Source organism: Diadema antillarum, unplaced genomic scaffold, assembly GCF_040938485.1.
Source record: "Diadema antillarum isolate AM-2024a unplaced genomic scaffold, OU_Dant_1.0 seq00001495_RagTag, whole genome shotgun sequence".
Lineage (NCBI taxonomy): Eukaryota > Metazoa > Echinodermata > Echinoidea > Diadematoida > Diadematidae > Diadema > Diadema antillarum.
Genome location: NW_027272232.1, coordinates 358,059 through 430,147, shown reverse-complemented (window position 1 = coordinate 430,147; position 72,089 = coordinate 358,059). Strand labels below are relative to the sequence as shown.

Here is a 72,089-nt window from a genome sequence, read left to right as displayed (position 1 = left end):
TCTATCAGGTTGTAGATCCAGTAGAAATGTTATGAAGAATTGGTGATCCCTTAAGCTTAATGACTTTGGATCCAATCTTACGTGGTGTTTTTGTTTGTTTGGTTGTTTGTTTTTGTTTTTGTTTTTTTTTTTTGCACGAGCTGAGTGTCTGGCCTTTCTCACAATATTCCAGAGATTAATATATTTTAATTCTCCCAGATACAAATTCTTAGTACAGAACATTAAAACTGCCCTTTTCATCTCTTTCTAGAGTATCTCCCTTGAATGTTTCTGATACCTGACTCCCAAACACCACATTCATCACTTTCAAGGCAGTGACAATTTCTTACATTACCCTCGTGTGATTATCTTCTAAGTTGTGGAGGAATTCTGAAGGAAGCAAGCGCCACAGAACTGAGCTTTCATTACTCCTTTGTAGTTTTAGAATCATTGGGTGTATAGCAGTAATCATCTTGGAAGTCATGATAATTGAAGATGACCCACTCAAGGGCAATCAGGAAAAAGCCTAGGCCTATTTATTTCTTCTTCATTCTGTGTTATTCCAGAAATATAGGGACCTATAGCAAACCTTAAGTGTTTCAGTTTATGGCCAACAAACAAGCTTGTGTATGGGATGCCTGGTTGGGTGAACATAGTATTTCCTGCCATTGCGAGACTTTTCCTTGTTTCTCTTCATTCTCCCGAGGCAGCATCAAGTTTCTGAAGATCACCTTCAATTGCATCAATGCTTTCTTTTGTACAAAATTCATTGATTGGGATTAAATATAATCATTAACGAGGTTCCACAACGCAAAATAACGTGTTGCCTGAGAGGCAAAAACGAACCGTTTTAGTGCAAACCGCATATACCCGCCTGGCTATTTTAGATTATGGGATGTAACGCTTACACGCTTGCCCATACTATCGGACAGTGGTATGCCCCCTCCCCCCTTATGCAGTTTCTGCCCCTCAGCATCTCTTGATGACACAATTAGAACCTCATCCTTACATTCTTAATTTATGGCGGCCATTTTGAATTGAGAGATGGCTGTCATTCTGCGTGAACTGGAAATAAATTTAGTCTGACTAGGACAATTTTGGCACATTCATCTAAGGCGCTTACCATAGTATTATATGTTTTCTATGGCGGCCATCTTGAATTTTAACATGGTGGCCTATCTAATGATCCACAATTAGGAAACAGCTGTACCAGAGCTACCAAGTCTCACGCATTCTGCGTGAGACTCAAGCATTTAGGGTCTGTCTCACGATCTCACGCATGGCACCCATTTTTCTCACGCATCTGGTGAAGTTTGCAATTTGGGCCAAAAATAAGAAGCATAGCTCAAAGGATTAGAGTGATAGTTGCAATTGAAGGTATATTTCCCTTTTGTCTTTCAAAATTAGTAAAAAATAGTCACTTAAGTATGCACCAGATCGCATCATTAAGAGCTAATAATTTTAAAAAGTTCCCTACCATGGGAGGGGGACACCCTCCTCGTTCGCGTGCGCATGCGCGCGAGCGCCGAGACGCCGAGTCATAAAAATCTCACTCATAAAAGTTTTTTGAACTTGGCATCTCTGCTGTACTGGACCGTTGGACACCACAAGCATGTGCATTCTTGAAAATTTGATGCTTCTACAATAATTGCAAACTGAGATATGGGTAAAAACGCTATGGCGGTCATTTTGAATTTAGAGATGGCGGCCTAAAAACTGTACAAAGCAATCCACAATATCAGAAAATGACCTAACAGAGTGTCTGACATTATAACGATGTATTTTGCACCAATCTTGATATTTCTACAATGCTCATTTCATGAGATATGGGTAAAAATACAGTCTGCTAGGCGGGCCATTTTGAAATTCAAAATGGCGGCTGAAGACGTTGTCAAAAAAAATGGAACCAAAGTTTTTTGGATTCAGCACCCCAAAATTGACAAAGTTAGCGAAAAAATCAATTTTGGCTCGAAAATCTCACGGGATTACATAGTAGCCTCTACTATTATCACTGGCAAAGACTATCGAATGTTTTACGAAATGACCTTGTAAAAATAATGTAAATACTTATCTTGTTATTGATATTTGGTGGTAATAGTGCCATTAAGTAATATAAGTGAATAACGTTTTGTTTTGCAAAATTACTGTAACCACTATTTGAACGGATTTTTCAATGATTGAATCTTATATTTCGCTAATTATCTTTTGAGCCATAGAGTATCTATTCATTACCTTGTTTGATTTTGTTGCTATTTTCTTGTGTTTTATTGAAATTATTTTGTTTTCTTCATTTATTTCAAATTTCAATATGTCTCTAAAACAAAATAATTTGGCTAAAAGTTGCTGTCGACCTTAAATCAATCATCGAAACGAAACGAAAAAAAAAAAATACCTCGGTCTGATGGAGAAAAATAAAAGAAACATCAGAGCAAAATACAGGCACCGCGAAGAACAATAGCGATTAGTGGAGAAAGGTTGGGGCTGACGTAACAGAGCAATCCTCATTGTTGATGAATATGCAAGGCCACTAATTGTCCTTTCTTAGTCTTATTCTATCTCTTCTGGATGCTTATTTAATCATAGTATTCATCAAGGAAACCGATTGCACAAGATTTAAACTGTCTTGCATGGCATAATTCGTTGTGCTCGGTAGTTTGGAACACAGGGACGTATTGGCAAAATAATGGATAATTCCCTGTCTGTACTCATTGAGTCGAGTCTTCACATGTTAGTAGTCTACTTGAGAGATTAAGTACTTTCTCGATTGAACGAAGGAAGCCGAATACAACTTACTGTGGTAGTAAAAATTTGTTAATACTATTAGTTACATTGTATGTATCAAGCGTTAAGCACGTTATTCCACGGAGGAGGCAAACTTTGAATTTGGTGTAATGCCTTGCAATAGAATACCGCATTGTCCCTTCACCGGACGAAAAAAAAAAATATCAGTGACAAAGTTCTTTGTTGTTGTTGTTGTTATTTGTTTGGTTTTTTTGTGTAAAAAGTAGAATGTTTTACGAAATGACATTGTAAAAATAATGTAAATACTTGTCTTATTATAGATATTCGGTGGTCATAGTGCCATTAAGCAGGGCTCGACACTAACTTTATTTTTCGGTGGCCCGATGGGGCCACCAAAATCATCAATTTCAAATTTTTGGTTGCCCGAGAGAAAAATTTGGTGGCCCGAAAAAAAAAAAAACATGAAGAGTTTGTTTGCAAAAACCGATAAGTCCATATTTGTTAAATGGAGGTATTTGCGATTAAAGGTCAAGAAAAATAAAGAGAATAATAAGAAAATTTTTGCTTGTTTTGACCATAACTTCAAAAATATACCTTTATATGTAATGACCAATATATCATTTGAAAGGTATTATTTTGTACTTTATGACAGAGACCGTACTTCAAAATCTTCAAAAATGGACTTATCGGTTTTTGCAAACAAACTCTTCACATTGATAAAAGTCCATTTTTTTAATAAGTCGCACACTCACTGCATGCATTTATGCATTTCCGGCGCAAAAAGTTACGAATTTATTGACACACTTTTCAAAAAATTTTGGTGGCCCGAGGTGGGCCACCAAATTTGCCCTTTTCTGAAATTTGGTGGTCCGACTTTCATTTTTGGTGGCCTCGGGCCACCGGGCCACCTTTAGTGTCGAGCCCTGCATTAAGTAATATAAGTGAATAACGTTCTGTTTTGCAAAATTACTGTAACCACTATTTGAATGGATTTTTCAGTGATTGTATCTTATATTTCTCTAATTATTTTTTGAGCCGTACAGTTTTTATTTATTCACTCATTTGATTGTGTTGCTGTTTTCTTGTGTTTTATTTCAAATTTCATTGTTGATGAATATGCAAGGCCACTAGTTGTCCTTTCTTAGTCTTATTTTATCTCTTCTGCATGCTTATTTACTCATAGTATTCATCAAGGAAACCGATTGCAGAAGATTTACACTGTCTTGCATGGCATAATTCGTTGTGCTCGGTAGTTTGGAACACAGGGACGTATTGGCAAATGTAATGGATAATCCCCTGTCTGTACTCATTGAGTCGAGTCTTCACATGTTACTAGTCTACTTGAGAGATTAAGTACTTTCTCGATTGAACGAAGGAAGCCGAATACATCTTACTGTGATAGTAAAAATTTGTTAATACTATTAGTTACATTGTATGTATCTAGCGTAAAGCACGTCATTCCATGGAGGAGGCAAACTTTGAATTTGGTGTAATGCCTTGCTATATAATATACCGCACTGTACCTTCATCGGACGAAAAAAATTATCGGTGACAAAATTGTTTGTTGTTTTTGTTATTTGTTTTTTTTTTTTTTTTGTTAAAAAAAAACAGTCCAGAGCAGTTTATTGATGCCAGAGGTTATAACGTTGACCATGGCCAAAAACTTAATAAGGATTAGTCAAACGGTTTGATTTGGTCTCTCTTTCACGGATAACGTAAATTTGTAACACAACTGTGATATTGGAAGGTACCGAAACACGTGTAAGCAGCAAGATTAAGCACTTTAAGGGAGAAGTACGAGTCCTTCGTTTTTGAAAGCGTATGCCAGGATATATATAACCTAGACCACTAGACCAATTTGAAAGGACAGCTCACATCCTTACAAGTTTTATTACTTTTTTTTTCTAATCCAGTCTATCCAAAGTTATGCATCGCGCCTGTTTGCGGCGATTGGTTAGAAGACGCACGAGTGACAATTTATAGAATTTTATTGAGAAGATTAAAAATATGCCTCACGCATCATTCTCTCAGTCAACCTTCGTATTCATTTGTAGCAGGATAGGTAGCAGGGACACTAATAAAAGAGCAGAGAAGATACACAGGCAGAATCAAGTTACGGTATTAAATTCCGTTTTTGCAAATATCTATATTTTGTGAAAGGTAGTATTAGTTATATTGTTACCAGAATATTTAGCAATTCAGCAATTTTAGTTATGAAAGACTTGAGGGATAAAATGTCGGGGGATTTGAGCACACGTATTTCGCAAAAAAAAAGGCAAAATTGTCATCTTGTATGCAAGATTTATGATGTAGATTCTAATCTGTCTCTTAACATCGTTTGAGTGTTTCAAATTGGACATTATTACATCAAAATGTTACCTGTAACAAAACGCATTAAAGTAACTACATAATTAAACATGCCATTCCTCCAAACACAAAAGTAGAAATTCCAGTTTGATGTTTTTTGTTGTTTATTTTACATGTGATTGACCATACAGTGTGTGGAAGAATAAGCTTAGATGGTAGGGAGTGACATTTTGGTACATTTACGGATGCTGGATACAACAATTTAATGATATGATTTGGCCCCAAAACAGACCTCCAAACAAATCTGAGAAGTTGAACACATATCAGTTAAAAATCCTGTTCATACAAGTCAGGTATCCGCAATGTACGTGTGCCAGTATACATGTACTGAACAGACAAGGCTCGGGCTCATGAAGAATCCTTATCATTCATCTATGAGGCCAAAAAACAAAAGTCTCTCCTTAGACATTTCCTCCATGGTATTTTATCCGTGAAATTTTTCATCCTGATTTTTTTCCCGGACATTTTATTCCCTAACATCTTGTCTTACTTCAACAGTATTCGCAGAATTATGTACCCGTCATCCTCGCTGTAATTTTCAAGCGAAGTTTCGTCCCTTAAAAAGGAAATACAATGTATTTATGATGAATAACTTTGAATTTTGAATAATTTCCCCAACATATCAATGTTCCCACTACTAAATAAACATGGACGAAAATAAATGTGCGGTCCATAGCTGGGACTAAAATCTAGTTACATCTCAGTTTTACTTCCATAGTCGTTTGGACAATATGATTCCGTCACAGTGCGATCTCGTCAGTACTTCCGGTGATTGTCAAGTCAGTTTGTTCTTCAGAAGACAGAGTAAGGAAAGGGAAAAGAAATGGAAGAGGTTATTGAATCTTGGTTGCTACTTATTCCGACGTATGTATGAAAAAGAAATGTAATTTCAGATTACTTTCCAGACCCAACAAAAAAAACAAAAACAAACAAACAAACAAACAAACCCCCCCCCCGAAAAAAAGAAGTTATTGATGGAATCGGCTTTTGAAGATAGAAGGTAAATGCACGCAAGCGCACGAAAGAATTAGCACAATAGAAGCATTATTACAATCAATATTTAGATTTCTTTCAAGGTTAAAATGCACGGTTTCAGCAGACTAGACGAGTGCCCGATATCACTCATCATTATTCAAGTTCAAGCTCAAGTTCAAGTTCAACTCTATTTTCATTTCCATTAAATAAACAGGAGAAATTATATTTAATGCATAAACAAAACAAATTTGTAGTAATTTCGATAAACGTACATCAACAAGATACATGTGATGATGAGTAACGACATACAATTGCATTTATAAGGTATATACATATGCATATTACACGAATGGTAATGAAAACATCATTGTTTGCTTCTTTTTATTAGTTCTTTAAGTTCTGCGTTTTCTTCTTTCGGAGAACATTAAAACGATTGTTGATAATACATAGCATACAAGATACACTAGAAAATCATAAGGCAATACTTTGATATACCCCCATCTCACTAGACGGCGATACCACTACGATCACCAAAAATCGACAAAGCGCGGCGGATCGTGGCTTGATCGCTTTAAAATCTTCTCCATCTTATCTTGAGCGGTATAGAAGCGCGGAGGGTCGCCACCATCGCCATGATTCGGCTACGGAAGTTTTGAACATGTCCAAAACTTCCGTAGCGAGGTTGCCGTGGTTTTAGAGCGTATCACAATCGCCTCACGAGCGTATTAAAAGCACCACATTCGTAGCTCTGACGGGGTAGCAACGCGAAAACCGTAACTCAAGTGCAACGAAAGCGGCCCCCATCGCCAATGAAAATTACCAATTTTAAAGTATCACGTAACAGGAACCAACCATAAACCAAAGAAAGTGATTCACCAGACCAGGGAGGTGAATATGGAGAAAAGCGAGTAAAATTCCTTTTCCACAGAGTCTACTCTGTTAATCAAGTTGTTTGTTTGGCATATATACCATTGCAAGTCAATGAAAGTAAATTAAGTTGTAGGCTTTTCAAATATATCTTCATAAAATTAGCTCATTGTAGGATGCGATTTGTAGTTTGCTCTTTAACATTATATACACATTTTACCCTTTTAATTGAATGGATGACTTAAAGGGATAGTACAGTTTTGGTGGAGATGAGTAACTTTTTGCGAGATACCAAGAAAACACTTATGATATAGTACAGAACATACCATTTTAAGAGGAATTCAAAGTTTATTTGATGAAAATCGGGTTTGGAATGACTGAAACATCAAAAAAACAAAGTAAAACAAAGCGATCCTAACAAAGTGTGGGTCCCACACTTTATTAGAATCATTCTTTTTTGATATCTCAGCCATTTCAAAACCAATTTTCATCAAATAAATGTTGAATTCCTCATAGAATTACATGCTATTTCACATTTTATAAGAGGTTTCTCATTATATCACCAAAAAATGTTAGAAACCTGAAATTAGGTCTCAACCATAACTGTACAATCCCTTTAATAGTGCAATTTCACATCAGGTTCTAACTGGTGTGTTCTAGAATGCTAAGATGTAAGGGTGAAACCATATTCTGCATATCCATGTTGGTTTGACACTGACATCTGACCGAAGAAATTCAATCTTGACATTTTATGCCCGATCGTTTGAGATCGTAGCATGAGCCCGGCGTAAACGTACCACTGTCGCTTCGATCGTTCAGATCACTGTTGTAGTGAGGTCTTGATAAGCGTACGAATATCGCAATACAGTCTATTCGTTCGCAGAAGCAGCGCGTCTCGTCGACCTGGAAATGCAGCAACAGCATGGCAGAGTCGTATTATCATCTCGGCACTATCGCGTACAGCGCAGGTTGAGCGTGGAGAAACCGTAGTGTAATCGGCTCGGAGGCCAAAAATGGAGCCGCACAGCGATCGCGCCACGATTTGCAATGTTTTCACGCACAGATCCCTATGGTCGCCATGATCGTCTTCCTAGTCAGATGGGGGCCTCATATTCACCTTTTAGTGGTTACTGCATTGATTTTACACAAGATCCCATCACTGATTCTGATAACAAATTTTGACTATGCATATCTATCTAGTTCGAGTGATTCATCGTGTGCATAACAAATATGTGCGTGTGTTTGACTGTGTGTTTGACTGTGTGTTTGTTGTTGTTGTTGATGTTGTTTTTATCTATAGGCATAGGGTCATTTATTGCACGGAAAAAACAGAGTAAAAAGTGCATGCCCGTGTGTCCATCCTTCACATAGGGGTTTATATCATACAACAAACCATTTACAAACACAGTCCATAACAAACCTTTCTTATCGCTTTTTGTGATTTCCGAGAACCTCGAATCGCATGCTGACGGAGCCGTGCCAAGTTTTAGGGAGAATGCGGACGTAGCGGGCGTCTACAGAGGCCGGCAGAAGGTTGGTGACCTCGGTGTTCTTGTCAGTGTTTCCTTGGAATATCTGATACAGACGAAATAATGTACAGTAACTGTTTATTGACATCTACAGTGCTGAATTTCTTTCGGATGCTAGGTAGTATGCAGATTTAGTAAGACTCACATAGTACTAATGTCACTAAGATTCCAAGGAATAATCAGGGATGTATAGTCGAACGTCGAAAATCAGCGAGATGTTTCTTTGTTCTTGTCGGAACATGCAGATAATAGGGTAACTATTTATTTGATGTTCTTCCGGGCTTCCTGCAAAATTAGGGAGATGGGCCAGCTCTGGCTATGTGAAGACATAGTGACATCAAGTGTTTAATTCTCTCTTTCCCCTCTGTTTAACTTTCTATATCAGATATCCCTTATATTTCCACGTATTTTCATTGTTCTCTTCCCCGGCGCTGCCAACTCATTATTACTCTTGCACCTAAAAAAAAAATCCATTCCTTTGTTTTGATGGGTTTTCTTTTTGTTATAACACGGCTTGATAAAATGCTGGACGGACGGACGTCAGACAGATGGACAACTTAAATTGTGCATTCCTTTGAATATATTGTTACGCCCTCTTTGGTGGAGTAATAATCATTCACGTAAACCTAACATACCATGGGCTGACCGTCATCGCCAACAACGTCTTCGAAATCCGATGCACCGTCTTCCTTGTACTGGACGCTGTAAGTCGTCACCCACTGGTTGTACCTGGGGTATCGTCCCTGTGTGATAACCCCCGCAACACGATATTCGATCCCGAGATCAGCTTGTATCCAAGGCGCCGTATCGCTGGCTGCTGCGCACCATGCGCCTCTGCGTCTACCACCTTTAAAGAGGCATTCCAGACGATTTTTTTTTTTATAATTTCACGTCATGTTGTATTACATGTACATAAATCGACAGCTCAATGTATAGATTTGTGAAATTTATTGTGGTCCTTGAAAAGAGGAACCAATACTCTGAAAAATCTTAAACAAATTACACTAAACAGTGTTGATGACATAGGAGCTTCACATAATTAGATTAACAAAGTCACCTGTGTAAAATCTGTGAATACCTTCTTCTTTTCTTCCCTTCCTTGAGCCCAAACTCATGCATTCTTATGGTGATGCTTCCATGTCATCATCCTTGTTCATTGCAATTTGTTATAAATTTTGAAAACATTCTTACTTCTCATCCAAATCAATAAAACGTCTGAAACCCTGTACTAAGTTTAACTAATTTATAGTTGTTATGATGTAAAAGTCTGAAAATCATCCGGAGGTCTTCTTTAACAGTAAAAATTGATTGTTAGGGGTCTTTAGTAACATCTCAGTCAAGACGTTTAACTTCCGTGACTTCAAATATCATTGGTGAATCCCCTGTAAAACTGAAAAAAAGAACGAATTACTGAAAACAACGACCAAGGACATCGGGTATGAAAAAATAAGAATTAGTCAACTAGCGATTGGGAATTTTCCTTCTGCTTTCATATGTGACGCTATTATGAAGTAATTAGTGCAGAAGGGACAAATTTTGTGTGTACTTTCAGGAAGGGCTCTGAATAATCATCGTTTGATTACCTTCTACAAGTTCTACAAGCAGTGCATTAAAACGCAATTTTGATTTTGATATTTTGTGGGCGGTGAGTTGGCTCAGTCGGTAGCGCGTCTGCCTCACGATCACGCGGCCCGGATTCGAACCCGAGTCTGGACTGAGCAATGTTGTGTGTAAACATACCGTCCCCTCTAGCAAGAGGCAAAACACTCTGTCCCTCGGATAGGACATAAAATGGAGGTCCCGTGTATGAGAGAGTCACAGCTCATGCACGTAAAAGATCCCGCTTCATTCATTCATCGAAAAGAGCAAGGTGTCTAACCCGGTGAAGTGGTCCCACCCCACATCCAACTGGACCCCATGGAAGACCAGCTTAGTGTAGCTGAATATGGGCTATCCAGCCATCTTCACAGATTGAAAATGAACAACAACAACATATTACACATATAATATCATATGTCATATTAAACAAATGTTGTAATTCTTCACTTACTGGCTGGCTGATTCAGTCGACCTCGGGTCGCGCAGTCTTCGTACTGGTAACAGGAACTGGCGGATAATTGGTCATCTGGAATACTTCCGTCCTCCACCCCCAGTCTTCTTAGAGATTCTCCTGGCTTTTCCACTTTTTGTGGAGTGACCATATTGCCTACAGTAGGCATTCATATAAATTGCAAAGAATCGAAACAATCACACATAACAGCGTTTCGAGAGAAACAATCATGTCCTTGATCATTTTTGCTTTTTTTTTCACTCTTTCTGCTTTCTCTAAACACACTGTACATTCTTTGTCTCTTCCTTGTTTTCTATTGGCAGTTGTTATTTCACGGAGTCTGCAGCAAAGTTTACATAAGAAGACAGAGTAACAAAATAGTCATAATTATGTTTAGATAGCGATTTCTATTAAAAACTAACTATAAAATGTGAAGCGTTAGCCCGTGTGCATGCAGAGCACTCTGCAAATGTTTTGTTTTGTTTTGTTTTTGTTTTTTCATGTAATTTCGTAACCAATTCTCATTTCGTAATATACCGGAGCACATTTCCTTTGGTTTCTTCTTTGTCAGTGGCGCTCGGAGATGCCTTGATTATAACAGAAATTTCGCTATGGCCTCGTTCGTTGTAAGCGAATTTTTCACCATACAGACTTTAAGGATATGATATAATATTACATGAATATTGGAGGGTATTTAACTAATGGATAACTACTAACCGTCTCCCAGTAACTCGAATCGCATGCTAACATGACTGTTCCACGTCAGGGGCAAAATACGCACGGCGCATGCAGTGACAGGCTTGGGGAACTTGTTGGTAACTTCGGTGTTCATGTCCGTGTTTCCCTGGAATGTCTACAAAGTACACATGAAAAAAAAAGTAATAGATAACTACAACAATGAAAACTACAAACCAACAATAACGCGCGCACACGAACACACACACACACACACATAAGCATAAACACAGTGCACACACTCATACTCAAAAACTTATGTGCACTTAGGCTGTCATAATTTGTATAAAAATTATTCATATCATAAGCTTGGTCAAAATGTTGTCTCTCATTTCATTGAATTTGGAAGAAATAAATAGAATGCACGGGAATTAAAATACGAGCAACGTCTTAGTAAATTCGCACCTTCTTGAAATTGAAGAATCGATTATAGAAATTCAATCACAGCAAAGTCTCTGTCTTTAGATATCAAACATTTATTCAATATAATCATATACACAATACTTTGATACCAAATGGAATATTTCTGTTGTGATAGTGTGGATGGATTCAAAATCTATTTGGATTTATATCTACATTCTGTCAAACAGAATACTTCAACGGATAGGACCGGAAAATGCTGGCTGATTGTAGTGTTTCGTTACAGTTTACAGTTGTGTGTAAAGGATGGAAGATTAGTGAACTGATTAATGATTATAGTACCTTGCAACGGCAATCAACCCACACTTCTAACACCAGTGAGATTCTTCTCTTTGACCTCTTCTGACGCTTATACATTACTGACTACAAGGACTATAACATGGCAGTTAACTTATTAGACATGAGGTAGCTTTGATTGGTTAGAATCTTTGCGGTAATGCTCTTGGGATTGGATTTGTATTGTACACATTTTTATTCCTGAAGTTGTTGTGCTTGTGTTTTTGTGTATTGTAGAAAATAACGTAGACATTGATCTTTGATCAACGAGTAACAATTATTCGTGTAAACGTCATTGTGAATTGGTTAATGCTTAAAACCGTGGGGGAGGGGGGTGATACCACTGTCTTCAGATATAAGTGCTTGATCATGTTTCAACATCCTTTTGAAGCATTTGTAAGTGAGTCCATTCTCACACAGAGCAAAATAGGACATGTACAAGGACACCTCTCCTATTGCATAACGAGGAATATTCTTAAAGCTACGATTAAGAAAATACGTCATTTCCTTAATATTTTCTTTGTTTTGGGGAGCTTTAATCTCAAATATCTCAGATAATCAAGAACGGAGTCAACTATTAAATCTCGTCATCTGTTACTTAAAGTATATACCTTTGCATGCCCCTTGCCATCCTCGACGTCCAAAAAGATGTCGTCACTATCGCTCTTGTACTGAACTCTATAGGTTTTCACCCACTGTCTGTAGATATCAGCCCTGCCTTGTGTAATGACCCCTGACACCACATGCTTTCTTCCAAAGTCAACCTGTATCCATGGTGACGCATCGTTGCTTGCTGCACACCACGCCCCTCGACGCCCGTTTCCTTGGAAATGGAAGTTTTACACACAAAAAAAGCAGTCAGGATTAAGATATTTTTATTCGACAGCCGGTCCAGGCGCTGTCAACTAGAACCTTCGCCTTCTCACGCAATTACCAAAATCATGGTCAAATGTTTGGCCCTCAATTTCTACTTATACAGTTATATAGGTTAAGTTCAATGAGATTGACCACAGACCCCGAAGATCATAGAATATATAGGCCTATGTATAATATGAATTTTCTCATTGTACCAGATGGCTTTACAATAGAACTTTCGTAACTGAACTTAGGGCAGAAGATGACATCATTTTTATAAAGCGACTCTTAACAAAACAAACAAAAATTCTTCGCAATGTGTACCTCGAATATCAATCTAGCTCAATAGTTCACTTTCATATCAAAGAAACGGCATGTTCATGCTTTGCTTTTCTTGAAGTTATTAAGTCTTATAGGATAAAAGCACAAATTCTTAGGTAAAGTCATTTTTTGTATGTCATTATGACTACAGCTCAAAACTACTTAACGCTGTCACTTCACCTTAAACTTTTTCCATTTCAGGTATCTCCTACTAAAATCCCCTTTCATTCCGATCATACCTTTTACGTAATATGCTCCTTGGCCTAATGTCCTTGTTTGTATAATATTTGACATCTTATTAGTGACTCTTTTTCCGTGCGTGTGTGTGTTTGTTTATTCTCCTTCATTTAAAAAGGAAACAAAGAATAACATAGAGATTTCAGAAATAATTATGATATTAATCAGAGGCCGTTATCCCAGAGAAGCAAACGCCGTAGGCCTACACATTTTGTAAGGAGGCAACTTTTACGTGGCATAGAATTTATTTAATTTCTAACCAGTCTGTAACGACGCAGTAGTGTGCTCTTTTTTTTTTTCTCCCCGAAACATGGTTTCCCGCCCTAATCTACACACACACACACACACACACACACACACGAAGTCACCGTGGCCTTAAACAAACTAAACAAACAACCCAAACAAGGTCAAAAGAAAATATTCGCACTCCAGATGACCTTACCTGCCCCATGGTTAAGCCGTCCTCTGTCGGCACAGTCCGTATACTGGTAGCAGGAGCTTGCTGAGAGCTGATCCGCAGTGATGTTCCCGCTCTCCATACCCATGTGATTATTCAGAATCAGATCAATCAACTCTGTTTATGCAGAAAATGTCAACAACAAAAAAACTTGTCCACATTTTCAGTAGCAACGATTACATTCATGAGAGGAATTTTCAATTTTCAAACTCAAACAAAGAACAATGGATAGTTTCTTCTTTTTTTTTTTTTGCTTTCTCTTGTTATCTATGGTTATTTACCATATATATGAGTTGTTACTATTTCATTAAAAAAGAGAAAATATAAACAACACTATATTTTTATCAGGCCTTTGCTTTTCTTCTGTAATTATTGTTTCCCATACAGAAATTGTAAAAGCCTCGTGATCATTATGTAACAACTGTAATTGCAAACTAGAAAATGTCGCTATGGCGACTTTGATACCTCTGCGATGTCGCACTTATTCACCCACACATTCTGCTGTACATCTTGACAGTGTGAGACGAGAGTTTCCTGCCACTAAGACACTGAAGAAGTGCATTATTACTCTACTCGGAAACCTACCAACGTTGATGATTTGTTTAATCATTATTACTTCTGCTCTTTTACTGCTTGTGAATAAACATGTTATTCCCATCCTGTAAATGCATATGGATAACACTGTAGTAAGGGTAATGGTGTTTGTTGTCACATACACTGACATAGTCTAGCTGTGGTGAGTGATATTACTTTGTTAAATGGAAGTTTTGTAATGTCAGGGTTGAAAAAAAGAACATCGACTACGAAGTACTTACCTTGACGAACCCTCAGCAGTTCCAAGATCTTGTCCACCAGTTTTTGCACATACTCCTTGTTATATGTCTCGCCTTCAACCACCAGTTCGCGAACCAACTCATCAACAAACGTGTCAGCTGGAAACATATGGACTGAAGGAATTCGAGGTGTACAACATTTAACTTTTCTGCATTTTGATAATCCATTTCCAACTATACACGATCAATTTGATCGGATTCCGATCATCAGACTGTGGATTTAGAACATGCTGGTAATATTCTAGTAGAGAGTAATTTCCTGGGAATATTTTTGAATCATCCATGAATTCTGTTTCGTCTTTACTCTTCAGTTACACCATATGGATATATTGTATTGAGCAACATATTGGCCTATCCTTTGCGTATCTCAATTTATTCTGTATATTTTACATGAAACTGGACTTTCACCAATCTTAATATAAGAAATCCACTGAAAAAAGATAAAGTACATGTATATCAGAACTTCAGGCTGGTCGTTAATTGGCCATTACACCCATTGCCGATTGGTCCAGTGACTTGTGCAGAACTTTGCGTTGATAATGAAAGTTATTGTTTAAAAATAAAAAGAATGCAATGATTTTGACAACAAATAGCATAAGATTTGGCATATGAATAAACTAGGACCACTTCTTTAAGGTAGAAAGCAAAAGACACATGCGTACCTGATGTCAGAGATAAGAGCAGAAGAAAACCAACGATGATTCTTCTAGCCATGATGATGAGCACAGCTTGGGCAGCGAGCCGCTCTCAGGATGGAGAACTCGAAGACTGTAAGACACGAAATAACCTTCTCGTCCTATCGGTCCTAAGAACCGTAAACTCTGCACTTGCCTTGGCGCCGCTTCAGACTATGTCACACAGCAACTCCTCGGAAGAAGATAAGTAGCCTACATCCCTGATTTACCTATCATTCTAATAGTACATACGCATGCGCGTGCATCATCATGAACACACACACACACACACACACATGCACACACACACACACACACACGCACACACACACGCACAAACACACAAACACACACAAACACACACACACACACCAGCAAAAACAACAACAAACGCGTACACAGACACAACGTCATACACGTCATAGACACCAGCTAAGACAAATTCACAAGATTGAGTACACTTTTCATCGGGCTGGGGGGGGGGGGGGGGGACGGTATGATTATGTAGGCCTAAGCCCTATAGGGGAAGGTACTTTCTGAACTATCATCACAACTTACTTGGAAATAGATTTAGGACAAGAATGTTTATTTGTAAACAAGTAATTAAAAGCTTGTACAATATCCACTGGGTTTAATAGCAATGTTTCTGTTGTTGATGTCAGGAATATGATATACATCACTGTGTGGTACACTTCTGTATATCATATTTGGTTTCGTTTTATTCCATGTTCCATTTAATCTTCTTCTTTCTACTTTTTTCGAAAGGTTTATATATTTATATAACATAAAGACCCCTATATATTCTGTTTAGACGGTTGAGAACTCATATTGCTGTAGGTTTTGAACTTAAAAAGACATGTCATTGATAAAGTTCTCATGTTTTATTAAAACAACGTGAAATTCTTTTTGTGGTCCACTGATTCCGAATGGCATTTTTTATGTCCATTGCTTTAGATGAGTGGTACATTTATGTCAGTGTTCTGGGATGTACGAAGTAGTGCTGTAGAGAGCTATTCGAAGGTTTTAAAAAAGAAAGTGATGCTCGTCACAATCAAAAGAGCAAACTAGGTGAAATGTGTTGTTCTGATTATATTTGTCGATAAGGTCCTATAGCTTTAATCTCTCTGCATAGAGAGTCTTACACGTTATCTTGTCATTGCTTGTTCCACCGTAAATCGGCTCTCCCGGTGGCGCGCTTGCTGCGCCAATTGATACAGATAAGTGGACCCTATTGTCAAATAGAGATTATCTCATTCCCTCAATCCCTATTTTGTCACCACGAACTTCTTGTTGACCGGAGGTACAATGTTGCATGTCAGTGGAATGGCTTCTCCACGAGTTCACCCGTTCCATACTGAATTCTGAAATCCTCATAGACTTGATACACAGGCCACCAAGTTCCCGTATGGAACGGGTTAACATGGATCACTGACTACTGAGGAAAAAAGATCCAAACAATACTGGCAAGTTAAGATTAGTGCGTGCATGCATGGGCACATAAAAACAGTTTCAGGAAATTGGAGCTACATTTGCATTGAAGCAAAAAGTGTAGACATGTGAGAAAGTAATCTTGTCGCCATTGTCCTTTTCTGGAATCGATACTGGTTTGGGAGATCATCGTGACGAACATAATAAATTAATTTCTCTCTCAGGGATGAAGGTACATGCCTTTCCAACGTAGCTAGAATACCTAAAGGCGATCGTTCATCTTCACTGCTGCTGCACAAATTGATATCATGTTGTCGAAAAAGGTAAACCAGACCCCCAAAGAAAAACCTCTGAGCAGAGTAGAAAGCATTTGTGTGTGCATGTTCGTATGTAAATAATATAGTTTGTCAATCATATAAACACCATGGGCTAGACACTAACCTTTTCCTCTGGTGGTCAGAAAGAGAAATTTAATTCTCTTAAAGTAATGGAAATATAACAATCAATTTTGAATCACACGTGCCCAATCGGGCCACTAGAATATAGCCTTGGGGACATTTGATTGGTCGAAATCAATCTGTAGTGGCCGCCAAGCTCAACCTACAAAACGTCACAGATTAGGATGCTCTGTGAAATGGACCAAGATTATGTTGGTTGTTTCATAAAGCTAGTATCTCACCAACGGAGACGTCTCCGAGACGTCTCCAACTTATCAGTCGCAGCAGTCGCGGAGACGTCTCCAACATAAAAATGTCTTGTGGTCTCAACAAGGAGACGTCTCTGAGACGAGTTATGGCAGGTGCCAAAAAATTTCAAATATGAGGGTGCCGTTGCAGGATCACCTGACTTGATCTAGGCAGGATGTCAGCACGAAGATAGGTCACGTGGTTTTTAAGTAGGTCAAACAGTGTCAAATAGAGTCGCGGAGATGTCTCCGCGACCTCTCACCAGTTTTTCTGGTCTCCAGCACGTCTCGGAGACGTCTCTGAGACGTCTCTAAGACATCGCGGAGACGTCGCAGAGCCGTCTCAGCAGTCGCGGATATGATTAGTCGCTGCGATGTCTCCGCGACTGATGGAGACGTCTCGGAGACGTCGCGGAGACTTCGCGAAAATTCGAACATGTTCAAATTTCTTGCGACTAACTGGCGACTAATCGGAGACTCTGTAATTTTCAGGAGACGTCTCGGAGACGTCGCGGAGACGTCTCTGCAACTAGCAAAATCTAGAGTCGCGAACTAGTCGCGAACTAGTTTCAAGCCCGATGAGATACCCCCTTAAGACAAGTACGTCTTACCATGGAACTACTATACATGGACTATGAACGGAGGTTTCTCTTTGATCCCATCACCATCGCCACCTGATTATGTGCATCTTAATGAGTACATCCAGGTGTCTGAACAATAACGATTGTGTGATGATGTATCATCACTAACAAAATAATAGTTTCCCTCATTTCAGTCTTGCTTCGCTGATGTACCTTTTTCAGACGGAAATGTCTTTGAATAAATACGGACGATGAGGAGCAGCAAAACCTGAGAACATGACAATTTTTTTGTGTCAAAAGATGGGTAATTGCTGATTCGCTAACTTTCGCACAAGGATAAGACCTTGCCTAATGATAAGATATACCTGTCCTCTACTATAACCATCCTTGTTTGCTCCGGAATAAGCTGCGGAAAAGTGAAATATTGGGATCACAAATGAAATTCATTCTGCCAAAATGTTAGCTTTCTTTTAAAAACTGCCTGCTTCTCCCAAGCGAACGGGCGCTGCTTTCACTGCAAAATAAAACATGAGGAAGAAAGATTTGCGGTGACACCATGTGTATGTAGTCCTTAATCGGATCGCTGTTTGGCAGAAGAGCCTAGAAAGAGGAGAAACGAAGAGGGAAGCGACATATGGGGGTTGTGAGGCGGGCAGAAAGTGAAGAGTGGGAGACAGTAATGGGCTAGAGGTTGAAGTTGCACTAGTGGAGACGGTAGAGAAAGGAACACAGAGAGTGGTAAGGAAGAATAGTGTGAGAATCAAGTAGGTTGTTCGGACATCGTTAGAAGGGGAAAGATGAAATAGAAGGGAAGAGGAAGAGGAAGGAGTTGAATGTTGGAGAATCATGGAGATAGGAGAGAGCAGTAAAGATTCATGAAACCAAGAGAAGAAAAACGAAGTCGGCGAACAGTGTGGCTATGGAATGCGGAATCAATGGAGAAAGGACGAATAATCCCTCGAAGGAAGGGTAAGTAGAGGAGAGATGAGAATATGTTGATAGAAGGGAGATAGAGAGAGAGAGAGAGAGAGAGGCGGGGGGGGGACAAAGAAAAAGAAGTAGAAAAGAACAAATTGAAATTCAATACGTAAATCAGAGGGAGCTAGTATGGATCCTAGAATGAAATGCTGCTGAGAGGGAGAAAAAAAAATTGGAAAGGAAAATTGATGACAGTTAAGTCCTGAAAAGGTTCCTGTGGGAGAAAAGCAAAAAATAAGAAATCAAAATGAGGTTAAAGTGTAGACCTGAGGAGAGCAGACAAGAGAAATAACCTGTGGAGAAATGTGTAAATTAAGTAGTGGTCCTGGGTAGCCTCTTCAGTGTTGCCATGTACTCAGTGGCGTATCTAGGGAATACGCAGCACACCTGAGTGACCTTAGTCTTTTAATCCTCTTTTCTCTCTTTTTAATGAGACTGTACCTCCTAACTCTCTCCCTCTCTCTCTCTCTCTCTCTCTCTCTCTCTCTCTCTCTCTCTCATGTCAATCACATTTTAAAGGGATGGTACAGTATTGGTGGAGATGAGAATTGGGTTTTTAAGTTTTTGCGAGATACCAAGAAAACACTTATGATATAGTACAGAGCATAAGCGGAATTCATTTGATGAAAATCGGGTTTGGAATGACTGAAACATCCAAAAACAAAGTAAAACAAAGTGATCGTAATAAAGTGTGGGTCCCACACTTATTAGATTCACTTTTTTTTTTGGGGGGGGGGATATCTCAGCCATTTCAAAACCAATTTTCATCAAATAAACGTTGAATTCCTCATAGAATTACATGCTCTTTCATATTTCATAACAGGTTTCTCATTATCTCACCCCCCCAAAAAAAAATGTTAGAAACCTGAAATTAGGTTTCAACCAAAACTATACAATCCCTTTAAGTGGGATAGAATGGTCCAATTTTACCAAGTTATATATCACTTTCAAGCGTAGACCTTACTCTTTCAAAAAGGTAGAAAAGTGGAAATTCATTTTTGCTCACTTCTTGTGAGTTTTAAGCTGGGCGGTCGTGTATAATAATGATATTATGTGTAATATCTTGACTTTCATTGTCGAGGCATGAAAGGCACGATTCTACACAATGTACATGCATAAACCTACATGAAGTTATTTCAGTGAAGTAATATAAGAAAATAACGACCACTGTGACTTCACCTAATTTCCTATATAGATGTCCTTTAATATGTTTACATCAAACCTATACCATCTCAGCAAGAAGCATGTTTTAAAATAGTTGTATGTAATGGATAACATTGACATAATTATAATCGACTAAGTGCATGTCATTAATTTGCTTAAGGTTACTATTTTATTTTCATTCCAGTTTGATGGACTTTTCCTTGTATTACGTGTATATTTCAATGTCCCTTTTTATCATCTTCGAATTGGTGACGATGGATCGTAACGAGACATAGAAACAATAAGGTCTTATCTAGCCAGGGTAGCCTCTTCAGTGTTGCCATGTACTCAGTGGCGTATCTAGGGAAAACGGCGCCCGGGGCAAGCGCGGAAAACTACGCCCCTAATTTCTGAAAAAGTGTTCAACTCCAACTCCATCCCGGTAGGGGCTTTTTGCTTTTTCATAAAAATATATGCTTTTTCAAGCACTTAAAAGGGGTCTTTCTGAGAGTGATTTAAATGTAATAAATTGTGATAAACTTTGGCGAGCGAGCGCAGCGAGCGAGCCGAAAATTTTTGTATTTCAGATTACAAAAAATGGAATTCTTGTCATTATTTGCTTACTAAATCTTACAATTCTAATCAAGATATAGTGACGGCCTTATAGATAACGATTTATACCAACAAACTAAAATATTCAAACTTAGTACGCGCGAGCGAGCCGAAATTTGTATATTTCCGCGTCATCATCACGTTTTGTTCTTGTCTTTTTTTTGTGACAAATTTTGGCGAGCGAGCGCAGCAAGCGAGCCGAAATCTTTTATATTTCAGCTTACAAAACATGGAATTCTTGTTATTTTCTGCTTATTAAATCTTACAATTCTAATCAAGATATAGTGACGGCCTAATAGATAACCTAACGATTTATACCAACAAACTGAGGAGTTGAAAAAATACTCTAAATTACTACGCGCGAGTGTGCCGAAATTTGTATATTTCGCCGTCATCATCACGTTTTGTTCTTATCTTCTTCTCTCTTTTTTTTTTTTTGATAAATTTTGGCGAGCGAGCGCAGCGAGCGAGCCGAAAATTTTTGTATTTCAGCTTTATACAAAACGTGCAATTCTTGTCATTTTTTTGTTTATTAAATCTTACAATTCTAATCAAGAATAGTGACGGCCTTATAGATAACGATTTATACGAACAAACTGAGGACTTGAAAAAATACTCCATCTTAGTACGCGCGAGTGAGCCGAAATTTGTATATTTCCGTGTCATCATCACAGTTTGTTATTATCTTTCTTTTTTCTTTGATAAATTTTGGCGAGCGAGCGCAGCGAGCGAGCCGAAAATTTTGTATTTCAGCTTACAAAACATGGAATTCTTGTCATTTTTTGCTTATTAAATCTTACAATTCTGATCACGATATAGGGACGGCCTTATAGATAACGACTTATACCCAACAAACAGAGGACTTGCAAAAAATACTCTAAATTAGTACGAGCGAGTGAGCAGAAATATGTGCATTTCCGCGTCATCATTACGTTTTGTTCTTATCTTGTTTGATTTTTTTTGCGCCCCCCCCCCCCCCCATGTTCGAAACCGTTCGCGCCCTCCTTTGATCCAATCGGCGATCGCTTCAGAACGAAAGAAATTGCAGCCGCTGCTCCGTGTAACATTTTGCCTGCTAAATATAAAATGACATGTGTGAACACAATATACATTGTCACTTTGTCCGCATCATCATCATGTTTTGTTTTTATCTTGCTTGATTTGGTTTTCTGCAACCCAATCGTCCCCCCCCCCCCCCGTCCGGGCGAGGGTTTCTTCTTCTCCTTCTTCTTCTTCTTCTTCTTCTTCTTCTTCTTCCTTTTCTTCCCCTTTTTTCTTTTTTTTTTCTTCTTCTTCGTTTTTTTTTTTCGTTTTTGGCGCCCCCAAGGAGTGGCGCCCGGGGCACGTGCCCCCCTTGCCCCCCCCCCCCCCCTAGATACGCCACTGCATGTACTGCTCTACCAGAGGGTCCCGCTATTATTATTACGCAGCGTTGTCAGGTACCCATTTATACACCTGGGTCGAAAGAAACGTAGTGGGTAAAAATATCTTGTCCAAGGATGTAAGCACTATAGGCGGGAATCGAACTCGGGGTCCTCCGATTGGGAGTCGGGAGTCTTAACCACTATGGCACAGCGCCCCTGCATCATGGGACGTTCGTCGCTCGGTGTCATGTGAGCCATAAAATACGGCCCTTGGATTTGTTAAACACTGAAACGAAAGTGGTCGTTGGTGTTAAATCGCCCAGAAAGGGCTGTTGCGCTTTAAAGATCAATGACAAAGGCCGTTTTGCACTGTTTGGGGTGCACATTGATGAAAGGGATATTTAACTTGAATATCAAACGCTCTCTTTGAATACAAGATTAAAAAAAAACATAAAAATGCTGTGTAGTCGGTCGAGCTGACACGAAGTTCCTACTGTGCGGTTGTCGTGTACCCTTTTGTGAAGCCCATGCAGCGGAAACCAAATCGGTGGTTGCTGTTCATGTTTAGGCAGGTGGTTCAATGCTTTGTACAGTTTCTAAAATAGATATTTTTTTTTTCTCTCTGCGGCGGATGGCCATGTGCTCAGTGTGGGCATATCTATTGTCCTCACCAGCGAGTTGTTGGCGAACAGCTTTGCCGGTATTGAAAATAGAAGACATTTTGTATGTTACATACCACGATGCTTCATGAGAGGGTTTATACTTTTATACGTCATCAAAATGTAGGCCTACCAACCGAGGCAAGAATCGTGATTTATTTGGCATCGATTCTTGTTTAATATGCAGATACCGTTAACATATCATTGACTTGTGTGAATAATGACGTTTACTATACGCCATGCTGTCATATTTCATTACGTTTAGATTGGTTTTTTTGTGTGTTACCCAGAGTCTATGAAGTTAGAATCGGTGACGCTGGATTAACTTTATCAATAGGACGGGACACCACGGGATGTGTCTCGCTCTGTATCACGTGAGCCACAAGATTAGGGCCGTTGGATTTGCTAACACTGAAACAAAAGGATCGTTAGTGTTTAATGGCCCCTAAAAAAGGGCTGTTGGGGTTAAAAAGGGGTTGGGGTAGAAAGCTGTAAAATGCTTGGTGTCTGTGTGTGTTTGTGAGTGTGGTTCTTTTTTTTTCTTTTTTTTTCATTTGTTTGTTGTTTGTTTGTGTTTTGTTTGTTGTTTTTGTTTTTTGCTGTCTAGGAACAACGACAAGAAAAAAGTCTTTGAGCGTGGACAGTCGAGCTGACAGGCTAGAGCTCATTATACACAAATAAGGGGCTCGGGAACCAGGGGTAGTGTCCCATCTCCCCCCCCCCCCCAAAAAAAAGCGCGCACACATATGTACATACACACACATCACATGCACAAACGCACACACACACACACACACACACATACAAACATGTCGTCCTCTTTAAAAAAAAAAACAAAAAAGAAACAGACAAAGAAAACAAAAGCCGGAAACATAATTGATGTAAACACCTAAAAATTTCCGAGGGAACCGTCCCAGGATTTTCCCCGTCGAAGGGGATGGGGGATTGAGGAGATATTATATCTTTGACCCTTAACTCAACCATTAGTACTACCCTTGCCCCCCCCCCCCCCCCCCCTTGCGTTTACTCGATGAATGGTCAGCCTTCTCGGTCAGAGCACTGGACCACAGTAAATTTCATGTAAATGTGATTGAACAGCCATCGTGATGATAAGAAAAAATGACGCCTTCTGCTAAGTATGTTTGTGTGTTGACGATGCGAAAGAGATGAATCAATGATTGAATACATGAATTGGTTTGGCGTGCAGTTTATTTGATATAATACTTCTCTCTTGCTTAATATTACATAATTATAATGTTGGAAAAAAACAAAATTGACACTTTCAATATAGATATGATATTCCTCATATATGGTACAAAATACAACAATAGGGTCGGTCCTTCTACAACACAGTAAGTCTCATCAATTTGCATATATTACTTCCATCTACAAAAATACACACATAAATTTCTACCGCAACGGACCCTAGGATATCACTGGTTGGCGCCCTCCACGGCCATCCTGAAATAGGCATTGCACTGACATTCATGGTTACCTCCATCCACTATACGATAAGAGACGAGCAATTCAGAAAAAAAAAAATCATATTTACAAACATCATCATACAGTTTTTACAGCATTGAAAAATAGCACACAACTGCATACACTGTACGTGTACACAATAATAGTATATACATGTGTATTCTTGTTTGTATTTTCCTATAGGAATTCTTTCCGTTAGGAGGCACTAAGGTGTAGAGATTATCTATTACAAATGCTCCAATATCGTACATTATCAGGAACTAGCACAAAAAGACTTGTCATATCCAGCCCCGAGTCAGTTAACACCTTCTCTTTGTCGTGGCATAGTGAAATTTTACGCGAGTCTTGTTGTACGCTATCAGTTTTCTATGACTCGATTGCAGCGTTAACAAGTATCGGTGATAGTCACATTTTACAGACTTTATTACATTTACGTATCTCTTTTTTTTTCTTTTATTTACCTGTTTGAGCCACGTCCGTACAACTATTTCTCGACGGAAAAATTTACATCCAACAATACATTCTGAAGCAAAAATTGTTAAACAGTAAAGATCTGTTATGAACGGACAGAAATTTTGTGAGGAAGACTTTTGACGCACTTACGCTAAGAAGGGCGATGGAGTTTACAGACTGGTGTAAGTTCGTTCATATAGGCCCCTCAAACAGACACATCAGCACTTTAGATTGGCACTTTACAGCCTATAGCGTTATATTTAGTAATCTGCTCAATTGAAATAATTTCAAATTGTAGATCTTTTATAGTCAATCTTGCAGAAGTAGTCACTGGTATTGTGTATTGTAAGCTGCTTCGTTGTACACTCCTTCATGCGTTAAGCAATAACTCAACAATAATCAGATGACATTTTCCCCCGAAATCTGCCAAATCAGCTTCAACGGTCAAAAGCTTCAGTTCCCTTTTCTAATGTTTACCAATCAATTTAATAATCCCACTTAATGTTAACTTCTTAATACTTCTGATTGTGATAACGATTACATTTCAGTTTGGACAGATGTTAATTGAGGACCAATACTACAGTAATCACAAGAAGGCAAAAATAAAAATTTAAGCTCTTTTTAGAGTATCTAGGATATATTTCATATCTAATAGTATGGTTGTTGCACTAACTTCCTCAATACACAGGGTTCATACTTTAATTGGATAATTATTTACTTTTAGGAAGTTTTTCATGAAAAACACAATTCGCAATGAACTGTCACTCTTTAATAAGGTTTTAAGGCACTTCTAGATCACGAGAATGGATATTATTTCAACAAATTTCATGATCATCTGCTGATATTGACATCATCACGCAGTAAACATACCTGTTGGTATTGAAGGACTCATTTGAGTTACGATTTGACTCGCTTTAAAGTGTCAATTGAGCAAGAAAATATGGTCGGGAAACACATTGCACTACTGCCCTGGTAAGGTTGTTTGCAATCTCGTGGCTGAAACATCAAATCTCGGGGCATGCGAATTGTAGTACAGGTAATTAGGAAATTAATCACATTTCTTCTAGAGCCTAATCTTTTTAACTTTTCTACATGACAGGCAACTTCTGCACGGACGTTGTTCACAAAGATTTACCATCAAATATCACGGGGACTCTTTTTTTCCTGTATTCGTCATTTACATGAGAGATAGAAGGGTGTACGAAATATTGTCCTTCCTTTTTCAATATGAACACAAACATCGGTTTATGTTTAAACATGTTGCAACAGGCAGTATATCATCATTTCATAAACTGTCCATTAAGAACCAGCACTTGTTCACTCTCTCCTACACTCCCTAATCGTGGAAGATGCGGTTGTTCCAAGGGGAGAAAGCCATGTTTGGATCAAGGGCTTGGCTGGTATACGCGTGGAAAAGGCCAGTGGAGAGAGCAAGGTTACGCTCATATTGCGATTGATGCACGTCGAGAATTCACGGTAATGCGCGTCGAGAATCCACGATATTGCGCAATCTTAATTCATCCGGGGTCGACGCTTACTGGTATTGTATCTCCGATGCGTGGTAGAAGTCGTCCAGGAAAGAGTGGAGAAAGTCGAACGTCGGCCGCTTCTCCGGCTGTGCGTCCCAGCACTGACGCATGATGTCGTAGAGCTGGTCGGGACACTCCACGGGCTTGGACATGCGGTAACCGCGGGAAACCTGGTCAAGCACCTCTCTGTTAACCATGCCTAGTGGGAGACAATAGATATTATAAAATGGGCTTTAGAATCTCTGCAACCTGATTGGTCAATTGTCACGCATTGATTTTTTTACTGATCCACACTGAGCCACGCGTCCGGTAAAATCCGAAGGCATGGCTCAAGTCTTGTATACTGTAGTTGTCAATGATTGTACGTGTACCGGACGCATGATGGGGAAAATGGTTGTATTTCATGAATTTACGGGCCAATTTTATAACACGAATGATGCACAGGCCTATTTCGTGGATCAGTGAGAATTGGATGCTCTTGTTTAACTTTGGAACAGTTACACAGTTCCAAAGTTAAACTCGCGCATCCAATTCTCACCGATCCACTCCATCCTGTGCATCATCTGTATACTGGAGCTTGCATCATTGGCTTGAGATGTCACAGTCCGACCTGTTCTACGGAAAACATTACCGGGCTTCATCCAATTACTTTCTACATCCAATGTATAGAGCTGTGTTTGGACCGCCATCCCCTCTTCTCCTTTTGATAACTTGACCACACCTGATCGTCTGATTTGGAACTAAGTCTTTCGAAAAATATATATTCCTCCAACCCAATCCCATCCCCACCCCCAAGTCTCCACAAGGACAACCTGACAACGAAGCCCCCAACGTGTTATAGATATTTTGAATGTGAATTACTCATGTAGGTAGTTAACAACAGTAATACCTACCTTAAAACGAAACGCACTATATAGTCGTAACGAATTACTGTAACTTTCGTAACATTTTCTAATTATACCAAAACGTAATGCATTTCAAAAAGTAGTTACCCATTAGAATCATGCATCTTTGTCAATGAACAATTTGGTGATTGCTGTTGCTTTTGTTATTATTCTTTGCTTGTTTGTTTGTTTGTTTGTTTGTTTGTTTGTTTGTTTGTTTTTGTGGACAAGTGCATTCAATGTTGTTTCTATGAAACCACGCTCCTTACCAGGGTAGGGGACACGCCCTTTAGTGATGACTTCGTAAATGAGGATACCGAAAGACCAGACGTCTGACTTGATGGTGAATTTGCCAAAGTTGATGGCTTCCGGGGCTGTCCATTTGATGGGCATTTTGGCACCTGCGAGAAGATTTTGTAGAGAAGGAAAGGGTATCAGTTCTGTCTGATTCTATATCTGAAAACCTTACTGTTATTGTTAGCTGTCACGTTTCATAGATATCGTCCAACTTCATGAAATGTGAAAGCAATCAGTCCTACATAAACTATGACACGTGGACATGATGAAGATCTACGGTCCTTCCTACATAACTGATCAGTTCCGTGGTCCTTCCATTATGCGAACGTTAGTGTGTGAAATGCACCACAGAGGGCGCTCTTTAGAGCACAAGCATCGACGAGTTTCAGGTTACAGTTTCGTTGGTATCAGAATCTAAAATACCACATGACTCTTGACTCTTGAAGAAGTAATCCCTGTTGCTGCTTTGCACAGCAAGCTTTACATAGGCAATGAGAGCTTTGTTAACTCAATCTCATGACAATCATGTCACATGAGATTGCACTGTTAGTGCTTAAAAATCATGCTCTTGGGGTTGTTGTTATGACACAAATCCCCCGTGTTTCGTTGATACGTCTCTCTGCATATGCATAAAACTTGAATAACCTCAATTTAATAACGCCGTAGCAAATCATAGAGTCAAAGTTTTTCAAAAGTATTAGTACACATAATATTTCCTACACATACGTAATCCTCGAAATGCCATGGTATAAGCGCCACACTCAAACGCAATCAATCCTGTAGTTCAATTACTAAAACCCACCTTCTCTTGCAATGTATTCGTCTTCGATGATGCGGGACAGTCCAAAGTCGGCCACCTTGCAATTTCTGTGATCCCCGACCAAGATGTTTCTGGCGGCCAGGTCCCGGTGAACGAACCTTTGCGATTCCAGATATGCCATGCCATCCGAAACCTAACATAGGGAAATGGAGGAGGGTGGAGGGGGGGGGGGGGGAGAATAAGCGGGTTCTTATTATCGTCAAAGTCAGTGAAAGGACAACCAATTAAACATTTTTTTTCTTAATTGTAAAGAACTACATGAAGCTGTAGACATCAAAAACACTGATGTAGTTACTTTCTGAAGTCCATCACATTCATAACGTTTGTAGTAAATAGGGGGCCCTCGTGGGTTACAGGAATATTAGACGTCGTATGGTCCAATGAAAAAGATATCTTCACCTAATGTGTGTATAACTTGTTGCGTTATTTTCTGTGGGTTTTTGTCCTCGCATTGGTTTTGTCTTCGGATTTTTTTTATTAGTGCCTACGTGTTAGTAAATTTCACTCATGATATTCCATCTTGAGCATTAACTCGTAAACCCCCAGTAGAATTCGTTTTGTAAATGTCATCGCTCACCGCATAGAATTTCTATTTTTTCCTTTATAGTTGAATCATCTTAATCAACGTTATCACTGTTTCGATTGTCTGAGCATTTTAAACAGCTAGATTTAGGGAAGGTATAGGTCAACGCTTCGTAAGAAGTTTTTTTGACTTCAGACTATAATATGTAGACAATGTTTCTCGCAATAACGATTCAAAGTAGCATTTGACAAAGAGAGGGAAAACTGTAAGGGTGCATCAAATTGTAGGACGCTGTCCTTCAGTCTCTCTTGGAATTTATCATTAAAGGGGAAGTCCGTGGGATTCTCATAATATATGATTTCGCATCATTTAGTACATTAATTTACAGCTCCATGTTTAGATTTGTGGAATTAATTGTGGGCCTCGAGCAGAGAGACCAATACTCTTAAAAGCCTCAAACAAATTACACCGAGCAAGGATGATGACATAGGAGCCTCACATACTTCAAAAATGTAGCTATGTGATTCCATAACAATACCGCTTGCTCAACAAGTTCACCTGTGTAGAACTTATGCACACTTCCTTAAGCCCAAACTCATGCATTCTTATGGTAAAGTTGTTACGTCGTCATCCTCGTTCATTGTGATTACTCATAAATTTTGAAATCATTCTTATTTTCTTCATCCCAATTACTATAAATTCTGAAACTCTGTACCAAGTATCACCAATTTATAGTAACTGTTGTTAAAATGTAAAAAACTGAAAATCATTCGGAGTTCTCCTTTGATTATCGAAAATTTCTCCACTCTGGGTGCCTACCTGTGCGGTGATGTCGATGAGCTCTGGTTCCTTGAGATGTCTGCCCTCGCCGTCGTGCAAGTACTGCAGCAGACAGCCGTGGGTCATCAACTCCGTCACAATGTAGATCGGTTCCTGGGCCAGAGGGGGTTGGGAAAGCAACGATAGACAAACTTACATTTGGTGCTCAGAGGCGACACGACATTTGTTAATGCGACAACTGCTCCGGTCTTATTTTATCCAAGAACTTTAGGATTGGAGTTAGGTTTGAGAATGGGTTTCAGGTTTAGTTTGATATGAGGATGAGGAATAGGGTCATGATTAGGGCTAGGGTTATGTTTCAGGGTAGATGTTTGCTTTAACGTACAGAGATTTCATAGGAGCAAAATGTCATTGTACCGGGTGCTCACAGACTCTTTGACTTTCTACTCCTTTTATCTTTTTTCTCTGTTTTTTTTTTTTGGGGGGGGGTGGGGTGGAGTGCTTTCACGATAATAGTCGACACTGGAGTAGCATAAAAAGTTCAAGCGTTGATGTAATTGTTCTTTCACTTTTATCACCTTTTACTTGTTTATTTCATTTCATTCTATTTTCATCAGCTTTTGCTAATTAATGGAAACGTTGAATGAATAATTTGTTTTTCTTCTAAGCAATAGTTTTTTTCACACAGTGCATATATTGAAAACTATTTCACTTTCGTTAGTAATCTTAGCAACTATTGCAATGTATCGCTACTGTTAATCTTTTTCCTATTGTTGTTTTCTCTGTACAATTTTATGCATTGATTTTGTCACTTAAGAAAGTGAGATTTATGTTTGTATTATATATTGTGGAAAAACGAATAAATATGAACTTGAACTTGAACTTGAACTTGAACTAGTCAGCCCAGAAATAATTCGGTCAACGGTGAAGCAGAGAAATAGTAAATTTCGATTGTTATAACAAAGAGGCATAGCGCACACAAAGGCAAGAATGCCTACTTTTATGAAGCAGTCTCTTCGCGCATTTTATCAAAAGCTATAAGAACAGCTATAGAAATGGATATATCCTTCGATTTTCTTCTTCGCAGTTAATTTGCATTCTGCAGATCTCCTAAGTTCACATTTAATGTTTACTATCATATACCTAATATCATCTCAGCAGTTTTCTTTTCTCCTCCAGTCTTTCTCAAGCGATTTGTCTTTATATCTAGTCTTTTCTACGCCCAAAGTCGGTGTGTCGCGTTGCTGATATTCGCCGTTTCTTCCTTCACACAATCTGTGAATTCCCCCAACGAGGTATTAGGCAAGTTATAGGCCTACCTCCTTGATCGCATTACACGTTTGGAATGGTAGTCTGTGGTAAAAGGGAATAAGACCTTAACCCTTTGTATGCCTCGAGTGCCGACTGGCACAGAAAACCGTACAGCGCTGTACACACTGCCCAACGTCTCTGGCAGAGAAGGGTTAAATGATAGGTGCTAACATTATCAATTGTCTAACTATGTCCCTCTTGACCAATGATGAATGTAAATCTGGGTCATATACCGCTTGGTTTAGAGTGATAGCAGGCCCCACGCAGACCAGTCGCAAAGGGCTCCCCCCCCCCCCTCCCCTATCTGCATGACCGAGTTGCTTCCTATAATATCAACGCCCTCTAACGACGAAAGCAGTAGCAGGTTGCGTTGGATGGACAAGCAGGACCCACGGTGCCTTCGGCAAAGGCGGCAACGTTGTCGCCGCGGAGGGCACATTTTGCGGGAGGGCCTGAAGTTGGCAGAGGGTTTTGAAATCTGTCAGACTGGACTCAGACGTAAGTTCCAAAAGAGTGTAGGCTACGCTGTTAAAATGATTGCAGATTTAGTCATCGTCACCAGGCATTATGCTAATCTCATCTTTAGCATCACCTGTCCACCTCCCTCTCCACATCTTCCCAATTCCATCTCGACATGTAACTCTCTCCTCCCTCACCCGTCTCCCTCACTCCAAGATCTCGACTCCTTCCCTTATCCCCCTCCCCCCCCCCCCCCCACACCATTCCCCGTTTTTCTTCATCATAGGTCCTAGTCTGCCTAGGAAAGGCCACGACAGTGTATTTCACATGTGTTTAAGTCAGACAGATGAATACCCTCGCTTGGTTTGGCCCGCGGGTTTCCTGCTTGCCCTTGCTTTGGTGACTAAGCCATTCTTCCCGTTCACTTGAGCGTTTGCACACATCAACACATGGGGCTCATTTGCTTGCACGCTATTTTTAGGCTCGCTAGTCCACATTCGATAGGTATTACTAAACTACTATGTATAGACCGCTCAATTGGTGTCGAGCCAATTCCAACGCATGTAAGGTGTTAGAAAAAATGGGGTCCAGGCTTTTTGGGATTCGATCGTCTTAAATCTGATGCGCTGAAGTGCAGTAAACGTTGCAATATTGCAAGTTTTCTGAACAATAGTGATCCGACTTCAAAATGTAATCCCAAGGTTTTCTCAGACACAATGCATTTAGTAAGCTGCAACTGAATGATCGTCTTCTGTGATTGAAATATCTTTCAGCTATTAACAAAGATCTCGCCATGATTTATTAGATATAAAGTAGCAGACGTTACATCATTGTTTCGACTGCAGAAAAAAAGTGGGGGCCTCTTGGCAGGCCTCTTGGTTGATCAACGCGCTCAACACACTCTGTACTTTACTGTGCCGAAATGGTGAAAATGTTTTTGACTCTAAAAGTGGACATTTTGATCAGATTTTGATTTCGCCCTAGTCTGTTTAAGATTAAATCTACACGTGTAACTAATTCCAATGAAGTATGTAATAGCACGCTTCTAGCTCTTTTGAAAATTCGTGTGAATATAATGAAAGAGTTTTTTTTTTTCAATTATACCACTTGGAAATCTCGCCTGCGTTTAATAACAATCCATTGTTCGTGGGTTGATTGAAATGAAACATCTAAAACGGATCAGTCTTTACAGATGTTACACTTTCAGATGATGTTGTTGCTGTTGTTGCCCCTTTTTGCTACTGATAATACCGTTGTTGTTGTTGTTGTTGTTGTTGTTGTTGTTGTTGTTGTTGTTGTTGTCGTCGTCTTTGTAAAAAAAAAAATTAAATCAAACTCTACTTACTCCCTCGGAGCAGATGGCTAGAAGCGCGACGAGCTTGGGATGCCTGAGTTTCTTCATGATGTTCGCTTCCTGGAGGAAGGCCGTTGGGTCCATAGCGCCCTCTTTCAGCGTCTTCACGGCAACCATCACCGTGTCGTTCCACAGTCCTGCATACGTGAGCGAGAGTAAGAGAAGTCTTTTAATAATAGATGAAATATCACTGACCAGCCGCCTGATAAATTAAAAGGAGGTAATTTCATCATTTTTGGTCCTTGTAACGGGTTATAAGGGTTTGATCGCAAAACGACTTAACTCCATTCCTGTTAAGTTGGGATATTTGTGATTAAATCAATTAAAGTAAAACAAAAAAGAGTTAAAGGAAAATATGGAATATTCTAAATCATAACATCAAAAATATTCCTCGGTATACACTGTATTATAAATATAAGTAAGGTATCATAGATCGAGATAATACTTTTCCACTTGTTCACTGCATGCCTGTTTAAAGGTATTATCAATAACATTATTAACATGTATTGTGTACTTTGTGCTGATTTGTCTAGTACATGTATCAATACTTTGTGTCTTCGTTGTGTTGATTTGTTGCCTTATATGCATTTTTCATCCTTGTCGAATGGTGGAAATTAATAAAATGAAATGAAATGAAATGAAATTGAATTAGATTAAATATATTCCATATTTTCTTTTCATCTGCAGGTTTAATCGCAACTTGACGAGAATGGATTTAACTCCTTTTGCGACAAAACTCAAAGTTTTCTTCGCATTTTCGAAGTCTTCCATGGAAGCAACTGAAAGGCGACTTGTAAATGAGCGCGCCCTCGCACGTCAACACGCACCTTCCCACACCTCGCCGAACTGGCCGTTGCCTAGTCTTCTGACCAGCTTTATCGATCGTCGCGGAATCTCCCACACGTCCTTGCTGATCTCGAACATGTCAGGCTTCTGCCTTGGGCAGGCTGTCATGAGTCTACACACCAGTCCGTCGGCTTGTGCTGCGCAGAAGTACAATATGTGAATAAAGAGAGAGGGAGAGATATGGGGGGGGGGGTAAAGTCAGTAAGTACCCACGACAAAAATTATATTTTTGACATGATTGAGGAGATATACGATTGGTTCCATGACATTTGCTCCTGCGACAATTACTCCCATGATATATCTGCATGCTAAGCCAAACGTAAATTCAACCCATCAACATAACCCTGACCCTAATCCTAATTCTCACATCAAACTAAACCTAAACCCCATCACAACCCTAACCCTAACCCTAAGTCCTTAGAGAAAATAAGACCGGAGCAATTGTCGCAGGAGCAAATGTCGTGTCACCATACGATTATGCACATACTTAAACACTATCAGATCTCATGACTACTTTTTTTTTCACCCAAGGTCAGCTCACTCACCTAAGTTTTACATTTGTGATATGAAGAAGTCATGTCATATTTTACAAATATCTGATAAATATGACATTCGTACAATTCATTCACTCATAACCTACATGGTGCACAGTGAATGTATAAAATCATCAGTGATAATAGAGATTCAACGGTGGTATTGCAAAACTGACTGCTTATCTGACACACACTTCACCAGGACAAACCAGTGACTCATTTCCTATTTGTGTGTGTCTCTCTCTCTGTCTATCTATCTATCCATGCCCCTCTTTTACTCTCTGTTATATCAATGTGTGTTTTATTTCCCCTTCATCTCTTTCTGTTCACTATTCTAACCAGCTAACTAGGCGAAATGCCTGCCACTGACATTGTTTACAGTCTGTCCTGTCTATTCTGAAACTGTGTGCCATTCCTATACCGTTTATGAAACTTCTCTCTCTGTCCTTATGGAAATACACAAAGAACCCGGTTGCTGATGCATCATATCTGTACCGGAAGTACTTCACCTCTCAAACATCCGGGTGATTCCAAATGGAAGGCCATGCCATTACATGACGCGAGTGTCGAGTCTAGCTGCGTTTGTAAACAGTGACCTCGCCGTGAAACGACATGCAATTTCCACATATATTATATTTTTTGTCCTCCGCAGAGTCTCATACTGCAATGTATATATCACTATATCTATTATGGTGGATCGGTACACTGAATTCCCATGTGTGCACCTACTGTATCCAATGGTAATTAGTTTGTCAGATAAGACAACGAATTACACTATCAAAATGGGTCTTGTCCTGAAAATCAAAGAGAGCACATTTTTCCTTTAAACGCTGAGAGAATATCGGGTACTGCAATATCACATTTATCAATACAGTTACGGAAATAATACCATATTCTTTATACATCGTATTCATCCTGCATGCCTTTATTTAATACTCTCACTTGTCGGCCACTTCCTCTACAATAATCTTGCTGATGAGTATCAGTAATAATAATAATAATAATAATAATAATAATAATAATAATAATGGCACTAAAAACGTTATTTCACAGCGTCAAAATAAGTCACTGCGGCACTCCTTGTGTAATTCCACTTTCACGTCAAATTATTTAGATTTTTCTCATTCATTCTATGGATTGTCTAAAAGTACGACAAACTTCAGCTATCATAAAAATACATTTTCTTTGAGTTTACACCAAGTGTTGATGACAATGACTGCCAGAATTAGAATAAACAGGCACATTTTATTAATCTATCCCTCTAAGATACCTATAATCCGGTGAAAAACAGTCGAAAGTCGAATGTATATCTCTGGAAGGTTGAATCGATAGGATATAAGAACAATGTATTCATCGATACCAGTCGTTATTGAAAGGAAAAGGACGTCACAAAAATGAAATAAATGAATATCGCCTAGTCATCATTGCAAAATACCTTGGAAGCGTACATTGAAAGGAAAATAAGAGGAACTAGAAATGTCGCTATGGCGACTGGTTGTGCCTCCGCCATGATGCATGACTTTCCTAATAGGTCTATAGTACATGTGAAAAATGTGTGACGACAGTTTCACATAATTGGCAAAATATTAAAATGACATGTATGTCACAAATGTGCTGAACGTTCACCTTCCTTGACCTACAATGTAGGTTTAATTGGACGAATGGGAGATCATGTATTTGGGGATTAAGGACTTTTTCTTGACTTTGACCCTTTTACATGTTTGCGCATTGAGTAATTTTCAAGGTATGGAGAAAAAGTGCAATTTCTGTATTGAATAGTAAATTGTTACCATTTTCTCATGGCCTTTAACTCTTGACCTTTGACCCTAAAATTCATAAGAGAATCACTGTCAGGTAGAACATGCATAAATATGTACTAAGTTTCAAGACAACTTGAGCCACTTCCTAGATGGAAGAAGTAAAGTTGAGCACTTTCACTTGATCTTTGACCTTTTGACCTTTGACCTTTATGGCAAAAAGACTTCCCAGAGAATCTCTATTGGGTAATACATGTATACACCAAGTTAAAAAAAAAATCTTGCAGGCATTGCATAACTATGAGGGAAATAGTCAAATTTTGAAGAGTTGACCTTGACTTTGACACCCCCTGACCTTTGACCCAATGACCCCGAATTCCCTAGACAATAACTGCCAGTCAGTACATGCATATATACTATGTTCCATGAAGATACCTTGAACCATTTCCATCCAAGATATGGAGAAAAAAGTGAAACTCTAAAATTTTCACTTGATCTTTGACTTTTGACCTTATGACCTGAAATTCTGACCAGAGAATCTAAATTGGGTAGTACTTGTATACACTAAGTTTCAAGACAATATCTTCAGTCATTGCATAGATATGGGGGAAAAAGTGAAATTCTAGCATTTGACCTTGACCGCTTGTCCTTTGACCTTAAGCATGTGCACCCAAAAGTTGATAGGCACAACTTCACCCCCTCATAAACACACATACCACGTTTCATTAGGATACCATAAAAGGGGTTTTTTTAGTTACGCTGTCCACAAATTTGATTACGGACGGACGGACGGATGGACGGGCAACCCGAAAACATAAAGCCTCCGACACCACTTCGTGGCGGAGGCATAAAAAAGAAAGACCGAGGGTAACTGCGAAAGCCCTGTCCACAAATTTTCTCTTTCTTTCAATAACCGCGTTCTTCTTTTTTTTCTCTCTCTCTTTTCTCTCCAACGTATGAATCGCATCATGCAAACTGAATGAATGCGTAAACGCTTAGAGTCAGGGGGAATTTCAACTATTAGCCAGAGATTAGCTGTTTCTAGTTCAAGAGAAATGCATAATTATTATGATATGATAAAGCAGCAATATCGTGTTTATTTCTCAATCGTTATCAACAGTTATTGTACATAGGCATTCACGGACATAAACTACACGTACAAACTTTTTTGAGATTCCTAATACTTTTCAACTTGTAACGATATCCATCATCTGGCCCAAATGAAATAATGAAACCAAAGTACGGCAATATATGACTTACACATGTAATGTTCGACCAGATCTCTGAGAGTCTTGAATGTGATTCGCGTGCTGATGTAGTAGCCTCCATTATCCAGGGTTCTGATTCGGTAGTGCTTTACGTTGTATCCTCGTGTGTCGTCATGATCAAGCACTGAGAGCGAATAAGCGCCTGGTAAACAAGACAATATTCAAGTTATCAGTAGACAATGATCAAGCACCTGTTATTCATTTGCAGTGGAAATTAAAAAAACAACAACAACAACAACAACAACACAAATAAACAACTTAGCACAAATAACATGCTGTGTTTATGCTAGAATCTTGGAAATGACAAAATGTAAGACTTTTGCTCATTCTACAAGTTGGTGACCACAACAGGGAATGCAACAAGTGCAAAAAAAAAAAAAAAAAAAAAAAAAATATATATATATATATATATATATATATATATATATCATGTTTGCGGCAATGAAAGCACTTCGGATGAATTTGAGAAAGTTCCGCGAAGTTTCTACTGACGTAATAAAATGGACCAATCTAAAAGCAGCAGACTATATACACGTGTCATAGCTAAAACAAATATCATAATGCATTCATTGCTGCTAGGGAAGAGGTTAAATAACGTCGAATTAGGCTAATTTTGATCATCATCCTCTTACAAGTCTGTCGTTGACGTGTACACATATCTTCACAAAATCTTCTGACGTGAAAATAATAGGAATTAGTTGTATTAATCGCCTCATCCTACCAAATACGACATATTACACAAAAATAATGCCGTTTGCTTAATTACACGCCTTGAAAAAATTATTTCATTCTATTTCAGAACGGAATGAGACAGTCATGAAATGACGACATTTTCACATGCGTAGTTGCGTCCAATACCACGCACTACTCCGTGAAAACACGCCAAAGTTAGCATTTCCCTACTGTCGTTATTTAAAGATCGATTTTGACACATTTTCTACCATTCTGTTCGTCTGATTTTACTCTATTCATGATAGGCAATAGGAATATAAGTTTGAATTGCACCTTAATGAACTTATGAAACGTAACACTTTTCGACAAGTAGTTCTTGCGTATAACCGATGGGGTGAGTCACACAAGTGCAGGAATTAGAGAGGGAAACAAAATATCCTAATTTGGGAATAACGCGGACTTGTTTCTGCCTATAAAAGGATGACATAAAAGGATGCAATGGACCTACCGATCTCTTTAATTCTGGGCAAATTGATGACACTTTTAGCACTTAGGATGAAACATGAATATAATGAATATGTTACCTGGACTGGTCTCACTTCCTCGGACAAGGAAAGTCCCCCTGGAATTGCTCGTCAGCTGGAGTTGTTTCTCTGCGTCCTTCCGCGTCATCTTCTCAAAAAACCAACTGGAAAATACATGGCAAAATGAATGGAAGAGTGAGTTAATCATCAACATCCATGTCATCGCTGTGTTGAAAAAAACTAATTATTTGATTTAACTTTATCTATGGACTCCTTATTAAAAGCTTAGTTCTTTAAGCCACGCATTCACAGCTTGTTTTAAATAATCTTTATGTAATCTGTGGATACAATATCATTTTGTCATGCATACTGCTGAAGAGTATCTCCTACATGATACCGATTGATCAAAAACAAAATAGATGAATAAGTAGATTAGCGGAATATACATTGTAATAATAAACAAATAATTACACAAATGATATACATAAGAAGGCTCATATCATGTCAACTGAACACGGCGGCTAGTCTGGTCTGCATCATGTTTTGTTGTGGTAATGAATCACCCCGCTTTTGCCATCATATTCAACTTATGCCCCTATTCATATAGTCCTCTGAAGTATAAGTTAATAAACCTTTTTTTTTGGTTCCATATGGACATCAAGGTACGTATAGTTACTAATAACCACGTCGGTATCTCTGCAAACGATTTGAAATGTTATAAGCTAACATAGGAGATTCACTAGTTGATGCATCCAGACCCTGTTGCCGGACATAGAATGATAGATTGTTCACGTGGCTCAGCCTTTTGCTAACCCCTCCTATAGGAAGGTCCGACAGACATGCGACAATCACTTCTCGTTATCATGGTTATAAGATTCTATCGCGAGGTGTCCTCCAGCCATAACAGTGGCTTGTGGTACAAGCATTGAGCTACAGTTGTAGCTCCATGCTGGCACAAAGTTACCTCAAACAAGAGCCCTATATCTGACCTCGATCTCTGGCCGAGATAGATATCCTTAGTCCCACATGTGTCAAGTTTAATATTCGCACCTCTAGCACGCGCTTGCCACTTATTAGTCCACTAAATTAGCGTTCTAGAGTCAGACGTCTCACGCAGATAGGCGCCTGACTCTTTGAAATTGAGCTTAATTGTAACTTTAAATATCGCACAGAAGACTAGAGATAGTTGTTAGTGAAGGATGACTAGAAATCAAAGGAGTGCAGCTTCAAACAAATTGGTATATAGGTGTTTTTTATGTTCTTCTTAAACAATACATTTCAAGTTTTATATATCAAAAAAGTTGTAGTTAAGTGTCACAAATCAATATTCATGTTGTGTGACGTAAGATTATTATACGCATGGATAATCAAATAGTGATATTTCTACGACAAAAAAAAGTAAATAAAACATTCCTCGCGTCCATGTGCTTTATTTAGTTCGAAATGTAATTTATGTAAAAGTAGTAGAATTATTCAACTTTTATTTCTCTTTGCTCTACAGTTTCTAGAAATTAGAATCATCTGCGTTCGCAATATCATACCCGTTGCCTTGTAATCCCAAGTCCTTGATACATGTGTTTGAAGTTGCTGGTGCAGAGTTCGGGAGCGAGGAACCTTTCTTCACGATCTTACGTAAACAACCCTTTGGCTAGTTCATAAATCAACCAGAATTATGACAGGTTTTCATCGACACGTGTTTTTTTTTTAAATAAATATCATCCAAGGTATTCCGCAAGCAACAAACGAAATCATCAACACTGTCGAACAGACTGAGGGTAACCTGTCTATTTCCTGTGCCGCAAAATTTGAAAAGGTCGTACAGTGCAGCTGTTAAACAACTTAAAAAACAAATGTTTTCGTTATCTACAGCAGCATGAAAGCTCTACTCATTGTCAGCTACATTCAAAACTTACGTTTTTAATCAAGAAAAGCATCCTAAAATGACGTCTCAAAAATAAATGCGTGCTTTCTACACACACTTTATGTATCGTGCCCTTCATGGAGACTTTTCTCAACTCTTCAAAGGTCAGAGAATTCAAAGAAGAGGATGGGAGCTAACAACGACAGGACAAGGATGGGTGAAGATCGTGATCGGCCTTAGCTCTTAAAGCTTCACCAGGGATGAGTCTTCGAAATCCTTCGATGCCTTCCGAGCCACACCCCTCTCCATCCAAGAGCTTTAACCTCTTGCCTCCCGGAGCCCCGTGAAATACCCTCCCCCTGACCCAACAGATTTCATACGATGGACACACCCGGTTCTGGAAAGCCATGGGTTAAGATACACGCGCATCCCTGAAACCATTATCACTCGGCGACGCATCCCGTTGAAGCCCCATGCTCTCATCACCGGCTAAGCCACCTGCTATCTCCTTCCCCACATGGCGACTGCTGAGCAGAGAGAACGATTTACGAAAATATACGAACGACAAATATTTGATTAAAGAGCTACCTTCCTTTGATATCGCAAGCGTTCGTTATCAGCTCCTAACCATGTGCGGGTCGCCAGATTCATACTTGAAGTGATGAATAGAAAATAAATTGTATTATTTTCTTTACAAGCACGATATAAGCATGACGCAATTTTGTGGTCAATGAAATTGTTCACTGAATGCTGCATTTGTTATTGGGTTTTTTTTTTTCCTTCAGGTTTGGAACATTTTATTCACGTTATTCGTACTTATTCTGATGGGATCACCATGAATGTTTGATATTGTGGTAACAGCTGCAGCATCGAGCACGTAAAGTAAATGCTATTATTGTCATCCGTCTACAGAACCAATTTGTTTATTGAGTTCTCTTGAAATAGTCCTTGCATAATTTTGCATCCCAGAGGTGTTTAATCGCAGATAATATCTTCCTTGGTTTTGTATATTTACCACAAGAGCATAGCAATTTATTCAAATCGCCATTTTATTCAAACAGGGCTCTTCGAGTTTACAAGGGATAAATTTTACCCACACCATTTTCTTTTCTGTCATTTTTTTTTTGTCTGTTTGTTGGTGTGACGGGAATGCTCACTTCTGTGTGTTGCAAATGTTTGGTGTACGAGTGCGTACATGAGAACATACTAGAACAACTCCTTGGCTGCCCCCATTTTGTGGCATTGAATGCCGTCATTTTCTGCGTAGTTCTGTCACGCTCAGGAGAAAGACACCTGCGTGAAACGCAAGTTGACATTCTTGTTGGCAGAGAACGGAACGGACTTGACAAAAAAAAAAGAATAACCAACCACTTTCCCATTCGCTACGCGGGATCAACCGTTCATGACTCACATCCGTTAAGGCGGATTTCAGAAGGATTACACTACACTGCGTTACTTGCTTTTATCATAACCTCACTATCATGCTTGCCTACCAATGCATCGAGAGTTCACTAGTTCAACCGTTGCAATCACCCACCTAGACAGCAGACAATTCGAATGCAAGCTATCACAACGTTAAAGCGACTCATTTGATAACGAGATTTACTCCTTAGACTCGGCCTATTAACGTGATATACTTTGCACGAACTATTTCCCCACCTAACCTGTCGATTAAACGTATAACTAATTCCAGTCCATGTGAGATTTGCATGAGTGTTGTTATGCTCGTGTCTGCACGTCCACAGGACATCAAAGCCCGAGGCATGACGTGTATAGCTCTTTTTGGAGCCCTACAATGCCTCTATCAAATTCTCTGTAGACAACACGATGATAGCATCGTCAATCATTACAAATCATGACTACCATTGGCTCTTGAAACGTTAGACAAAGTTTCCCGTGAATTTGACCTATCTTTTCATAATATGACTAGATAATGTACTATCAAAAAGAAACAAAAAATTCACGCCGTCTGTTACTTAAGTCGTTAGATTTGTCATCTTCTATCAAAACAGAATAAAGAAAAGCTTGCTCGCTTGTCAACCATGGTAAGAGCACTGTGGCACATTCGATTGTGGAGGCTAGTCCAACCCATGATGCGAAAGTGATCCCTGATAACGCTTTAGTATGCTATTCATCAGAGAGAGTCCTAGAAAACAGAACCCTAATAATCATGAGGGTACCTGGATAGGTATGACACTTAACTCGTTCCTTGCCAAGGACTTTAGACTGCGTGCTCAGTGCTATTGGGTTTTCTATGTCAATCGGCACTCAACGCAAATAAAAAGTTCACGTTAGAAGCAGAGATAATTATCAGGACTCATACAGAAGTTTACCTGTAGCAGCCATATACATTGTACATGGTAGCAGTGGTACAGCAGTAGTAGTAGAAGTAGTTCAGTGGTAGTAGTAGCAGTAGTAGTAGAAGTAGCAGAAGTATAATAGTAGTAGTAGTAGTAGTAGTAGCAGTAAAAGTAGTAACAGTAGAAGTAGTAGTAGTAGTAGCAGTCATGGTAGTAGTAGAAGCAGTGGTGGAAGTAGTTACTTCATAATTGCTATCATATTTTGGATCAAAAATTTATCCTCTGGTGATTGGTTGAAAGAGCTTCACGTGATTATAATAATAATAATAATAATAATAATAATAATAATGAGACTCTTATAAAGCGCACATTTCTACCTAAAAAAGATACTCAAGGCGCTAGGTATTTTCAGCTATTTCAGAAAGTTGACACTCCACAAAGTACTATTTGCAAAATGACGTCACTTCTATGACGACATTTTGCAAATAGTATACTATTTGCAAAATGATGTCACAACGCAATTCTGAAATTGTGCGCAGCTTTGCACTGTCACTCTGTGAAATGCAACTACAGTGTATTTCTAGCAAAACAATTGTGACGCCACAAAGCAATTTTGACTTTGCGCACTGCTAGTACCGTCACTCTGTGAAATGCATCAATTTCTAACAAAATAATTGTGACGTCATAAAAACAATTCTGACATTGCGCATTGCTTCGCACCTTAACACCGCGCGTCGCGCTTGTAAATGTGACATTTTTAACAAACATCACAAAGCAGGTCCGACATCGTGCGCCGCAGCGACATGCTTCTTATAATGTAGGATCCCTTCACAACATCGCATCCATCATACGACTTTTCGCTTTACATTTACCCCCATTTCCCCTTCTTATGTTCAAATTTTTTATCCAAAATATAAAACAAAAATACTTTGCATAATTTCAAGTTTCTTGTTAAAACTATAGGCCTCGGTGCCTCCAAAAGAACTATTCACTGAGGGGCGCAGCCCCGAAGTGAATAGTTCTTTTGGAGTCGCCTCTGCCCATAGTTTTAACAAGAAACTCTCAAGACAAAGTATATTTGTATATTATATTTTGGATCCAAAAATATCTGTCTATTGATTGGTTCAAAGAGATTCACATGATCATATGTATTTTCAACTATTTCAGAATGTTGGCATGTTTGACAATTCATGGTATACTATTAAATGACATCACTCTTTATGACGACATTTTCCCAATAGTACACTAGTTATGAAATGATGGCGCAAAACGATTGTGACGTCACAAAGCAATTCTGACATCGCGCGCTGCCTTGTACTGTCAACTTTGTAAATTGCCATATTTAGCAATTGTGACATAGTGCCCAACTTCGCACGGTCACCGTTAAAATCCCTCCACAATATCGCATCCTCCACCCTACCTCTCGCCTCATTCCCCCTTCTTTTTTTTTTTACAGTTTTTTTATCCAATACAAAACAAATATATTCTACCTGATTCCAAGTTTCTTGTTAAAACTATGTGCGTCGGTGACCCCGATTGTATATTCACTTCGGAGCTGCCCCCTCAGTGAACAATATAATTATATAGGCCTACTATTTTGGAGTTACCTCTGCCCATAGTTTAACCAGAAACTCTCAAGGCAAAGTACATAATGTGAATACCATCATAACTATAATTACCTCTAAAACTACTGTTGTTACAATCGACATATTTCTGAGTTTGTTCTTTGCTTTTAGTCATGTCTTACTCTTCTGACTGCAGGAGGTCAGCTGGCTCGATGTAGTTCCGGGGCACGTATCCTTCCCTCTTCGACACAACCGAGGATGCTAGCCACCAGTTCGGATCACTGCGTTTAAGAACAAACAAACAAAAAGTAAGTCAGAGGTCAAGGTAAGGTAAAAACGAAATAATTATGATGATGGAAATTCTATGACAAAATACAGTTATCATAAAACTATAAAGAGGAAGATGATTATGGTAATGACAAGAGAAGTTAGATTAAAAGAATTATATGTTTGTTGCAACACCAAAGAAGGGAAAAAAGCAAAAATACTGACGATGATTCGATGACAAGGATTGTTTTTAGACAATATTACAATTTGAAGGACCAAGGGTCTCGCGCTCACCTGAGCATCGCAAACTCACCTTCCACACAATCTTGCAAACTTACCCTATAGAGAAACATAACTCTTGGGGAGCTCTAGGGAACTTCCATGAGGGCAAGTTGTCCACTTGTTTTTTTTTCTATATCGCACTGGCAATGACACCTTCCAAGCTTTTAGAGGATTTTTTGACAATGCGTTGTCTACAAGAAGATTAGAAAGTGGAAACTGGCCCCGATTTGGTCCCGGCCCCAAAGGGCCAGCCCTGGATCTTCCATAACCTTGAAAATGCACTTACCAATTTGCATTACATTTACTCGAGAGTATTTTTGGTTCTATAGAAGATTGTTTCTAAGAGATCCCTTAAATTCAACATGATGTTTTCGAGAAGAAGCTGAAAATGTGAAAATTGGGCCGCAATTTGGACTCCCACTCCACTCCCAGGGCTCTTGGGGGAGGGGTGAGGCACCCCTGGATCCACCATGAACAAACTTGAAACGACACTTACTACGGACAATGATGATCTTAATAACTCATTTGAGCCTTTGGCTCAGGAGAGCTAAACAGAGGAAAATGATACTGCTTGTGGCGACGATAAAGAAGACGATCCTGAAGAATTACAACAGTGAACATTGGTTTATCTTCACAATCATGAATTACCTTTTGTTTGTAATGATGAGGATCTCCCCCTTTCTGAAAGTAAGATCGTCTGTTGTTCTGGCTTCATAATCATAGAGCGCCTTGTAACGCTCCCCGGCAGCTGTGTGGTGTGATAAACAGAAAACGCATGCTCAGATGTAAGAGATAACAATTATTATTACAAAACTGTTATTTTAGTAACTTACAAAGCGTCCACATTCATTGGCGTTGTGGAGCCATGCGTTAATGAAATTACCCAGAAAAAAGAATGACCCCGATCAGAATGTGTGCACGTCCATATGTCAATAATTTCACGGTCGTATGCTCTTTTCTTCTGGTAAACTTTTGCAATGGATGCATGGCTCAAGTGATATAGAACACATTCTGACAGAAACAAAAATTAAATCTGTTACACAAATTGTTTAATCGCCCCTTTTATAAAATGATCGATGCACGAATTATTCCAAAGTTTACACAGGCGTCCTATTCTCACGCATATTCTCACTAAGCTGTTCTTCAAGTTCATTCCACCATATCACACTTCGTTAACCATGTTAACAGAGCAGGAAGAAAGGTTGAATAGCTTTTGGACGCGTTCTTGGAAGTCTGAATATCATAGCATTGTGATCACATCAAACTGAACAAAATGAGCGATAGTTTCCTGATTGAAATCTAAAATATTCCAAAATGAGCTAAGAAGTAAGGACAGGAAAACAAGGGTTGTAATGTTAGCGTTTCTGTGTGTTTTTTTATGTTATACTAATATCACAAGTACCTGAATAGATAACTGCTGGCGGACAATTTAGCAGATATAGTGGCTCAGTGCGATATGCTTGCGAAAAAAAAAAGTTAGACCACGATCCTTACCATCATCATGGTCGAGAGTATACGATATAATGCTTGTATGGAGAAGGAACAATCGTTTCAATTCGACATTCGACGATATTAAATTCCAAATGTTACTAAAATGTATTTGCAACACGTTGGCCTAAAATGATAATGACTAATTGCCAAACTTTCGGACTGGAAATAAACTTATTGTTCAACTTAAGCTTGGATTCACAAATCAATTTAAACCTTGATTCAAGTTCCACGAGTTCTTTGGTTTTGTTTTGTTTTCATTTACTATTGTACATTTGTTGCAATAATTCATTGTGAAGTAACATGGTAAAGATATTTTGCAAAATATTATACTGAAACAGGTTTCAACGGACATACTTATTTTGTTTTGTCGTGAACATTGTGAACAATCCACTTGTGAATTTCAGCCACTCTTATACTTATTGTAGACAATGCTGGGTCGTAGCCTTCATTCATAAAATCAAACCAGGATTTTGTCTCCTCGTTAATTCAAACAAAAGTGACGAACGAAATCGTTCAGATGGCATGCGAAATGCGAGTTCTGATATAAGTTGTCGAAACCAAGCTGGCTTTATCTGTAATTATCATGACAAAAGGGAACTACATTTTAATAATTTATTCAACGTTACAATTATAAGGTGTTATCTTTGTCTCGCTGGTGATCAAATGCGATGTATTCTCTTCTGTGGTTAAACAATAATCTTGCCATTTCATTTAAAAAGGGAAAAAGAATAGTGTTTGTCCATTAAGCCCGAATGTTTCTAAACACTGCTACAGATGTCGTGTGATCAAACAAAATAGCATTAATTCCACACAGTACTTTCACAGTATAACTAACTTCCGACACTGTTCGAATAAAAATGTATGTAGTTTGTCCTGTACAAACAAGAACTCTACTAGATGATGTCAATACAAGAAAAAGTGTATCGGTTTTTTTCTTTCTTTTTTATCCTTGAAATCATCATTTTGTTGCTTATTATTATTTTTTTTTTTGCTGTGATTTGCAGCATTCGGAAATTCATCTTGGTCGCCAGGGAATCTTCCCTTTATCTCTCAAGCTGCGTGGTATCTAAAACGGCTCCACAGCACAGCACCGGTGACCCTGCTAAGTATATGATTAGCCTGACGACAAGCCTCTAAGCTATTTAATCGAGACAAGTCCTCGGTTAATAATACCCTGCTTCCTACGTTTGTTGTCCACTACGCGTTAGCCCGTGAAGGCACTTCAAAAGCGGGGCTTCCGAAAATATCCCGAAACGATTAAAACCGTGATGTACTGCAAATCGTAAAATCCACATCTCCCCGCTTCTAATATTACGGCATTGCAACGGTGCATTGCGCCAATTCCAGTCAACACACGCCCTTCTATGGAGCATTATACATTTTGTAAGAACTTGGCAAAAAGTTTTGTACTCTTATGAACACATGTCATAGTTAGAGTACGTGAAAATAATACATGTTGGCAGAATCCAGGAAAGCAAAGGTTGAATGCATTTTAAGGGTATTTAAACGCCATCACAACTTGACACCGCGCAGAATTGCGACAAAATAACGGAAGAATCTATCGTATGCAGTTGAGATCTAGTATCATAGGGGCACTAGACATTTGATCTCACTAATTTCTGACAAGAAATCACTGCTACTTTCCAGCACTTTGAAATGAATCGTTATCTTAAATGATGATGCCACGTTGTGTGAGTGCGTATGGCTTGCTGTATGTGTGTTTATTGCTTTCTATCCCACTGTGTGAAATCATAAAGTCCGCGGAGTAAAGGACTGCTTGTGATGATGGTCTTCAAAGATAATGCGGTCTAAATGTTTAAGTTGTACACAGTCTTCTGACAGGCTAGAGCTTATGTATGTATTTGTAGAGAGAGAGAATTCCAAGTTACCTGACAATAGTAGACATTTCACAGAACCCAATAACTAGCTTGATAAGTTTGTTTTTATTGAAATCAACTTTGTTTGATCTTTGAGTTATACATGCGCTCGTTTAGAGTTTATTTCTTAATTGTATAAAAATAATTTCAATCTGAACGGGATACTCTTGGTTCGATACATATACAGCATCACTGCACAGAAAAAAAGTACTTGTTTGCGACCAATCACCACGAAATTTTGATAAAATCGTCAAACAATAATTTGATTATGAATATTTAACTCGTCGTCTAAACCACACACAAAGAAAAACCACCGTTTAAAGTGCTCGCTAAAAAGGTGCCACTGGATACGTTTATCTTTCTTATACAGATATCGTAATTTTGATGGAAATTAGGCAAGGAACGTATACACTGAGGGTCAGTTGTAAAGTCGCATATATACCTTAAATTATACGAACACAAAGAAAGGAAATTGTATTCTCTGTGCATGAGACTCGTCGAATTTTAAAAATTACGCAGGAGGTGGTTCGGATATAAAATTTTCGGTTTTCGAAAAAAAATGAACAATAAGATTTTCATTTTTAGCCAAATTTATTTTGCTATTTTTGTAGGTTTTGTGGATGGGTTTACCTTTGACTTTATCATGGCACTATGGTGACGAGTCACCCTTGCTCTACTTTGAAGAGAGTATAGCGATTCCTTTAAACAAGTTAAGGTGATGCAGCCAGAGTAAAAACAAAAAGAACACTCTCCCTGCGGGGAATGCTACACTTTGCGGTAAACTGAATCACGAACTGTTCTGTCTCATGTGACGTTGAAAGCTTTTTTGTCTCGATCGCTTGCAAGAAAAAAAAAAATCCCTCGGCAGAGAATTAATCATTATTTCCCAGGTATTTCACAAGCCCGAACGATCTTCTCTACGGCTTTATTTCTTTAGTCATGCACCAATCCACCATCACGCGTGCATTTCAGTCTTAGAGTCGAATGTTGAATGTATTCGTTCTTGTCCAGAAGAGAATTTGAAATGAATCATTTTTTTAACATATAGTGGGCAGTAACAGTACTGTTGTATTCTCTGTGTGTGTGTCTGTATGTATCAGTATATAATTATGTATGCATGTAGCAAGTTCTTTGACACACTGTATGGCGGGAATGTATGTCATAATCCATGACACCAATAACAGGATATGAATTACTCCAAAAATCACGGGAACTTGCTGTTCAGTTGTCTTGGGTGGGGGAGGGCGGAAAGGCGCAGGAATTTTCTTTCGTCTTGTCAAACCTGTATTACGCATTACATTGTATAATCGACTATTAATCGAAACACAAGGACGTCGTCTTTGTTTGTTTGTTTGTTTGTTTTTTGTGCCTTTCTTTGTTTTTCATGATGATAATTATATTGGCAGGATTTAGATCAACAATAGTTTGGTCCCGGACTTGAAATGTCATCCAGCCAAAAAGTGGGAAAAATCTTTGTTACTCCTTACTTCGACACAGTTCTTTGCCAGCATCTTCATCTCACAGATAACTACCTGGCGTAAACAAGGATGCACGCATATCCCAACTCACCATGTTTAAACGATATCGACGGCGATATCCCTCCTCCCGTATCAATACCCGCGGAGCCCATCGCCCCGCCACTCATCCCGTTGTCATGGAAACCATGATCATCCTGTATGTGGTCCTTCTTCTTAGGCGTGGCCTTCTTGTTCTTCCGTTTGTCCTTCATGACCTTGGACGACGAGTTCACGGTGATCGTTGACTGACCAGCGTGATCTATTCCGTCGCCCATCTCTCCCGATTCTCGATTGCCCATGTTGGGGTGATGGTGTTTGTGTACGATCCGGGAAAAGTGGGAACTGACCTGATGTGGAAAATAGATAGAGGTATGAATAGACACAATGATTTCAAGCGAGAGATTGCAACACTGGAAAAGTTTTGTACGGCGATGGAAGTTCTTACTTTATTAGATGAAATTGCTTTATAGCATCTTTTAAGATTTCATTTCAAGTCAAAGGAATGACCAAGCAAAGAACACAATGTGGCTATGCAGTAGTAATAGTGCTAATAATATTGAGAAAAAAAATAAGACTTTCGAGATTGTCCAAGAAGACATAAAAAAGAAATAAAAAGATATGTATTTAGAAGACTGTTTTGGAAGAGAATAGCCAACTCAAGAGGAATACGAGAAACATACAGAAATGTGTCTAACTAATTTGTCTGTGCCGGTTGTGTCGTTGGTTTTGGATTGTTTAGTTTAGCCATGAGTTTACTAGTGTAACAGTATATGGCGGGACTTCTTTCAGCATGAGTACTACGCAGCAGCATTCACTAAGTGTCTTCCTATACTGGGGTATACCATGAGAAATATATTTCGACACTTCTGAACAAATGTCATAAAATGCGCAATGTATAAGAATAAGAGATGGATTTTCACAGGAAAAACAAGGATGACATACACTCCGCATCGTGCATAGCAGGGAACAAAAACATTTTGCACTTACAATCAACTTTGTACACATCCTAAAACATAGCGTTCATAATATTTTTCAAATTTAATAATGATGATTATAGAATTTTGACATTACGTACAGCAGGTTCTCATGTCTCATAAATGTGATCAACAAACGAAATAATATAATTCGAGAATTTGTCTAATCAGAGTATCGCACTGGCACCACTATTATTATTCCGAAGGAAAAATATTTTGACATCTAAAAACAAACATAAAAACCGCCCTCGTGGTACAGCCAATCTTTCAATGCGCGGTTAAGGGCCGAAGTAGATCCCTGATGTCACGTGTTTCCTTATCGTTAAGGAACTCCCATCCCGTCCCACCGACTTGAACTCAGTTTTAATCCCTGGCAAAGCCTTACGAGTTTCAACAGAAATCTTCACACCAAAAAAAAAAAAAAAAAAAAAAAAAAAAAAGAAAACCGAAGTAGGGATATTGCTAGCCTTTTGTCAAGGCCCTCTCGCTGCAACGGGCGAGCGAAGCGAGCCCAGCCGAGCGCAACACCATACAGCGAGAGGGTATTGACAAAAGGCTAGGATATTGCTTGAGCCACCCCATCACAATTTATTTCTTCACAAAATACCTCATTACAATGTAAAAGGACACATACACGCATACAATACACGCGATGCTGTAGCTAAATGCATGTTCTACTCGCAAAAGTTGTTTTATGTGTGTGATTGTTGGTAAATGCGCTGAATATAATTATCATAGACATTCGGAATGTATAGCTCATATCACAGGGTTTAAATCGGAAACCTGTACTGGGATGAATGTCCCAGGAGCCAATCAAGCAACTTATTAGGCGGAAAATTACATAACCAGAAACAACGCACATTTCGTCTGTAAAAGACAGGATATTATTTTGAATCGGTTGTTGATATTTTTCACTTGGTAATCGTATACACGAACATCCATAGGCACACACACACACACACACCTAAACACACACATACATTGTAGACATGTGTGTACACACAAATACACACGCACACTTTTCTCTCCTTCCTCGCCATTAATGTCTCTCTCTCCCCCTCTTTCATTCTCTTTATTCGCTCTGTCATGTCTGTATGTTTCTCTAAAATCACATGCTTACGAACATATTTATTGTAGAAATGGTAACTTCAACACAAAAAGTTCGAAACTTTGTAGCAGAACGACCAAAAAGGAAACATGAAATAATGTATTGACATTATAGGACCATAATTTCTCATCGTTCTTAAGGTCACATGGTACCTAATAATTCCTGTACAAATGCGAAACTGATGAGAGAAATACGCCACCTAGAATTTGTTCGAGTTTCCTTCTCAGACCATTAATGTCCAATAACCGGGAATGATAGAGAGGAGAACCCGGAGAACCCAACGCGCACAGCAATGGATACCTCACACACATTCGCTACACACTTCAGCAGACAATAGCATATGAATGGTTTGGCGCGAAACACCGTGAGGGAATTCTCGGCTTAAATCCAAGAGGGAGGCCATCGACGTTTCGCAAGATAGGGTTTTGGAAATAGTCTGAAACAATGACTGTGAGTAATGAGTATCTCAGGCACAATCTGAAAACCCAAACAGGGCTGAAACAACTGACGTGGGGCTGTACGCACAAATCTGTGGTATTTTTTTTTTACAAGCATGCCTGTGCGATGATGATTTTAAGCAAGGCGCTCCCCCTCTCTCTAGCAACGTGCATTTCTTACACGAATTTGTTTTGACCCTCCCTGAACGCACTTCAATACATGTTGCCGTTATTCGTTGACAGAGAGAGCTAGAGCATAGAATACTGACTGAAGAGGCCGTGTCAATTTCAGAAAAGGATGTCACTTATTTAATTTTCGCTTTAATTATGTTAATTATGTTTATACCTAAAAGTTCTGGGAGAGGAGTTCTAAACCACAGTATATGGGACTTTGTTTCCTCCAGGGATAACGCGTGTAGGTATAAACGTTACCAATAAACAACAAGGCATTATTGTACACTGAATCACTGATATGTTTCTCCGTTATATCATTATGGACGGAGTTGCAGAATAACAGCCACTAGCCTGCTGAGCAAGTTCCTTTTACCATCGTGGTGACATAAAATTAAAATTAAAATGAAATGAAAGCACCTTCGAACATCATTAAACGGAGACACACATGCATAATGATATCATGATTATATAATGATATACTAGAATAATATACATTATCATGATATGAAATATTAACCACAGTCACAAGCACACACCATTCAACGCAGAAACACATGCATATATAATATATATTATGCTATATGTATATCATAGCAGTTATGATATAAAAACATAAACCTACATATTTATATATTATGTACATATTTTAAATCATACAATCATTGTGACCATCGCTCCCTGGCGAGTGACATCCTGACTTTCAGATTTTACGACGATATTCCCATTTATTTCGTCGGTGGAATTTGGCCATGACAACGCAGATCTCAAGATAGAACAGAACTCCTCGTCAAATCACCGTGAGTTTGATCAAAGTCAGTTTTACAGTGTGAAAGCTAACATGACAGAATTCCTGTCAAAGAAGTAATTCAACTTTGTACTCTTGAAATACCTCGGTACGACAGAAAAAACAACAACAACAGAGTATTATAAAGATCAACTCGATGAATAGAGTTATAGTGACAGACGTGAGCTGTAGATAGGGTTTGGTCAAAATTTCTTAGCCAGTGCGTTTAGAAACAATCAGGCTATAACGCCCTCATGTTTTGATGGTGAGGCACCGAAATAATAATGATTGTAGTGATGCAAAAAAAAATAGTTTATGAGATAATTCTCAAAATAAATCATTTAAATTTTAAAAATTCTAGGAGGATCCATTTTCTTTCCGCAGGAGGGAATCTTCTTTAAAAAAAAAAAATCAACGTTACGTAAAGAGAGTTTACTTTGATGACAACTTTATTCATAGGTATGGAGTTATGCAGCATCCCCGATAACACAACTCATACGAACCAGCAATTTGTCTGATAAAAGAGCTAATACCATTATTTGTCTTGTCATGACAACAAAATTGATCTCAAGCTCATACATTTGCCTCTGTCATTCTCACGAAGTTTACCTTAAAACACATTAGGCACTAAACAGCGAAATTACGCAGTCATCCTCGATGGAAGGAGTCCAAAAGTCCTGATGAGACCGATGAAAATGAGATATTAAATGACAATGATAACGATGATAATAATAAAAATAAGGATAATGATGATAAACATGATGATTAGAACAGCAATGATAATCATCATCATCATCATCACCATTTTGGATATGATACATGGTAGGCAACTTTAATGGTGATAATTACAATATTGGAAATGATTTGAGAAATGATAATGAAAATAATGATTATGTTAATACTAATGAAAAACTTCAGATTGCCATGGAACTGTGCAGGTGAAGATAATATCGTCAACAGGGATATCGTATTAGCTGCAGTCGAGCTGACGTAAAACATAGATATTTCTATGTTTTACGATTAAGTGGCGACATGACTTTCTGTATTTCCATTTGATTTCCCTTTGTGATGTTAAATGGAAATTTTATGAACTTAATCGTTCAAACGCAAAAACAACAAACAACAAACTATTAACAGATGATATACAAGGAGACTTGCTTGCTAAAGATGTGCGGCACGGTGTTGTCGTTTTTTTTTTTCTTTATCTTTTCCTCTTATTTTTCGTATAACCATAATTTATCATGGTCATGAGGTGCCTTAGACATCCATCTTTCTTCCTGGGATGTGAAATTCACAAAGGAAACAGGATATTTCGGAGTGTCCCAGGGACTTCGCGGAGAGGATTAACAAAAATCCAACATAAACAAATCTCTCCGAACCGTTATTTCATCAGAAACAGACAACCAAAATGCGTTCTACTCCAAGAAGTCCTTCTTAAAAAAAAAAATATTTTTATTAGTTGAATCCGTGAATGATACATGTGTGAAATGGTAGAGCCTCGCCGATCCCTTTAATCATTTTTTTCTCTCTCTCTGAACTTTTTTTTCCTTAATCTCACCGCAAAATCTTCGTCTGCACAGACCAGACTCAGCTGATGCCTGCCGTTGTTATGACGCTATCATGAATAGACTTGGCCATGTCGCCGCAGACATTAGAAGGCGGAGCATGTGGAGATATATCGCGGTTTTGCTTCAGAAGAGTGAACATCCCTAGCAAAAGGAGGTATCTGACTTTAAAACACGACATCTCAGTTCAGATGGGAATAATGTTCTTTTAAAAAGACGATATTCCAATGATTCTTATATTGAATTTAACTTTATGGAGTAGGCGGGATAATGGACATGGGGAAATATAATACAAATTCTAATGATGACAGATTGCGCGCCACCCAGAAGAAGATGTCCGTATTCATCATGAAGCAAAACTCTATAGAAGGTATGAAATTACTTCATTATCTCTTTCAATTCTGAGATTGAGACCTAAGTATTATTTGATATCTTGCAATTTCCACTGCACATTTTGATGCTGATTTAAAATGTCTTCAAATCCGCATCACTATCGTCGCAATCACTGGTCAAATTTGAAATATTCTGAGGCTTATTTTTACATCATCTTTGGCAGTTTGACAACTTCTCGTCTCTGTCAACATGATTACTTGGACACGTCAAATCAGTGTGTTGTTTTCCATATAGACTATAATGATAAAAGAAAAATACAATACAATACACATGCATGGCACACACACACACACACACACACCACAGGATCTGCTCAGTCGTACGCTGTTTATTATGATATCTGTATTGTTATTCCGTTAACGAATGAGCTCGTCTGCTATTCATGGGAAGTCGTTCTGTTTCGATATCCGATCATATTACTCTGCGAAAAATACAATTTGTAGACATAATGGTGTACTACTTTCGACATTGATTTCCGAACCAAGGTGAATTATTGAGGCGTTATGTGCACAGCTAATATTTTGAAATGATTTTTTTTGTTAGGATAGGTATACGAAAAGGAAACGAGTTGCTCTTGAAATATTGTTTCCTTCTATAACATTCTACACAGTTTACACTTTCGATAGGTAAATATACCATTAGTTAGTACAAATTTATTAAGAATTTCAATATGAAACCTATGTTTGTTTGTTTTTTAATAAGAGACTCTATACAATATATTTTCAATGATTTTCTTGCTTATACGTGAAGTGTAAGGTAAGTTTACGTACAGTAATGTCAAATTAAAGACAATCAGTTGATTGTCTCCCCATACAGTAAAAATCAAGTGGCTCTCTAATCATGAAATGGCATCGGGTCACGCACACGCACACACACGCACACATCAGCCACACTGGGTCACACACACAATTACAGATTAGCACAAAATACATGATATTCAGAGCACAAACATGCACAATGATAACACTCTCATGGCACATATACATTGTAAGTATTAAAAACTCGTGATAGCTCCGACTTCGATTTACCTTCCTGAACGAAAACATGCTTGATCCTTCCACAGGTTTCACGAATTAATGTATTCCTCGATATTTCCACACGTGCTTTTTCTCGCATAATATTGGCCCGAAAACAATCCCAGGTGTCTATTGAAACTCCTGTGAAAAGGTATGTGTTAGGTCCCTTGACAAATTAGGCGAGTAATACGAGGTGAAATAAAGATAGAAGAAGCACCCTCACTCCGAGGCATTGGAAACCTGGTTGTAAAAATGAACCAAAAAAAAGTGCATGTTAGACGGCGTCGCTGTGCGGAGGAAGTGCGGAATAACGCAGATTTCAGATCGGCTGGCGGTTTTTATACGTGGACTTTTGCACGACGGGCCGCGGGTATCAAGGGGGATGACGGGCCTGGCGCGAGAGATGCGGAGCAGAAGAGGGAAAAACCACAGGTGACAGATTACTCGTGAGAATTGGGCGATACAGATTACAGGGGGAAATTAATCAAAATTTTGTTCCCATTTCAATTTCGCACTGACAAAATATACCCGGCCGGCTGGGGAGCCGGGAAGGGGGGGGGGGGGGAGGATTATACATTGCAAAAAGGGGTGAGGGGAGAGTGTGTGAATTCATATTTTCAACATTTTTAAATCAAGTCATAAAATTACCGCAATATTCCCACAAGAAAGACGTGCCTCGATTGAACAATCAGACGGGGATATCTATTATTGTATATTTGTCATCTTTTATCATGTATTTGGCATTAGGCATTTCTTGTGATGCTTTTTTTTTCCAATGGGATATGATACACGGTACACGCCCTTCCTGGCACTTTATGTATACTTATAAACGTATAATGTTAAGAAGTTATAAAACTTTCAAAGACAAAGAATCAAAATATAAAAGGCATTTACAGTTAGTACTACCTTAAATACTACAGAGGACATGGCTAGAAAAAAAAATCAGTCGAAGGAATAAGACTAGATCGCTGAACCAAAACATCTTCATTCAATGAGAATTACGAAAATTCCATTTCATAAGCCCAAATTAAACATCATGATTAATAAGAATTAAACAAAAATACTAAAGTGCATCGAGTTATAAATGTACAATGTAATTGACCATAAAGAAATTACGATTTATATCCTTGGTTAACCATCATTCATTATCTCTAAACTATAAAGTGTGTTTGCGTGTGCCTGCTTGTGCCTGTTTGCGTGGAACGCGCGTTGAATTAATGAAACTAATTTTGGAGACGAAATAATCTAATTTTCCATGTGAGCATCGTCCGCGGTAGTTTAGCAGGGATTAGCTTTCTCTCTTGTGCGCCCCAATTGAAATTAGCAGTACAAATCTCTCGTGATGAGACAGCGGGCAAAAGAGAATTGACAACATGAAATGAGTTTGTTGTTGCTTTTTCGACCCCCCCCCCCCACACACACACAGTGCCAAATTGACCATCAGATAAAGAATACAATATCACACACAGCAAGTGTTACAATACCATACAGCATTATGAAAACAATGATGTGTGTGTGTCTGCGTCTGTGCATGCAAAAAAGAATTAACAGAATGTCAAATTATCGCAAAACATCGTAGATCCTCCCCATCGAATGATGTGATGATGATACAGTGCGCTCCCGTTATAGCGAACACGGTTAGGCCTATAACGAAATCAGGCCGCCACATTATCTACTCTATGTACTTTTAAATCTTTATTTGTTCCGCTATAACGAAATTTCGATATAACGAAAGGAACTTGCCGGTCCTGATGACTTCGTTATAACGGGAGTCCACTGTATAGTAGCATATAGCGTTGTCTGAGGGTAGTATAGAAATCACTATATCACTGCCAGACTCCTGAATAAAGTCACATTTGAAATTCAGTCATATGAAACAAAATGCACACCATATGGAACACCAAAGACGACTAGTCTGGTCTTGTCTTGATTCAAACATCATTCCATTAAAATATTAGGCGATTCAAACAATAAAACTTAAGTGACTGGCATTAGTCAGCACAACATGTTTCTGAGGCAAGTGTTGGAATTGAGTATGTGAATATAAGAAGACCCAAGTCCAATTTTTGGCCAAATTCAGTTTGACATGGGAAATTGTAGCTTATGCATGGACTCATCTTGTGTGCAAATGATAAATCCTAATTACCCCCGGAAGTGCCTGAAATGAATGAGTTAAATCTTATATTAATGTAAGAATGAAGGACTTGGGTCATTCTTACATTCATATAATAGCGCCCTCTCTCATCCTTCTCCCATCTCTATAGCAGAATATCATGTATATGAATCAAAGAACGACCCAAGTCCATATGAATCAAAGAACGACCCAAGTCCACCACACAAAATGGCCTCTCCACAATTAATGGAAATGTTAATTGTCATAATAATATATGTTCTAATTTGTATATACAATGTTGCCTTCCCACCACAGTTAAATAGAATATTATTGGACAAATAAAAAAGATATGAAGTTTTTTTTAGTTTACTCGAAATGATCTTCCATGGACTTGGGTCGTTCTTATATTCATATACTTATACATATTCATTGCTTGAGCGCGTCAGAGCATTTCAGACAATTATGTAACGCAAGTAATTTTGCATGACCTATTCCAAAGTAGACTACTACCAAAAGAAACAAAATAATGGATAGCCAGATACAGGTTGATACTTGCTAGACGTCATATTTCATTGACAATGAATTTCACTTCTCCTGCATGTGCCGTTTTGTTGAGTGAAATTATTGTAATCCTCATAATGAGGACTTGGCCCACTTTGGGATGAAAAGTAAAAAGAGGAACACATTCAAAGAACTAGAACAAGTACAACAACAAATATCCAGCAGTTAAATCTGACGCTAACAAAATGAAAAGACTGATACAAACAATACAAAACAATGCAAAACAATTTACTTGCGATCAGGGTGGATAATCTCGAACAGGCTTGCATTTTTGTTCCTTTTTTATGTTTAATCCTTTAGTTTACTTTTATAACTCTATTAATCAGACGATTTTAATCCTTGACTCACACATTGGTGAAGAATCACTGGCACCAAGAATAGTGGATCGGGGTCTACTTTGTTTGATCTCAAATTACGTACAAATGTATTACGTTGAAGCTTTTGAATAGACGTTTTAAAATGGTGCCAAACGATAACAACATATCTTGAATTTTGTTAAGACCGGATGTGGATTGCGAGTAAAAAAAACTCACCTCAGAAAACTTTTTGTAGGATTGAGATTTAAGGAGTGAATTCACTCGGTGACGAACCACTAGAATTAAGATATAGTGTTTGGGTAGCCTGCTTTGCAGGCGTTGCTGTTTCTCTTAAATACCGTATGCCTAACACAAATCTCACCACGGACGAGGTAGAGTCCCTCTCCCACTTACATGGCTGTGACAGACTGTACTGTGTATGATAAGTATTGTGACTGACTGCTCGGACAGGCATTGCGAGACTCAACTTCGTAAACCTGAACATCGCGGAGGGCGCTCTTTTAAAACAGCCATCCAAGGAACTGCACACTTGAAGCGGACATCCGATTCAAAATCTAGCCAAAGATGCCAGGAAATGATATAATTCGTGGCTTCATATTGCTAGAGTTATAGAGTTCAATATGATCTCATAAAAAGCTATATCTATCAAAAATAAACGGAGTAAAATGCGAAAGAGAAAGAGGAGCTGCAGGCAATGCAAAGAAATAATTTGCCCTTGTGTCAGCTCGACAAGTTTGTTGTCAGTATTTTTAATTCAATTTCAATTTCAATTTATTTCATTTCATACTTCTCGTATCAATATTACATCAAAAGTAATAGCACAACTTCTTATTTTTATTTTAATGGCAGTAGGACATAACTGTGCAAAAGAAGTGGAGGAAGTTGTACAAACACCCCTGTAGTTTACTGATGAGTGTGGAACGATTTGCGATCTTGACCCTCGTAATGAAAAGGTTGCACTTAAGAGTAGATGATGTAGGCTAAGAACAATAAAAATTGACGATGCTGAAGACACTCATCTTTAATGGCACTCCGTAGTGGTAGCAGACATATTATACTGCCAAGTGTTCGTATGTACATAGGCCTACTATCATGCATGTATGCATTGCCTATAATGTGTAATCCTATGAGCTTTTTTTTCTTGTTTGTATACGCCATGTACGTAGATAATGCATGTATACTTGTATGTATGTCGAATGCATAAATTTATGTTTTATATGCACGTATATGCACATATGTATTAAATGCACACATCACACTGTTGAATATGTGTATCTTTGCAGGTGAAATTGATTAACCTTAAAAAAAAAGATACTCTGTGCAGTTACAAGTCCGCACATGAATATTTGTATTGATTACCGCTTCATCTACCAAACTCTGCTCTTATAGACTAGAAGTAGGTGAAGGTCTTGTGGCGTATGCCTATATACCAGTTCATTTTTAAAGATTTCGTTTTCAGTTCGCCATTCTTTGTTGGTATGACCTAACTTCTGTAATGGCTTAACTGCTAATGGATTCATCTTAAGTGTAATCGTAAAATATGTGGAAATAAAAGAAAATAAAAGATAGGAAAGTGATTCGACTATTGCATACTCGACAGACGAAATGCATTGTCTGAGGGTGACTAACTGCAGTGACTAATCCCATTGGGGAAGACGTGAACTTTACACGACCAGAGTGACTCCTTCCCTCCTAAGCCTCCGTCTGTGTGGTTTTTCGCTGATCAGTCTTCTCAAACGACTCCATAACATAGTCCGTGCGATGAGCGAATTACCGCCCATTTATACTAATTTGACAGGTTGCTTAAAAGAAGCAGTCTTCGTTTCATTAGCCCCCTCCTTTATTTCAAATTGTGATTAATATAACTATTTTAATATCACTATTGCGTGTGTACAATTTGTTAGCTTTAACCTCTCATGTGATTTAAACTTTAAGCATGAAAATACAACAGAATATGTCTTGATTTTGTTACATCTATAGTTGGCCTTTAAATCACCCAAACACAAGACAGTCTGAGGACTATTCTTGTGTAATTAGGAGTTGTTTCTTTCTTTCTCTCTCTCTCTCTCTCTCTCTCTCTTCATTATGTATATTATAGTTAGACGTCAGCATGTTGGAAAGATTCAATACATCAATAGTATACTTGAATGTCCTATTGTTATAGTCTCAAACATGCCTCTTCATTTCATTAGTATTTCAGTTTAATTAGTTACAATATACCGTTTGATGATGTGTCAAATTTTTAATTGATTATCATGTATTTATATGTGCATGTGCATTTATAATTCTGTGATCTGTTTGTTATTCTTGTCGTGTTACGCTCTGTTATCTTGCCAGTGGAGGAAGATTTTCTGTATTTTTTAAATCAGACAATAAATGATTGAATCTTGAATTATCATTATTGCTATTATTGCCACATTGATGGCCTTCGAGTTTTCAGACCTTCAACGATGTTTTCCTATGAACAGCTTTGGCCTGTGTACAAGAATCTCTGATTTACACAATTCGAATTAAACTTAAAGATCTACTGCTAAATATCATGGTTTTGCCACATTTCGTACTTTCACGGTGGTCGTACTATATACCATAGATCACGCAATGCTTGTTCCTGTACATTAGTCTCCTTCAGTATATCAGTGTTCCAACAACTGTCACCAGTTTAGCTGCTGGATTATTTTCATTATTTCGATTACTTTTAGGCAAGCGTTTAATTCTGTATAATTTGGTCTGCTGAGAAGAGTCAATCCAGAAATGTCTCTCTGGAGAAATAATCAAATGAGACATGAGTAAACGTAATCGATTATTCAAAAAAAAAAAGAAATGCAACGTTTTTGAAATACCACTCAAGTCTGAACTCTCACACAAAGCACTATAGGAGACAAAAGGTATACAAAGGATGCTTTATCAATAGCAATCACGATCATCCTATTGTAAAAAATGTAATTAAACCCGTCTTTTAATCATTTTGCGTGAATTTGATATTCTATAACCATCATCGCGTTTTGCTTTGGTGCTTTAAGGGTTTTTACCGATCTTACTGAATTACACGGTAATGTTTCTTAATAATCTGAACAGTCACTGATGATCATTATTAAAACACAAGGCCGAAGTATCCCACAGGAAGAAAAACAGGACGTATGTCTTGTGTGAAGAAGCCAGCAGGAAATAGATTCCTTTATACACAGGCATTTCCGAAATCGGCTTTACAAGCTCTTCTAGTTGTTTCGTCAAAATGTCAGTTGCGTTTACTTGACGGTTCTTGATATCAACATACAATTCGTCAATAACCTCATACGAGAAAGACATATTTTTAGGAACAAAATCAAGACTGGTTAGTCTTTCCTGTTATCTTCCCTTGTCAGCTGCTTTTTTCTTTTTTTTTTTAAGACTGAGGAATGATGTAATGGGGTAGCTGATGAAGAGAAAGATCCAAATTGTAATGAAAAATAATGAAACATTCTGACAATCGCATGTTGCACTCTATACTGCTAGAGCTGACTTCTCCTATAATCGTAAATGGGTCACTTTTGCATTTACGACGATTATACGGAGAGCTATCCTTCAGGGGACATAATGTTTAAGTTTTGCGAATAGTATAACTCACGTTTCAAAAGTCTGAATTCCTACGCTTTGGATATGCGTAGTTCTTTTGCTTTGGGATTTTGTTTTCATTCTCAAACGATGCTTCTTTTTCATCAAAACTAACTACACACGTCAGTTCCCTTCTTATAAATTTCTTGCCATCAAACTCCATCAAAAGAGAGAGAGAGGGAGAGAGAGAGAGAGAGATGATATATTCTGTAAGTGGCGTACATGAAAAGGCTAGCACTGGTAGAAAGAATCTTTGCAATGTTTGCATGCATTTTATTGTAACACACGGTAATCTAATCTTTTCCTGAAGTGGGACAATAGCTAGTAGCACTGCAAGATGCACCAACACGTATATTACAAACATGCAAGTGCAAGAGTAGAGAGAGAAAAAATGTTGTCATTGTAATCTAACGTAATTGGTTCACTTTGACATTGGAAGCTCTGTACACTTCCGGTGCAGCATGTTCGGGTATAACCCTTTATTGTTGTAGCCCTTTTCAAACAATGATACATAATACCCTAAATCATGGTGATTCATTCTTGTACATTTAGCCTGACGAGATTCTGTAACTCTACACGAGGTCGTGCTCCTCACGTTCAGTATACTCAGTAGTCTTTACGGAAAAGTGTACATATGCATACGAACAGGACAAACACACAGATACACACATTATTATGGAAGTTCCAGTTGTTTTACAGGGAATAAGAGAAAAATATGTCACCGCTGCTTTCAATAAACTCTGCACATTACATACCAACATAATTTTCATCAAAAAACAAAAGAAAAAGAAAAGAAAAGAAAGATGCACGAATTAGGAACATGGTGAAGGCTGACTTGACGAACAAGTAATCGTGGTTTGCATCGGGGTTTGCAAAATCATAATATACCACACGTGATTTATTGCGTTAGCAACAGAGCATCTTCCTGTCATTGGAAACAAAATCTAACGAAAGCGGAAATGAATAATGAATGGATAAGATTATCGAGAGGACTGCACTGTGGCAATTTCAGTCCAAAATCCTCTGTACCCTACCCTGATAGGCACAACTGTACTACACCACAAATTCAATTTGTTGGCATCTGAATTAAGTTGGCAACAAACGTCCTCATAATGACATCATTGGGGATTGCCTTAATTCTGAAGAACAGATTAACCCTTTGTGTGGCGGATAAAATACTGCTCTACACACAATACATATGTGTATTGCTCGAGCAAATGTGTTTCTCAATGTGCCATCAAAAACTAGGAAATGAAAATCTGATGGCATACAATCATGCATCTTCGGGAAAATGTTGGTAGTTACAAATAATGATAGAAAACATTCTGAATGTAAAACAAGATCCCAAAAGATTAATCAGGCTTAAATGGAACGAGAACACGCAAACACACACACAATAGGCCTGTAATATATGCACACATATGCACATACAATATGCATCATCAAATGAATATATGTCTCATCACATATAATCATAATTATTATGTAATGCATTATATTGTACAATTATACATATTCATATACATGTACGTGTACATAAACATACACATGCCCACACATTGTGTGATGTTTATGTGCCCAAAACCTTCTCAGTCAGGATGTAAAAAAGGACTTTAGAGGATGTTTGTGGTATCTTGACAAGGATGTACAGCTGTAAGGGATACCCCGAAACATATACGTATAGGAAAAAACAAGCACCTGCACGTTTAAACAGTCTTCGCTATGATATCTCCACTGGAGCACTCAGTTACAAAGCTCGTTGAAACATTCTACAACATCACAACAAATACACCAACCATAGGGACTGTGGAACGTACGCCAAAAGTCTATACCGCGATTGTAATTTCTCTTTCGAGTGTGAGTGTGCTATATAATCACAATACATGTAATAATAGATTCACTCTGTCAAGCGCGCGTAAACATATTAGGATGAATATACTTTAATTCTTCAGGCCATAGAATAAAGGAATTCCCATGAAGGCGTGAACTTGGCATTCAATACAAGTGGCAGACTACACTCTTGCAAAGATCGAGGTTTATTGCATAACTGCGGGTAGGCGGCAGTCGAGTGGAAGAACAATTGTCCCTTGAATATGTAATAATGAATTAAGAATTGTCATTTGGGAAAAATATGATAGTCGTGTCAGCAGCAGATGTTTAGGGCCTATACAAAAAAGGCCTTATGAAATCAAAGCCTTTTGTAAGTACGCCCGAAGCAATACAAAGTCTAGACCTCATAACAAATAAAGGTGGGGGTCAGGAATCATCTGCTTGTATATTGTTTGAAATTGAACAAAAGAAAAGCTTTGACGTGTCGTTACATCAGAAAGTACTTCATGCATGATATGACTGTACTGTCTGCAGGGCCGTCGAGATAAAGCATTGACGTACTTTTTACACAAATCCTGCCCTTTGTCGAGAGCACAAGACAACATTAATAAAAGACGTTGTCTGGCGATGAATTTACCAAAACATCCTGCCAAACTGAAATTGTTATCGAATGCCATCTGATTAATCATCACATGAATGTCTGCACGGTTGTCCCTCAGTCATAGCCCTTGTACTGATCAGATTGTCCGAAAATTCTTTGTCAGTTTGAGGTTCCTGCAATTCGGTTTGTTGGCATAGACTTGTATTGTCTTTTTCTTCAGAACTGTGAGAGTTTCTTTAAAGGTCCAGTTTACCTTTGCGAGCAGTGATTTAATTATTTTTCAAGATATCACATTTGATGCATATGTGTAGGTTTGTTGTATCACAAAATATCCTACCATATAATTTTTTTGCAATAAAGCCTAAAATAAAGGAGTTATCAGTATTTTCCTCAATAACCCATAACTGCAGATGGTTTAGTCAAGAAACATTTTTATTATAACTATTGTTCACATTTTGTGTATTTAAGAATACTTAACATCGATAATACAGATTCAATTTTTTACAGTGGTCGTTTCTATCTCTAACTCATATTTTATAACTATTTTAAAGCACTAATGCTGGATTTTTGTTTCATCTGCAAATGGCAAATTATGCCTTTAAGATTGAACAATTGACAAGAAAAATAAAGCAGAACGGTAAGGACCTTTACGTTTACTACAGTGATGTTGATTGAATGAAATGATAATCACACGGCCTCACAGGTTTCTAAATCGCTCCCCAAACAAAGAATTAAAAAGTAAAAAAAAAATCTTCATTAAATTACAAAATATTTTAAAGAGAAGCTATAATTCGTCCCTTCTGAAGTTTTGGGGAGTTGTTAGTTGTCAAATTATTGACAACAAGAAATGTTTTATAATACATACATGTGTAGTAATGTACACACCAATGAGATTGTTATTAATAAATTCTAATTTCACATGGGACTGTAACAGATATCACTCTTTTCTCTGAGCCTGGTGATATCCAAAACTCCGTAATTTTCTATTTTAATAAGCATTTTACTGTTCAGTTTGCTGCACGTTACTCTTTTTATTACATTCAACTAGAATCTAAGGAGGCATGTTTGCTTCATAGTACTCTCTGAAAAAAATCGAGTGAAAATATTCATTCTTAAAGGAGTGAATTCAAAAAAGAGTGAATTTTGAGTGAAATTGGAGTGAATTTTGAGTGAAAATGTTCATTTTCACTCATTTTGGAGTGACCTCAAGGATGACTCGAAGATTTTGGAGTGATCCCTGACGTCACTCTAAAACGAGTGAAAATGAACATTTTCACTCAAAATTCACTCCAATTTCACTCAAAATTCACTCTTTTTTAATTCACTCCTTTAAGAATGAATATTTTCACTCGATTTTTTTTAAGAGTAGGCAGAGGAATATTCTATCTGCATGATTATGACAAATTTGATAATTGATTTAATGATGACGATTAGCTCCAAGCATGATTTATCAAGTCCTTTGTCACTTTATTTATTAAGTAGTAAGTCACTTTGTATCAATCCCACAAAAGCATGTCGGGGAAATTTTTACGGCATCTCCATGGCACGAACAAAATTAACGACCCTCTTCTAATATAATCGCTGCCTCTTACTCTCTCCGGGGGATATTTTAGTGAACGGAAGTTGAGGTTAGGGGCAATTAGAAGGGGTGGACAAGTGATTCAGCGCTGCGTATCCTTCGTCGCATTTTGTGACAGTGTTTTAGCAATGTATCACTCTCGCTGGTGGGGTGTAAAGATAATCTTCTCTAGATCGGGCACGCTCAGGTGAATTCTATAATGGCAGCATTTGCCATTGTACTGCATGCTCGCCAATAGGGGAAAAGAGTTTCCGATGTAGATTCTATGCGTATCTAATCCTCCGTAGTCTACGTCTGCAGATATCTGTGATTGAAGGATTTGGGATAAACAAAACTGTTTATCGTGTATGTAAATAACTGTCTGGGTAGACGCTCTTATGAGTTCACCACCTTAGGTTTCACCTTCCTGGTTTAACGGCGTGTAGCAATAGAAAACGCACGACTTCTTCCATATAGATATCAAGCGCAAACAACGCTGCTTCAATAGAACACACAATGGAAATTAGCTGAATTTGCGAGAGCGAGAAAAGATATTCCATTCGACTGTTTTGAAAGACAATGCTTCCCTCGGATGAAAACCACTTATTTTAAGTACCCTGTGTATACAAAGCACCTCTATAATGTCTATATGATTCATTCAATTATCACATGTTTACACAAGTTTTGTTCCTCTTGAGTTCACACTAATAGATAAGTTATTGCGTGGTTCGACATTTCTGATAGTTGATAGGGATTGAGCTCAAATGTTAGAAATATTCTGCGACTATATCACAATGTCATACTGTTAGATGAAGCCTATAATTACTATAAATATTCAAAGATGCGTAAAATAATACATTATGGTATAAATTCAGAGCAATTTCATTTTCACATTCTATTCATTACAAGCAATTGACTTTTGTCAATGTTTCATATTCTCTTGGAATAACACACCGTGACAAACGCACTTCAATCACACACTTGCTTCATATTTGGATTACATCAAGGAGGAGGAGAGGTTTACTGTAACACTATTGTTTCAATTCCAGGAACGGCAAAAAGGCAAGTAGTCTCCAAAGTAGTGATGAGATATAGGGTACTATGACACGCATCAATCCACAGTGAAATATTAGAGACTTAGCCAGTGTTTGATGTAGGGTAAATTCATTCTGGTGATTGTTGCCGCTGTATGTAGCAGACTATTAAATAAAGATATCCAGTGTTGATCATGAAGGCCAATACGACCACATTCACGTCAAAGACCGACTCTGTATCAAAGCTGGCACAAATGCACATATTGAGGGCGCCTTACAAATTGCACCCCTTCCCAGACATGGGTTTAACTTCTTACACTTGCCCCTACGCACTGACCCTTTCACTGCGTGTAGACAAACTCCCCCGTGGGGAGGAAGCGGCAAAAATATCCAGCTGATCAGACCTGGCAGCCTGGCAGGTACCTCGGACGGGTACTTCCTAGCCCGCGTGACTCGGCTAAAGAGAGAGGAGTGGCCCAGCTACGGGTCTCGACTTCAAGGAAGGAACAACATGCCCCCTGACACCAAAGTTTCCCCCTCTACCCCTCTCTACCCCCCCCCCCCCCCCGCTTCCCCAAACTCCACCTCTAGGCCCTTTTTCTTGTCTTTGCTCCATCGTCTTAAAGGCTATATGATTAGCGTCGTTCAAATCTCTGTGACACCGTATATATATGAGTGATCCCCAAAATGTAAAACCTTCAGTTAGTCATTGCACACCAAGCGACAGACTGTCGGTGCTGTATGAAGTTTGATCTGATCACCGGCATCTGATTCACGTATAGATTTAAAGGACAAGTTCACCTTCATAAACATAAGGACTGAGAGAATGTAGCAATATTAGTAGAACACATCATTGAAAGTTTGAGGAAAATCGGACAATCCGTTCAAAAGTTATGAATTTTTGAAGTTTTTGTACAGTAACCGCTGGTTGAGAAGACTACTGCAGTGTGTGAAAAACTTAGATGTCACATGCGTACAACAATATAAGGAAAATATAAAGAGAATTTCACAAAATTTCATCTTATGAAAAAAGTACACATTCCCTCGACTCGTTACCGACAAATGTTATGGGTAATATTATTACCCCTGCCTTTAGAAAGAGGCAAGTCAGGTGCTCTTTTATTATGCGAAAAAAGTGAAAATATGTTGAATTTTCTTTATATTTTCTTTATACTGTTGTACGCATATGACTCACAAGCTGTAGTAGTCTCCTCATCCAGCGGTTCCAAAACAAAAATTTTAAAAATTCATAACTTTTGCATCGATTGTCCAATTTTCCTCAAACTTTCACTGATGTGTTCTACTAATATTGTTGCATTCTCTCGATCCTTATGTTTATGAAGGTGAACTTGTCCTTTAATCCCTCAGTGACCCTCTACAACTTCTCGATACAAAAAGTATCAGAACGCAGTTATAGCCGCAGGTATCACAGCCGGCCGAATGATATTTCTCCTTTTTTATGCAGAGTTGCTATAACAAATTGAGCATAAGTCGCCTTATGTGTGCATGTGTGTTTGACGAGAGTATTTTTAAGGAGTGTATATACAATCATAATAATGCATAATATACGTATAGCTGAATCATAAACGATAAGCAATATCAGTGCATGCCACACTTTTTGTTAGCTTTAAATGACGTCCCTTCCTGTAAGGTCTGATCAGTGACAGCTACACATCTTTTTATGCATATTTGATTGCGTTTATACAAGAGATGTATACAGATAAAGTAGAGTGTGATATGTACGTGTTTTGTGTGTGTGTGTTTGTGTTTGTGTGTCTGTGTGTGTATTTATGCCAATGAATAACCATGAGATCCCATTTTGAATAGCTTTTGAGTTATATTTATTTGCTCTTCTTCATCATTGCCACATGTTGTCTCTCTTCGTTTCAAACCAGTTGCAAATAGAAAATATTTTCACAAGTGCGTTGATTGTAGCGCTATCTACCAAAGAAGGGAGAAGTTGTTGCAAGGCGTGGTGTGAGTAACAGGCGACAGGGAGGAAGACGAAAGCGAATAAAGGAGGGGGAGAAGGAGAAGAAGATGACAGAGAAGAGGACAGGGAGCAGATACTTATACTCTTCCTTACCGAGAATGATCGATAAACAGGATGAACATTAAAAGACTTTTTTTTTTATTATATCCTGGCCAGGACGAAGAGAAAGGTAAATATAAGTATATATATTTCTATATTTTCTATATATATGTTTATATATTTATATACATTTTATATTTATATGTTTATATGTTTATATATTTATATACATTTTATATTTATATGTTTATATATTTATATATTTATATGTTTATATATTCATATATTTATACATTTACAATAAAACATGAAAACGCATCTCAAGAAAATCCCAATGCAGTAAAGTCGTAAAGGCATAAGTCAGCTGGAGATCACTAGTGGTGTTCGATTTTTCCTCGCAACCTGCTACGCTCGTTATTTTATTGTTTCAGATTTTCCCTGCAGAGTTCTGAAACATATCCATAAGAGCAGACTATCAAATGGGAATAAGTATTCTTCCAATCTCCTTTTTATCGCTATTTTCTTCACATTTTTTTTTCGTTTTTGGTTTTATTTCTAGCAACTTACTCAACTGATTTTAGTCAAACAATTGATGTGTTGATGTGAGAATGACAGTTTGACCTGCAATCCAATCAATCGTCATCATGAAACATGAACAATAATGAATAATTCGAACGTTTCATCTGCACTGTGGCCTTCAAAAGTTCAGAAGAATTTTGAATTGATTATTATAGTTTTATCAGGTAGAACGAAGTGTGTAGCTCGACGACAAATGGTGGTAACATTACACACACAAAAAAAAAACTCCACTCTATATTCATGGTGACTGTAAAAACAAAATTTCAAAACGCTAAAAATAAACAAAGTATAGTAACAACTTAACCACAATCACTGCGGCCACGGCTAGTTGAAGAATTTACAATGTTATAAATGAAAAAAAAGAAAGCAAGAACGGTTTCATGACAGTCGAAGCGAGTTATGAAATGTTTAAGTCTGACATGATTCTGCAAGACAGGGATATCAGAAACATCCATAATTATATGCATTGTTATGAGACAAGGTGACTACTCATGACATTTTGTCAAACAATCAAAACTGTTCAATTTTGGTTGGTGAGTTACATAGGGTATGGCATAAATCACTCTCCTTGGCACTAAACCTCTAAACTCTGCAAAGTACGATCGCTGACTCGTTGGAATGTGATATTCAAGCAAACGTGAGTCACAGGAGGCCATTTCATCATTACCTCAGCTAATTTTGCATTTGAAAAACACGTGAAATTCAAAATTCCCTAATCTTCTGACATTTTTGGAACGAAATTGTAAAATTTTCACTGCCCTATGCTGTTGGCATTGGCTTGTTTGATTAAGTTTGTATAACATTTTGCACTTTAACATGGAGAAACTGTCCCTCTACGAATAGCCTAATCGAAATTTTGTATATCTGTCACTGAATATGGGTCAAAACGATGGTACAAATCAGTCTGACCATAGAATTGATCTGTTAATGGTAATCGTAGGAATAAACAAATAAAGGGGTCGGAATCGGAGAGAATATGCAAAAGATAAATGAATAAATAAATGAATAAAATGAGAAATAAGTCAATAAATGAAAAACACAGAATTATCCAGATGTAAGACCTGTACTTGAAGAGTTTGTTCGCAAAAACCGATAAGTCCATATTTGCCAAATGGAGATATTTGCCATTAAAGGTAAAGAAAAATACAGAGAATAATAAGAATTTTTTTGCTTCTTTTGACCATAACTTCAAAAATGTACCTTTTTATGTAGTGACCGATATATCATTTAAAAGGTATTATTTTGTACTTTATGACAGAGACTGTACTTCAAAATCTTCAAAAATTGACTTATCGGTTTTTGCGAACAAACTCTTCACTTTTTTACCCTTCTTCAGATAAACAACATTTACAATTAACTTATTTCCCGAATATGCAAAACTTAAACAGTTTGTCATAATCACGGAAATCAAGTCAATCCCAGGATATTTGGTTTTGGCTAACCGCAACCACGCGTAGGCAGTGGACAGTACTTTCATCGGTTAGAACCGGTAGAGCATACACACCGATGACTTCATGTCTTGCGCGTCACTGATGTCTTCCCTACACTGGTGAGCTTTCTCTGATATCAAGAGAGCAGATTTTACTTCTATTTTTGTTTCCGATGAGTCTTTACTCTGACTGGTCAACACACACTAGCCTGACAATTTGCAGAAGAATCTGCATGGTATTAATGCCCGGGACTAATGCCCAGAAAACGGCACCACACGATTTGGTTTTATAATATTGACATTGTTCATACCTGTGTGGATTCGTATATGGGCTTTCTGCTTTTCTGCTGCCACTTCTGGGTCAGCTCACAAGCAAAAAACAAAAAGCAAACAGAAAAAACAACAACAAACAAACAAACAAACAAAAAAACAAAACAAAAACAAAAACAAAGCAAATAAGGCCTTTACTGCAATTGTCTGGTACCACCTTAAAAACGTTTCTTCTGGTGCAACTTCTGGGGTTAAAAAAAATAGTGAGGGACTCGCGACTGGTTAGACCCTATGGCCCGAATTC

The 72,089-nt window shown here is 38.2% G+C and overlaps 3 protein-coding genes across 3 annotated transcripts; all 3 read right to left on the bottom strand.

Annotated features, from left to right (window-relative positions):
* Positions 1-8,355: 8,355 nt before the first annotated feature.
* LOC139710046 (retinoschisin-like) lies at positions 8,356-10,660 on the bottom strand. Its single transcript, XM_071621993.1, has 3 exons — positions 10,510-10,660; positions 9,095-9,306; positions 8,356-8,505 (listed from the first exon to the last, which is right to left on the bottom strand). The coding sequence occupies exons 1-3, from the start codon at positions 10,658-10,660 to the stop codon at positions 8,356-8,358; spliced, it is 513 nt and encodes a 170-aa protein (XP_071478094.1).
* Positions 10,661-11,221: 561 nt separating this feature from the next.
* On the bottom strand, positions 11,222-14,752 carry LOC139710045 (retinoschisin-like). Its single transcript, XM_071621992.1, has 4 exons — positions 14,626-14,752; positions 13,796-13,927; positions 12,552-12,763; positions 11,222-11,362 (listed from the first exon to the last, which is right to left on the bottom strand). The coding sequence occupies exons 1-4, from the start codon at positions 14,750-14,752 to the stop codon at positions 11,222-11,224; spliced, it is 612 nt and encodes a 203-aa protein (XP_071478093.1).
* An 11,263-nt stretch (positions 14,753-26,015) lies between these two features.
* Positions 26,016-55,900, bottom strand: LOC139710036 (proto-oncogene tyrosine-protein kinase Yrk-like). Its single transcript, XM_071621983.1, has 12 exons — positions 55,883-55,900; positions 49,472-49,766; positions 45,183-45,282; positions 44,168-44,266; positions 38,320-38,423; positions 37,056-37,205; positions 33,487-33,642; positions 32,642-32,796; positions 29,575-29,688; positions 28,215-28,365; positions 27,385-27,516; positions 26,016-26,430 (listed from the first exon to the last, which is right to left on the bottom strand). Exons 1-12 carry the CDS (start codon positions 55,898-55,900, stop codon positions 26,237-26,239), a joined length of 1,668 nt encoding a protein of 555 aa, XP_071478084.1. The 3' UTR covers positions 26,016-26,236.
* Between the last annotated feature and the right edge of the window lie 16,189 nt (positions 55,901-72,089).

Coding starts and splice junctions, on each gene's coding strand:
- LOC139710045 (XM_071621992.1), bottom strand. CDS start 14,752: ATGTTTCCAGCTGACACGTTTGTTGATGAGTTGGTTCGCGAACTGGTG. Junction 12,764..13,795: donor ACGGCTTAACCATGGGGCAG/GTAAGGTCATCT, acceptor TCCATTTCCAAG/GAAACGGGCGTCGAGGGGCG. Junction 11,363..12,551: donor ATGGCAAGGGGCATGCAAAG/GTATATACTTTA, acceptor TGTACTTTGTAG/ACATTCCAGGGAAACACGGA.
- LOC139710036 (XM_071621983.1), bottom strand. Junction 33,643..37,055: donor TCTGGTCGAACATTACATGT/GTAAGTCATATA, acceptor ACTTCTGCGCAG/CACAAGCCGACGGACTGGTG. Junction 28,366..29,574: donor TCATCGACATCACCGCACAG/GTAGGCACCCAG, acceptor TCCCTATGTTAG/GTTTCGGATGGCATGGCATA.
- LOC139710046 (XM_071621993.1), bottom strand. CDS start 10,660: ATGGTCACTCCACAAAAAGTGGAAAAGCCAGGAGAATCTCTAAGAAGA. Junction 9,307..10,509: donor TCGACTGAATCAGCCAGCCA/GTAAGTGAAGAA, acceptor GCCTCTTTAAAG/GTGGTAGACGCAGAGGCGCA. Junction 8,506..9,094: donor GCGATGACGGTCAGCCCATG/GTATGTTAGGTT, acceptor CGTCTGTATCAG/ATATTCCAAGGAAACACTGA.